Genomic DNA, 72,089 nt, shown 5'->3' with positions numbered 1-72,089 from the left:
GAACAACTTCCAAACTTCCCATCTCCTTTTGAGCGATCTCTCCCCAACATACCGGGGTTCTACAACGTCTTCCATATAACATCTCGAATGGTGGCATACCAATGCTTGAATGGTAGCTGTTGTTATAGGAGAACTCTGCTAGATGTAGATGGTCATCCCAACTTCCACCAAAGTCTAAAACACAAGCACGTAGCATATCCTCAAGGGTTTGGATCGTCCTTTCAGACTGTCCATCTGTTTGAGGATGATACGCCGTACTGATGTTCAATCTCGTTCCCATGGCTTCATAGAACTTCATCCAAAACCTCGAAGTAAAACGAGTATCTCTATCAGACACGATCGATAACGGTACTCCATGCATGGATACAACCTCCTTAATGAACAAGCTTGCCAACGTTTCTGACGAGATAGCTTCTCGTATAGGCAGAAAGTGAGCACTCTTGGTCAAACGGTCCACAACCACCCAGATGGTATCATGATGCTTAGATATACGAGGTAGCTTATTTATGAAATCCATGGTGATGTGTTCCCATTTCCATTCTGGTATCTCCAAAGGTTGCATCTTCCCATAAGGCTTCTGATGTTCTGCCTTGACTTGTAAACAAGTTAAGCACTTACTGACATAATCTACCACATCATTCTTCATTCCTGGCCACCAATAGTCTCTTTTCAAATCTTGGTACATCTTCGTAGTTCCTGGATGAATCGAATACCTTGACTTATGAGCTTTATCTAAGATTCGACCTCTAAGATCTCCATGGCGTGGAATCCACATACGGTCAAACCTAGTCTTAAGACCATGAGTGTTTTCCATCAACTCATCTTGCTGACCGAAAATCCTTTCTTTCTTTATTAGCCCTTCATCTACAAGTACTTCTGATTGCACCTTGATGATTTCTTCAAATAAGCTTGAGTTCATAATTAGCTAATATGACTTTACTGTTGCAATGACTTCCTCATTCTTACGGCTTAGCGCATCATCGACCACATTAGGTTTACCAGGGTAGTACTTAATATCACAGTCGTAATCCTTTATCAACTCCAACCATCTTCTCTGTCTCATGTTCAATTATTTCTGCTCGAAGAAGTACTTTAAACTCTTGTGATCCGTGTAAATGGTACACTTAGTACCATACAGATAATGTCTCCATATCTTGAGAGCATGTACTACTACTGCTAGCTCTGAATCATGCGTCGGATAAGTACTCTCATGGACTTTCAACTGTCTAGACGCGTAGGCTATTACTTTTCCTCGTTGCATCAACATGCAACCTAACCCACGATGCGAAGCATCAATACATACAACCAAATCCTCGTCACCATCGGGTAAAGCAAGGATTGGAGCTTGCGTGAGTCTCTTCTTTTACTCCTGAAAAGCATGTGTTATCCGAAGATATTGAACACAAAATAATAATACAATCGAAACTACAACATAAAGTGTAAGGCACATACTTATATTCAAATAGATAAATAGACGACATCTAGACATCAAATCTCAAAGTGTTATTATTATTCAACACTTTCATCATACAATTGAAATCATCTCAATGATATCATTTTATGTTATGTATTGAGGTATTCCCTCATATAGAACTCCATGCACACATATCATCATTCTAATATTGAAAATATACTCTTGAACATATATGTTCAAAACAACCTCAAGTTGTTACAATTAGTACATTTAAGTAACGAAGCTTGAACAATTAATTTTGTTCACACAACACGAAGTCGTTTTCCACTATAGAGTATCCTTGAGAACTTTATCTTCGTTTAACATGTACTACTTTCAGCATGAGTAGCGAACCATTTTGAATTATCTAAAATATGCAAAACTTTGTTTAAAAAATCATTCTTAAACATTTCTTTAGTTTTGCAATATATTATATTAATAATATCAAAAAGGGTTTATAAAATCAAAACCTAAAATATCAAATGGTTTTATATGGTTTAGGTTTAATACCCATGTACTAAAATGGTTTCTAGAACGCAAGTAAAAAAAACATATTATAACGCGCACATTATAAACTTGAACATTCACATAAACATTTCCCAAGGATAGATTCTATAAAAGAAACCATTTCTAATTATTTCTAACGCATACATTGGAAAATTAAATGTTTAACATTTCCGGTCAGTTTTTCTAACAAACAAGTTAGGACTTACAAATTTCCAACACGCAAGTAATTAGAGAAAAGTCTATACATAAATGAAACATTAAACGTTGAGAAAAAACCTTTTAAACTGTTGGTTTTCTAGTGTATATCTCAAAAGTCGCTCCATTAACATCGAGTTAATACTTGAATTATTGGTAACTTAATTGGAGAAATACGAAAAGACACTCGTGAAAGCTTTTGTGCATTATTTCACCAAATTACACATGGATGTCTCACCACATTAAATTCTAACAAGGCCGTTAGAAATTGACGTTTACATAAAACGTTTAACCACATATATTGATATATATAATAAATCGTATCTTACACGCATGTAAGATATTTAAACATGTGGAAACAAAGTGTTTAGAGATTATTAACCATATTATTTTATAAAAATAATTATGTCTAACACACATGTTAAGAAATGAAACGTTTACACAAACCGATAAACCCAATCTAACGCGCACGTTAGATTATTAACGTTTACAAGAAACGAATAGTTTACTAAAAACCATTTCTAACACAAATGTTAGAAATAAACGATTACAAAAATCATTAAAGCAAAACCAATAAAATCCCAATGGTTTTCCAATACCGTTTCTAACACTATAGTTAGAATACAAATGATGACAAAAATCGTTTTTAAACCAAAAGGGCAATCAAACATTTCTATTGCAACACGGTATTTCTTTTTTAGATATAAGATTGTACTCCAATATTTTAAAATATCCAAAATTGATGTTGTACTACACATGATATTTCCCAAAAATAAATATTTATAAGGTTATAATCTCTAAAATTTTATTATTTTAAATCGTTTCGTGAACCCAAAATCCTTATAAATAAGGTTTTAAGATTGTAGCAACAATCTCAAGAAATTATGTTTTAAGATTGTAGGACATGGGTCACATATTAATAAAAAAAATAAAATAAAATAAACGCTAACGATACTCTAGTTAGTAATGGTAAATATTATAGTACGATACCGTTTACAAAACTAAACAAATACAAACTTTTATATTCAAAATTGATATGATCCAAAGTCTTTGCGGGTAGTTTAACAGGTCTTCATCTAGTATCCTTGTCTTGTGTCTTCATCACATTTGGTCTTCGACTAAGCACCTTGACTACAACAAAAAGGCAAACAAAATATTGACGGTTGAGGCTGAGGCACGTGTTTAACACGCTTCCCTTAAAACAGATTTTGCGCCTCTACTTAGACAACACGTCTGTTTCCCAGGGTACAACAGCCAAAGCAGTATGTACTGCCGGGGAAGGCTACGCGCCCGAGGCTACACCAGATATTTTTGTGTGCTTGAAATTGATAATATAAAGATGAAGTTTAGAGAGTTTTTCATCTCTAACATTTCTTGAAAAGAAATATACAAATGCTTCTTTTCGATGATCATCATTTTTGTTCCCAACTCAACTTCTCTTCTACACTTTAGGCAAATTTATACAAGAGACATGGATGAGTGAAAAGCGTCACTTGATTTGAGACATAAACTCTAATAAAAACTCATTAAGTGACATAAATAAAACTCTACTCAAGAGTTTATTTTTAATTCACCTTATTAAAAGCTTTATTAATGATTTCACTAAATAATAAAAAAAATATCCATTCATCTTATAATAAATTTCCAACATTTTAAGTATTCACTTTATATCATGTTCAATAATTTATAGTTCATATATGTTTACTCTATAATCGTATTGTTAAATTAACGAATCTCCGAGCCTTAAAAGTTTATAAAATAATCAAGTTCAAAGTATTCGGGTATAAAACGCAAACAATCCAAAGATATTAAAAATATAACAAATTTTAAGCTAGTTATGTATATTGAATAAGTTCAAGGTTCAAGAAATAAAAAAAGTTTAAAATCAAATTACAAAGTCATTGATAGTTCAAGGGGTTAATATGAAAATAGAATATAATCTATACTATTTAATAAATAGAACTTTTTCTTGCCACGTGTCCTTCTAATTAGTCATTCTCACTCTCAAAATCCCGCCTAAAACATTTTTGTTCGTGGATCCCTTACTCGACACGAATTTATTGTTATAATACACAAGCCCTAAACAGTTTCCCCAAATCATCGCTTTCCTAAGGTGTTTTTCAATTCCTTTCCTTATTATCATCATCATCGTCATCTTCTCGATAATCAATTTTCGCTTGCCGGGCATCTAAGGTTTCAAATTTAAAACCTCAATCATTCTGTTTTGCAAACTCAAAATATCGATCGATCGATCTATGGATTTGTGCGATGTTAGTAATCGCGTTTTTCAATTAAAATCATATTAGAAACCCTAAATCGGTTTCCCGCTTCGTAATGTTTCCTCAATAAACTGTTAATCAATCGATAATATTTGGAAATTGAATTTGAAGCAATCGTTAATATTCCATGTGGAGACGACTTTACTTACCCGTACAAGTATTTATGATGCTTAAATACCTATAACTAGTACGGGTAAGTAAGGTCGTCTCCACAGGGAATCAGTGGAAAGTGCAAGTAAAGTTCATAATTATTAATTAATTAACTAATGTGGACAGACGATGTCAAGCTATTTAGTTGATTAGTTTGTAAACAATTGTGTGAAAATAAACAAACTCCAGGGTTCGGGTTTCCAAACAAGTTTGGGAATTGACAAACTTCTTTGGACGTTTTCATGTTAAAATATGTAAATCAAAAGACTTAACTATTGGCTATGTTGATCGTCAGAAATGAATCCGAACAATTGACATGGCTTAATGAAAATCTAATTGATAATTGGTTTTACTTGTTGAAACACAAAATCAATAATATGGTTAATGATAAACGGGTCAATGGCGAAAGAACTTAATCCTAATTGTTGATGACCACAAATCAATTAACTGACAAATGATCAAGTAATCAATTAATAAAAACCGTTGAAGCACAAAATCAAACACAAACAATTGATCAACCGAATGATTGATCAATCACAAATCCAAAGTTAAAGTTTAGAATATCAAAACCTAACATGCAACTCAACCCTACACCCGAAGATGGTTATGAAGCCTTTAGCCTTGCATCTTGATCTTCATGCTCTTGATTATGATGTTGGAGATGGTGTTCATTGATCAATTGTATGATTAGGATGAGTGTTGGTGGTGTAAGATCGCCTCCAAGAAGTCCCAAAACCGATGGTTATTGAATATGATCGATCTTAGGGTTTTCGGGCCTTAAATATGGAAGATAAATCACCAAAAACCCATTTTCCGTCAGACCAGACCGTAAGCTACGATCTGGTCACTCTGCCTTACGGTCCTGCTATGCCAAAACTGTTTTCTTCATAAAATCTTCGTTTCAACTCTGTTTTCCTCCCCGTTTGCGGCCACGTCTTCGTATTTCAATGCTCGATCATCTCATAGATCATCACTTTAATTTCCACTCCATCATGAATGCTCCAAATTAACTTCTTTAAGCTCCAATAAGCTCTGCTAAGCTCCGCACACCTGTAAACATAAAACCTATCAAAGTATTTGTGTTCGATATATATAAACAAGTAAAACACACAATATAAAACACTTAAGGCACGTACTTTTACCCACACATCACATCCCCACACTTATCATTTGCTTGCCCTCAAGCAAAATCTCATGCAACACATACACCTTGATCGACGGTTCATCAATTATCAGTATTAATACTAGTGAGGTATAAGGTCATACCCAATTCCCAAGAACTGACACTGTCAAGGTTGATAACCCACCAAATAATTTAATGATACATTTTAAAACTATGAAACCGCCCAAACGAGTGTACTTTGTTTCTGGTTAAGGCACACATGTTCATACCCCTCATAATATAATATCTCTCCTCTCGGTTTAATATTTGGACCAGCAAAAAATGTGCTAGTATCTCTCTGCCCTCAATACCGAGTATGAACACAATGTAATAAGCTTGGTAGCAACTCATATCTCCACCCATTACCCATCGGTTGCATAGAGAAAAGAACTAAGGGTTTTGTTGTGGCTTAGGTTAGGGTGCGGAAGTGGATTTATTTAGTGACTTATGGTGGATGAAACCCAATTTATTGACACCAACAAACAAACAAACAAACAAACTCACTAACTATTATTTGCAACCAATAACGACTTTAAACACGAACTCTTTTTGAGTTTTTCTTTGATTTTTCTTTTCTTTTTTTTTCTTTTTTTTCATTTTTTTAACTAGTACTAACATTAATATATACAAACAACTGACCCGAGACATACGTACATTGGGTATTATGCTCAACAAACAACTTAAATACAACTCTTAACATAACGAGTTCCATCCACATGGTTAAAATAATAAAAGGCCGAGGCAAACACGACTTGTAATGTAGGTTTAAACAAACGAAAGGGAAAATGCATAAACTTGGCTCCTAAGGGATAATGTAGGGTAGGGAGTATTTTTTTTTTAAGGCCAATATAAAGTAGGTTTTCTACAGTCCTATTTCTCAATACAGGTGGTGGTATTAAGATCTCGAAATGCATGAGACAACCAAGTTCTAAATATCATGGACATACCGGTTACACTCGATAATGGCACTCAAATGACATGTGTATATACTATATATTATATGTGTATTATATATAAGGCAAATCTTACACACGTACGGGAGGAATTTGGCTGCCGACATGAAACATGTGTACCTGTCCCCATGACTCGTTATCCCCATCTAAACGGTTCATTTTAATTGTCCAATTTTTGAAAAACATTTGCATGGGAAGACTTTAGAGAAGCTTAAAAATTAATCATGACCAAAGACCTCTACTTGGCATTAATACTAACAATTAACAAATTACAATTTCGGCTTTTGCGCACAATCAAGCTACTCTTAAGGCTAAATTTTTTTTTAATTTCTCCATATTTTTCCATCCCCACACTTGAGATTTACATTACCCTCAATGTAACTCAGATTTTCAAAAACAGATGCAAACACGGGATATTCATACCAATTGCAATTCAAATGACAACCAATTACCCATCTCCAGATTTAACTAAAGTTGCATACCATTAAACGAAACACATAAAGTTATTTTAAACATAAGCATAGACACTAACACCAACCACACGACCCAAAAGTTCATCACGCCACCCGAACACCCATAACACAATTATTATACAGTCAACATCAAATAAAAGATAGGGAGAGACACATGGACCTGATTCAAATCTCTTATGTCAAACGGGTCCTGCTGATGAGTACTTTTGCAACCTTGACCCACACTTCTTAAATATGATATGCCAATATCTACTTCACCGAATCTTGATAAAACCGCCATGAGCTTCCCCACACTTAGGGTTCACTATGACCACAAAACACAAACAAAAAGTAACACGCATAAAGAAAACCGAAAATAAAGAAAACAAAACAAAACAAAAAGGTCGGGTTGCCTCCCGGTCAGCGCTAAGTTTTTGTTAAGGTCTTCAGCCAGACCGTTACCTCATTTTGCGGTTATGGTGGTCGCATGGAACATTTACCTACTGAGTTTCTTATAAAAGCACGGTAGATGACACCCCTCGGTTCTACTTCATTCTTCATGTTCAGCATGTCCGATAAACCAAAGCGGGTCGATGTAAATGCATATTTACCTTCAGAATTTCCAGCATATGCTCTGTAGTGAAGACGTCGAGCCCACACAATCTTTCTTATCTTCGAAACATCAAATATTGAATGGGGCCGATATGAGAATTTTCCAACTGAGTTTCCCGTGTATGCTCGGTAGTTGAGGTGTTGGGCCCATACCTTATTCCTCATGGTTGACATGTCTATAGAGCCCACATGACCCCATTTTTACCATTCTTCCCACTATTCTTCACATTCACCTTCTCTTTATTCGAGTTCAAATCATCATCCCCTACTTTATCAATATGAATAATGTGTAATAGAGGATTATCGGAATGATTTGAAACTATCTTAGTCTCTGCTTCTTTTACTGATATCTCTTCATCTGGGTCTAGGCATTCAGTTCTATGCTCCAACAAGTTTGGATCATGTCCTTCAACTTCATAATCAGCAACTATAACCGTTGCATTCGATGGCTCTTCAGTAACCGGAGGAATTGGTGTAGTATTAGTCTCCACAACCACATCCTCAACTTCATTCTCTGATTGATCAAGATCCTCTTCTATCACTTCCTCATCAACCATGGCACCACTAGCCAACTTTTCTTCTTATCGTTCAATTTGAGCCACCTTTTCTAATAGTCGACTCACCAGTTTATCTTGGGCAACATTAGACATTTCTTGAAGATCTAACCTTTGATTTAAAGCCTTATTTTGAGCCTCTTGATTTTTATTCTGAATCTCTTGATCTATCTTCATTTGCTTCAAGAAATCATTAACGTCTTTCCAAGACACGTCTTTGTGATCCGAGGAATCTTCTTGATCTTGCTGATAAATCCTTTGATAGGTATCAACATGATTATAATGTTGAGGGACATCCTCGTATATTGGTTGAGGATGTTCATTCTAGTAGTAGTCATCCTCCTCTTGATAACTTACAAAACTTGGCATATCGGACCCATCACTATCATACTCCGAATCATCCTCAAACTGGTAACAATTAATTCTCTTTAGAGATTGAGAACTACTTTGATACGAGTTTTCATGGTTACCTGTTGTTGACCCAAAATAACCCTTATAATCAGATTGAGGCGATGAATAATTTTGGTACCGCATGTTGAGACCCTGTTGGTTGAAGCTCCTTTGGTTATCTGACTCGTAGAAGCCTTGAGAGTTGGGTGAAGGTGGGCCATGATATGAATGTGTACGGTACAAGTCATCGTCCTCCACGGCCTTATATCCTTCATGTGGGTCATAGACCCAACTCCACGTCATCTTGAGTTACCTACACACATAAGACACACAAATACCAAGCGTAAAATCAACGAAGAAACAATTAAAAACAAAAATTAAAAACTAAGCTAAACTAGCACTTTGCGCGTTGATTCCCCGGCAACGGCGCCATTTTGATGTAGATGCCGTGCTCTAATAAAAAACAAGTATTTATGATGATTAAATACCTATAACTAGTACGGGTAAGTAAGGTCGTCTCCACAGGGAATCAGTGGAAAGTGCAAGTAAAGTTCATAATTATTAATTAATTAACTAAGGTGGACAAACGATGTCAAGCGGTTTAGTTGATTAGTTTGTAAACAGTTGTGTGAAAATAACCAAATTCCAGGGTTCGGGTTTCGAAACAAGTTAGGAAATTGACAAACTTCTTTGGACATTTTCGTGTTAAAATATGTAAATCAAAAGACTTAACTATGGGCTATGTTGATCGTCAGAACTGAATTCGAACAATTGACACGGCTTAATGAAAATCTAACTGATAATTGGTTTTACTTGTTGAAACACAAAATCAATAACATGGTTAACGATAAACGGGTCAATGACGAAAGAACTTAATCCTAATTGTTGATGACCACAAATCAATTAACTGACAAAAGATTAAGTAATCAATTAAACCGTTGAAGCACAAAATCAAACACAAACAATTGATCAACCGAATGATTGATCAATCACAAATCCAAAGTTAAAGTTTAGAATATCAAAACCTAACATGCAACTCAACCCTACATCCGGCGATGGTTATGAAGCCTTTAGCCTTGCATCTTGATCTTCATGCTCTTGATTATGATATTGGAGATGGTGTTCATTGATCAATTGTATGATTAGGATGAGTGTTGGTGGTGTAAGATCGCCTCCAAGAATCCCAAAACTGATGGTTATTGAATATGATCGATCTTAGGGTTTTTGGGCCTTAAATATGGAAGAAAAATCACCAAAAACCCATTTTTCGTCAGACCAGACCGTAAGCTACGGTCTGGTCACTCTGCCTTACGGTCCTGCTAGGCCAAAACTGTTTTCTTCATAAAATCTTTGTTTCAACTCCGTTTTTCTCCCCGTTTGCGGCCAAATCTTCGTATTTCAATTCTCTATCATCTCATAGATCATCACTTTCATTTCCACTCCATCATGAATGCTCCAAATTAGATTCTTTAAGCTCCAATAAGCTCCGTTAAGCTCCGCAAACCTGTAAACATAAAACCTATCAAAGTATTTGTGTTCGATACATATAAACAAGTAAAACACGCAATATAAAACACTTAAGGCACGTACTTTTACCCTCACATCAGTCATCTACCCTTTCATCATTTTTCTTGCGCTGAAGGTATCTTATATTTTTGGCTTTGCTATCTTTCATATTTGCTTAATTTAATCTATTTTATAAACCCTAAACAATTATGTAACAACCATTATAATTTGATTGATTATCTGATGTATAATTTGTTTCTATCTCCTTAATATATATGTCATTTTTTTCATATGTTTAGCCAATTTTGATCATCTTGCTATATTTGTCTTTTATTTAACATAAAATTTGTATGATCATCTTGATTATAAGTGCCTTCTCATTTTTTTCACAAATATAAATTTATTTATTGTTATTACAACAGTGCTTTGAATCATAACAATATTTTATTTCAGCAATACTTTGATTACTTTTATTACAATAGTATAGTTTGTACTTGTGTTAAGTAGTGACTCGTGTTGTTTTTTTTATTGATGAATATTCTATGCAGTTTTAATAAAACGAATGTCTTCATGTTGTTATTGGTGGCCACGCCATGTATACGATAAACCACATAAAAGTTATATTAAAGGTATGCCCGTTATAAGTTTGGGTTATTGAAAACATAGTATTATTGTAATTAGTACTTTATGAGTTTCTTAAAGGATTTCACTTCAACGTCCTGAAGTGTAATTAGTACTATTCTTATGAGTTTCTTATTTCTTTAGCCCTTTTTTCAATGATTATTTATATGCAATTTCTATTATTTGTATATGAATGCAGATGGTATCTATTGCATCGTGTCGATTGAAGGGCTTATAATCGACATTGTTGTAGCCAGATATGAGATCTCTGGCAGGCTAGCAAGAAGCTGCAACAATGGAACAAGATTATATAGCAAAGGTTTGCTCACATTTACTTTTATGTTGTATGTTCATTTGGTTAGCTTTTAGATTACGAGATATGTATAGTTTAATATTTATTCGATACGATAAGTTATTAGTATGAATAGTTGAATGTTAATGATCAACATGTTATTTATAGTAGATTAAGTTATAATGATTGTATGTGAATATATCATGTTAATTTCATTCTTTATGCACTTATCCAGCTTTTTTTTCATTCATTCATTTTATTCATATGATTTATAATATACATGTATACCTTAGTGCAGTTACTATTCGATTTATACAGAATGCATGAAATTTTATTCAAAGTTCTAAAGGATCCTTATATCATCTAATACATCACTCACTAATTAACGACATTCCATTTATTTACACCTTTCACATCTATTTTCTTATGCTGTCATTTAAATTCTGAAATTTATTTCAATGACTTTGTAATATCATACTGTTTAAGCATTGATTCTCCATTTTGCAAGTGATCATTTCTCTTGGTGATATAGAAGAGGTTTGTTATCTTTTGTGGGGTTTGCTTTTAGTATATAGTATGTAGTATTAAAAGTTGCACTAATAATGGCTTTTATTTGCAGATAAGAAGGAGCAACATGCTGTCATTAATCTCGCTGCAACAATAACACTCTACCTCGGTGCTAGTGGGCATTGTGTTCCTCTTTTTCTTGGTCCATATAGTTAGTTTAAAGACAATTTGGTAATTAATTAGACATTAATAATTGTTGTCTCCATTTAGCACAACTATGCATCCTACATGTTATTGGTTACTCGTTTTGAAATTACGCAATGAGAAGTTTAAAACATGGAGCTAAGAACCACCATTCAATGATTGAATCTTAGAAGAAGGAATACTTAGAAACGGGTAGATTTGGGTGGCTGTGTATAAGGAAATGTTTAGAGACTTATGATTTTTTATAAGTTTAAGAATGATAATTGTAACTTAACTTCGTCTTTGATTTATTAAGTTATGACTTACATAACTTGAATTGTTTAACCCGTGTAGTACACGGGTACCTAACCTAGTAATAATTATAATAAAAACGCAGCAGCCCAGCCCCACCCCTGTCTCCCTCTTCGTTTTTCCGGCGGCCAAAATTCGGCAACGTTTTCCGGCGAAAACAATTAAACAACATTTTAATCACCAATCGATTCGTTAACCCGTCCTAAATGTTATCTCCACTAATATTAAACATTAATATACGATTAATTACACCATTAACAACCTAATTAACACCCATTAATCTCCAAACCGATCGGATTATAATCAACACTCTAATAACTCGTACTAAACATCAAACGATTCAATTGAACACATAAATATGACCTTAATCGTCATCTAAACATGTTGCAAACATAAGTTTACACAAACAAACTGTCTAAAACCTTTAAATTGTTCATTCCAATACTGATTCCGGCGATGGTCTGTTCACCACTATTCCGGCACCAAACCAAGTAAGTATTATATGTAAACTAATCGTTTCAAGCCGTCTAACAAAACCCCTAACCTAATTTGTGCAAACATGGAGCCAATTAACATATTAGGATTCTAGGGTTTGGTAGTGTAGAAGATGACCTGGAATGTTTGTATATATATATATATATATATATATATATATATATATATATATATATATATATATATCAGCTTCTATTCATTCAGTAAATTAACATGTTGGTCTACTGGTTAGTTCATGAATGTTTCAATCAGGGGACTCGGGTTCGAACCCAGGTAATAGCAGTTTTGTTGATTTGTTTTCTTTTATTTTTAAAACCTTTTTTTAATGTTTATTAACCAAATAAAATTTATAAAAATTATTATAAATCAAATAAAATCATTTTTAATTAAATAAATATTGTTCTAGTTTATTTTATAACCTTTCATCCGAAAACCAAGCTTTTTTCAACCCGAAACGTTTGTTAAAACTCGTGAAATAAATATATAAATATATATATACAATCTCGTCGTGAAGTTTATAAATTCCAAACGGAAACGTTTATACTAAACTAAAATATACCAGTCAAGTCCTGTAAACACTAATATTAATCCCATAAGTAATATTATATTAATAACTATTATTTCGTAAAACTTTATATCACGCTAACATAATTATTTTCAAATCAAAATTCCGTTAAAGTATAATATCAAACTCCATAAATAATAATTCATACATTTAAACACTTCTAATTTTCAACAAATCGATTTGCTTACTTTTATAAGTTGTTAGTTAATATTTTATTTTGTACTTTTAATTCTAGTTCGTGAAGTTCATTTACTTTGGTTTCATTTACGCGCTATTGGTTTTATTTCAAGTTTGTCTTCAACTTCAAGGTGAGTTTCTCACACCCCCTTTTCACTCTTTTACTACTTTTGGGGGTAACATATATATCGTATTCAAACCCATTTACATATTCTTCATTATTACAAACTACAATTCGCATCATGGACTTGTGTGTTTACTTGTTACTTGCTCAAATATTACGGGCACAAATTTCTTTGATAAGTATGATCATACGCCCCCTTGCACTCAGGACCGTGTTTCGAGTGGAAAAGGGACCCCGATCTGAGTACGTTGGTGCACAATCCCAACTGGAAAAGACCTTCATTTATTCTTTACACTCATGTTATTTGATTCGAGTGTAAAGAACCCTTATTGCTTTTCAAAAGTTTTCATGGAATTATATAGTTTTTATGTAGTATTTAAACTGTATGAACTCACCAACTATTAAGTTAGTTGACATTATTTTATATATATATTACATGTACAATTATTAGAGGATGAAACGGAGAAGACACTAGAACTTAGGTTATATTAATAAATGGGCAAGTTGTTAATTGTTATTGTATTTTCCTTGTATCTTGTTACAAATTTGTGTTCTTGATGTTTAATTAATTAATGATAATATTGTCACTTATAGTGACACATGTGTTTTGAGCAATATGTACGTCACACACGGGCGTATTCCGCTTTAGCCGGGGTGTTACACAATGCATACCCAATTTAAAAAGAACTTTCCTCAATCTGTCCATGAGAGCGAAAACCCGTATTTTTAATCACTACAACAAAAAGGGCTATTTAGTACGCACAAAAGCGTCCTAAAATGTTATTTTATAGGACCTTTCATTTAATAGGACCAACGAGAAAAGCGTTTCATGTAAAGGGGTCGTAATAAGTCTCGAAACTCAAAAAGCGTCCTGATATCCCATATAAGATTATGAAACCAATTTTATTGTCGCAATATATATTCATTAACAACCCAAAAACCTTCCCAATAAAAACATATTATGACACTTTGTTCTGACACGTGCTTACCAAATTGTAAACTTTTGATACGCATACAAGCGTCCTTAAAAATTAATTTATAGGACCCATATGATGGAACATTATACTACCAAGAAAAGTGTCCTAATATCCCAAACAAGATTATAAAACTAAATTTTATGGTCTGATAATATGTCTATGAACAACTTAAATAGCGTCCTAAAAAACATATTACGACACTTTTACAATGTTCTAACGTTTAATAGGTCAAAAATTTGAAGTCCTAACAAATCATATTATACAACCCTTTTTTAAACATCCACATACACAATTTTACGATACGGCTATGGACATCTAAATAATGGTTTTTATTAAACAATAAAAAGACCATCAACATATATAATCCTAATAGTTATTGTGCATAACATTAACTATTGAATGAAATAAAAAATCATTATATTAAATAAGCTTATTCATAGCAAAAAAATACTAAACATTAATAAGCTATAACATCATCCAACATAAACTCTTGTAACATTCAACAAATAAATTAAAAGCAATAAAATAAACGAGCACCATAAAATCCCGAGTCATACTGCGTCCTCAATCCTCACAGACTACCTACAAATAAACCATCTATGTATAAGCATTAAGTTCCATGTTATTTAAATTATCGTATCACAAGTTTAACAAATATATACCGAGATTGTCACACCCTCAAAATCCACTAACGGAGTTTTACCGTCAGAGGGTGTGAACTAACAGGATCGGAATCATTAGTTATAATCAAACATCATAAGTAAAGTTTTCAAACCACGAAACATTTAAGTGTAAATAAGTGCGGAAGCGTAAAATCATAAACCAAGTGTTGCGTCACGCAGGACGACTTAAAACCCAATTAATAACAGTTTAAAAACGAGTTTGCAAAAACGATAGAGTTCAATGTAATGCATGTTCCTATACCGTGCGCCCGCCTCGGCTACCTGAGAATAACATACTAAAAGTGTCAACACGGGGTTGGTGAGTTCACATATATAAATAAAGAAAATGTTTGCGTTTAAGTGTTTGCGTTATGCGTTTGCGTTTTGCGTTTGCGTTTTGCGTTACCAGATAATGTTAAGTCAATTGTATATCGATAGGTAGCGAGCCTATACAACAAGTATTACTAAGTGTTCGACACCGAAGCTGACTGTTTATCAATTGCCTTGCCACCATGTCTATCCCGACCATGGAAAATGTGTTAGCCAAGATTACACCCACTCGACCTCCAGTCGAGTTTAGCGTTGGGTGGGGTTTGTCAAACCCAGTAGTACTACTCAACAGTGACTCGCTATTATCCAATATTAAACGGTTCGATGTTATGAAGGACTTTAGTTGGTTCGCTTGCCACTTAGCCTTACAAGTGATATATAACTAATAGCAAAATCTAAAGCGTTTTGGAGTATGTTATCTCCCCCAAGTAAAAAGCGTTTCAAAGAGTAAAAGGGGAACGTGAAACTCACTGTTTGCGAAGAATTCAAAAACAAGTCAACCAAGAGATGCGCGTCACGGAAAATCCTCACTAGCGTTCTAAAACAAAAATGAGATTTTCTAAGTGTTGGAACTATTATTGAGTCTCTAGACTCGGCACATAATACATATGCGTGAGATACGTTTTCGTGTTTCGTTTGTGAATTTGTGTGTGACTCAACAAACACATTGGTGATACGTTACATGTGTGAACAACTACTTACGTGTCAAGTATTAATATTGTACATTACTAGCTATCATTCCCCACAAGGGCAATTTAGTCAAAAACATAGCAATTATCTAGCAACAAGCACGTTTCATGTATTTTCATATAGTTCAGCAGCTAGTTCTATCAAGACAGATTTCTACTTGAAAGATTACTCTATTCAACAGATCATAACACATCAATTAATTCCCCAAAAATCGTCACAAAAGCACACATGAGTTAGGTTTCCAGAACTATTTTTATTGTATTTTTATTCCACATAGATTTCTCACAATGGTCAAAACATTACTGTAAACTCACAGCAGTCAGAATCATGCGCAACAGAATGATATTTGTTATTCCCGTTAAATGGTAATTCCAATTAATGCAAGACCAATTGGGTTAGGTTCTTAACTCAACATGTTAACCTCCAGAAGTGGAACCAACCCATTTGGTCTTGTAGTTTATGAGATATGATAATTACAAAACAGCCTAACAGCTGGTCTCCCAAATCAGCCTTGCACAACAGTTTTGTAAAATAATAAAAACAGACTTTTATACGTCCAAAAATTACAAACTCGGACTTTTCAGAAACTAGACTCGACCTAGTATACTGTAGAATCAACAATCGCATCAAAACATAACATTAACATCGACTTACAGTCGTCCAAACACGAATTCAATAATCTGTCCAGCATCAGTTTTCATCAAAACTCAATAAACAATTAACCTATGACTAACAATCATGCATGTAAACCCTAGTTCATCAACAAACAACATTTTTAGCACTTAGGGTTTATGATTACAGGTTTAATCATACAATTAAATGATAGAATGGATTAGATATGGTGTTTATATTACCTAATTAGCTTCTTAACTCTTCGATCAATCTTGAAAGCGACTTGTATACCTGTGTGTGTGTGCGCCTTGTGGCTCGGTCGACGAGAGAGGAGAGGGGAGGGGGCTGCCGTCAGGTGAGAGGAGAGGGAGAGAGGGGATTAGGGTTAATGTTAATGTTGTTTATATATTAAGATAATATATCATATGTTACAACTAGCACCCTCAAGTTTAATTTAGTTAAATTCTAATACACACTAATATTTTCCATCCATAACGTGATATTATACATACAAGCACAATTTACACATATAAACGCAACATGTAATTATACCAAGTACTTGTTTATAATATTCATCGTTTGTTCACCAACGGTTTGAGTCGACTCGTGTGTGTTTCGGTGAAAGTCCGAAAGACTTCTTGTGTAGTGATTGTCAAGCGTCAATTAAAACCCTGGTTTAAATGTAATGAGATGTGCGTTATAGATCAAATGATCTTAAGTTTGAATTGACGGAGTTTGAATTAACGGAGTTAACCTGAATTTGACGAGTGTCACATCATTCCCATGTTGAAAGAATTTTCGTCCGGAAAATTTGAGTCAAGTCGCGATGGGTGTCTGAAAAGTCATGAAAATTTTCAGTTTGTCATATCATCCCCAAGTAGAAAGAAATTTCGTCCCGAAATTTAATTCATACCTCTGGTGATTTCTGACGGTTTGACGGCTTTCGCGGTTTTCGGTGTTGGTCAACCCTTCAAAAAGGTGAGGATACTTTATCATCATTTGGTCCTCGTGTTCCCACGTGAACTCCGGTCCACGTCTCGAGTTCCAACGAACCTTAACGATTGAAATTTTGCTGTGGTTGAGTGTTTTGGTTTCCCAATCCAAAACTTCGACTGGTTCTTCGATGAAGCGTAGCTGTTCATCAACTTGCAACTCGTCCAAAGGGACTGCTTGGGTTTCATCGGAAAGACATTTCTTCAAATTGGATACATGGAATACATTGTGTACACTACTGAGTTCCGTTAGTAGATCCAGTCGGTACGCCACCGGACCAATGCGCTCAGTTATCCGGTAAAGGCCAACGTATCATGGATTGAGTTTGTTTCGCTTTCCGAAGCGAACCACACCTTTCCAAGGTGAGACTTTGAGTAATACTTGGTCGTTCACTTGAAACTCAAGAGGTTTTCGGCGCTTGTCGGCGTAACTCTTTTGGCGATCTCGTGCTGCTGCCATGTGGTTTCGGATTTGAACAATCTTTTCAAAGGTTTCAAGTACTAGTTCTGGACCAGTGATTTGGCTATCACCCACCTCTGCCCAGCAGAAAGGTGATCGACACTTCCATCCGTACAACGCTTCAAACGGCGCTGCTTTAATGCTTGCGTGGTAGCTGTTATTATACGAAAACTCTACCAAAGGTAAGTGAGGTTCACAACCTTTTCCGAAATCCAACACGCATGCACGCAACATGTCCTCCAAGGTCTGAATGGTGCGCTCACTTTGCCCATCCGTCTGAGGATGGTATGCTGTGCTCATATCAAGGCGGGTGCCTAGTGCACTCTGTAGTGACTTCCAAAAGTGCGAAGTGAAACGGGAATCTCGATCAGATATGATTGAGACAGGCACTCCATGTCTAGACACTACTTCTTTCATATAGATGCGAGTCAGTCTTTCCATTTTGTCTGATTCCTTGATTGCTAAGAAATGCGCAGACTTAGTCAACCGGTCAACGATCACCCATATGGTATCGCATCCCGTCGGTGTTTTGGGTAATCCCGTGATGAAAACCATGGAAATGTGTTCCCACTTCCACGTTGAGAGTTCCGGTAGCTGTAGCAGACCAGATGGTTTCTGATATTCCACTTTGACTCTTTCACAAGTCAAGCATTTGCTCACGTAGGTGGCAATGTCGGCTTTCATGTTTGGCCACCAGTAAAGTGCCTTTAGGTCATGGTACATTTTATCTGAGCCAGGGTGGATGGAATATCGGGACTTGTGTGCTTCGTCCATCACTAGAGTTCTCAACTCTCCGTATCAAGGGACCCAAATCCGGTTTTCGAAATATCGGACCCCATCCGATTTGGTTTCGAGTTGCTTGTTCATGCCTCGCATGAGTTCTGATGGGAGATTATCGTCTTTCAAGGCTTCGAGTTGCGCATCGCGAATCTGATCGGGTAAGTTGGCGTGAATCGTGAGTTGTAATGCTCGCACTCGCCTAGGTTTATCGGTTTCTTTTCTGCTGAGAGCATCGGCCACTACATTGGCCTTGCCAGGGTGATACTTGATGGCACAATCATAATCCTTAAGCAGCTCGACCCAACGACGCTGTCGCATTTTCAGCTCCTTCTGATCGTAGATATGTTGGAGACTCTTGTGGTCGATGTAAATGGTAAACTTGGTACCGTACAAGTAATGCCTCCATATCCTAAGAGCAAACACCACAGCTTCGAGTTCCAAGTCATGGGTCGTGTAATTCTTCTCGTGAATCCGTAGTTGTCGAGAGGCATAGGCTATAACTTTCTCGAGTTGCATCAGCACGCAACCAAGACCTTGTATCGATGCGTCACAATGTACCTCAAAATTTTCTATTCCCTCGGGAAGGGCTAGGATAGGGGCGCTACAGAGTTTGGTTTTCAACAGTTGGAAAGCGGATTCTTGTGTGTCACCCCAATTGTACTTAGTACCCTTATGAGTCAAAGCGGTGAGGGGTTGAGCAATATTTGAAAATCCCTCGATGAAACATCGGCAGTAGCCAGCCAGTCCTAGGAATTGTCGCACCTCAGTCGGAGTCTTAGGTGCTTCCCAGTTTTTGATGGCCTCTACTTTGCCGGGATCGACATGGATACCATTCTCATTGATCACATGTCCTAAGAAGTGAACCTCGCGAAGCTAAAATTCGCATTTCGAGAGTTTAGCGTACAGTTGTTCCTTCTTTAGCAATTCTAAGATCAATCTCAGGTGTTCTTCGTGGTCGGTCTTGTCCTTGGAGTAGACGAGGATATCATCAATAAAAACAATCACAAACTTGTCGAGGTACGCTTTGCATACTCTGTTCATGAGATCCATAAATACGGCTGGTGCGTTGGTTAAGCCAAAAGGCATAACCGAAAACTCGTAGTGACCGTACCGAGTTCTGAAGGCCGTCTTTGAAATGTCTTCTTCGCGCACTCTTAATTGATGGTAACCATATCTCAGATCGATCTTCGAGTAGTAACTCGATCCTTGGAGTTGGTCGGACAGATCATCAATTCGGGGTAAGGGATAACGGTTCTTGATCGTCACCTTGTTCAGCTCTCGGTAGTCTATGCACATGCGGAAAGTCCCGTCCTTCTTTCGGACAAATAAGACAGGGGCTCCCCAAGGTGATGAGCTAGGTCGGATAAAACCTTTATCCAACAAATCTTGCAATTGAGTGGACAACTCCTGAAGCTCTGTCGGTGCGAGCCGATACGGGGCTCGTGCTATGGGTGCTGCACCGGGGGTCAATTCGATTTGGAACTCGACTTGTCGAATAGGTGGGAGTCCAGGCAAATCCTCCAGGAAGACTTCCGGAAAATCTCGCACAATCGGTATGTCTTCGATTCGCTTCTCCTTCGCGAATTTCTGGAAACAATATGGGCTACAATTGCCGGATGACCCTTTCGTAGATATTTCTGCGCCTTCATGAGGGTGATAACACTTGTAGTCATGCCGCTCTTCTCGCCATGTATCGAAATGATTTCGCCGGAAGGGGTAGTGATGTGGACTATCTTGTCGTGACATATAATCTCCGCTCGGTTCTCGGATAGCCAGTCCATGCCGACAACGACATCGAAACTACCAAGTGTAAAAGGTATGAGGTCAATATCAAAAGTATGACCCGACAGTCTCAACTTACATCCCGCAAGTACATGAGTTATTTCTATAGACTTACCGTCAGCTAATTCGACAGGAAACTTAGCATCTAACGGGGTTGGAGTTAAGTCTAAGAGTTTACTAAAGGCTTTCGATACAAAACTCCTATCAACTCCAGTGTCAAACAAAATAGAAGCAAAACAGTCATTCACAGGAAACTTACCGGTAACCACATTCGGATCATTGCGGACCTGGCCCGACCCAATGACGAAAGCCCTACCTTTACCACTGCTTCCATCACTGTTGCTGCCCCCATTGTTCTCATTCTGCTTTAGTTTGGGGCAATCCTTCCTGAAATGACCCTCTTGACCACACTCGAAACACCCTTTAGTCGTCGTAGGCTGTTTAGGAGCACCCCTTGCCGCTAGGTCTCCCCTACATTCCTTAGCCTATGACCCATTTTTCCGCATCTCAGACATTTGATAAGGTCGCATGCGCCAGCATGGTGATAGTTGCACTTGTTGCATTTCGGGTATTTCCCCGCATAGCCACTCGAACCCTGTCCGCCCCCATTGTTGTTATTGTTGGAACCCTGATTATTGAGGTTCCGAGCGAGTTCGGGCTTACGGTAGTGTTGTTGCTGTGGGAGGTTCGAGGATGAGGACCTGGTGTTGTCGAATTTCCTCTTTCCATTGCTCGGGTTGTTGTTGTTGTTGGCAGTGCTCGGGTTGTCACGGGTTTTAGAGGTTGAACCTCTAGGTAGTAACGCACCTTGTGTCACTGCCTGGGCCGTCAGTTTGTGAGCTAACCGGGTCACTTGTTGAATTGTAGCCGGTTTGGAATACGTCACCATACCCTGAATTTGTGGTACCAGCCCATCGATATACATCTCGATTCTCTTACTCGGCGGGTCTACCATCCGTGGACACATTACTGCTAGCTCGTGGGAACGGGTGGTGTAGGCTTCAATCTCGGAACCCACCATTTTTACCGCCCAAGATTCCGATTATGGCTTCGAGATTTCCTCTCTAGGACAATACTCTCCTCGCATCATGTTCTTGAATTCTTCCAAGTTCATAGCATTTGCCAATTTCAACCCAAGAATTTGCACATTAGAGTTCCACCAGGTGAGGGCAGAATCTTGCAATGTTCCAGCAGCAAACTTGACTCTGCTGGCTGGTGGACCGTTACACATCTCGAAAGCTGACTCTGCCTTCTCGGCCCAACGCAGGAAACCTAAGGCTCCCTCAGTGCCCTTAAACGATTTGGGCTTGCAATCCAGGTAGTTCTTGAAAGTACATGCTCCAGCTGGACCTCCGGCTTGATTCTGAACATGTGCGGCTAGAGCTGCCGCCGCATGGTCATTCAATAGGGTTTGGAGTTCTGCTGCGGTTAGGTTGATGTTACCGCGACCATGACCAGTGTTTCTTCCAGACATCTCCCTTCCATCTAGGTGTTATCATTCTTAGATGTCATCGTCTGAGGACACCTCTGAGTGTGCCTCCTCCTCAACCGGCTCTTCCTCCGGTTCCTCTTCGAGTTCCTTCTCGGGATCTTCCTTGGGTTCTTCCTCAGGTTCTTCCTCAGGTTCTGCTGCATTCTTTGCAATTTGCGTTTGTAAGATATCGCAACGCTCTAGTGCTATCTCTGTCCGGGATCTCGCCACAAAGAGTTGCTCTTGCAAATCGATCATCTCTGCTTGCATTTTTCTCATAATCTTGATCTGCTGATCATTAGTATCCTGCACTTCCTTCATAGCCGTTGTTAGGCGGGAAATTTCCTCCCTAGCCTCGGTTCCATCTCTTATCAATCCGGAAACGTTCGCTCTCGCCGAGCGCATAGAACCCGCGTCACGCTCTAAACAGGAAACAACAGCTGCGAGAACTCGGGTGAGGCAGTGGGGGAACTTGTTCGCGATAAACCATTCGCCTGATCAGACTCGGGTACCAATCCCAGCTAACGTCGTCGTCGTACATGCCTCCAGATAGGCGATACCTCTTCGGTGCAGGGGCTTCTAGTTCCGGGGCTACTCGGGGTGGCGACGAGGTAGGTAGCTGCGGTTCCTTTCCATGAGCATGAGTCATCTGGTCGGATGATGATGATGGTGGCGTCGACATCCCTACAGGATAAGTCGTGTATGCGCGCGTATGAGTGGATAAGATAAAGAGATAAGATAACGAAAGACTAAACAAAATATATATATATGCAGTGCGTATGATTATAACTAATGGGTCGTTGCGGTTATAGTCTAGTATGCATGAAATTCTAGTTCGCTAAAACCAATGGCTCTGATACCAATCTGTCACACCCTCAAAATCCACTAATGGAGTTTTACCGTCAGAGGGTGTGAACTAACAGGATCGGAATCATTAGTTATAATCAAACATCATAAGTAAAGTTTTCAAACCACGAAACATTTAAGTGTAAATAAGTGCGGAAGCGTAAAATCATAAACCAAGTGTTGCGTCACGCAGGACGACTTAAAACATAATTAATAACAGTTTAAAAACGAGTTTGCAAAAACGATAGAGTTCAATGTAATGCATGTTCCTATACCGCGCGCCCGCCTCGGCTAACTGAGAATAACATACTAAAAGTGTCAACACGGGGTTGGTGAGTTCACATATATAAATAAAGAAAATGTTTGCGTTTAAGTGTTTGCGTTATGCGTTTACGTTTTGCGTTTGCGTTTTGCGTTACCAGATAATGTTAAGTCAATTATATATCGATAGGTAGCGAGCCTATACAACAAGTATTACTAAGTGTTCGACACCGAAGCTGACTGTTTATCAATTGCGTTGCCACCATGTCTATCCCGACCATGGAAAATGTGTTAGCCAAGATTACACCCACTCGACCTCCAGTCGAGTTTAGCGTTGGGTGGGGTTTGTCAAACCCAGTAGTACTACTCAACAGTGACTCGCTATTATCCAATATTAAACGGTTCGATGTTATGAAGGACTTTAGTTGGTTCGCTTGCCACTTAGCCTTACAAGTGATATATAACTAATAACAAAATTTAAAGCGTTTTGGAGTATGTTATCTCCCCCAAGTAAAAAGCGTTTCAAAGAGTAAAAGGGGAACGTGAAACTCACTGTTTGCGAAGAATTCAAAAACAAGTCAACCAAGAGATGCGCATCACAGAAAATCCTCACTAGCGTTCGAAAACAAAAATGAGATTTTCTAAGTGTTGGAACTATTATTGAGTCTCTAGACTCGGCACATAATACCTATGCGTGAGATACGTTTTCGTGTTTCGTTTGTGAATTTGTGTGTGACTCAACAAACACATTGGTGATACGTTACATGTGTGAACAACTAATTACGTGTCAAGTATTAATATTGTACATTACTAGCAATCATTCCACACAAGGGCAATTTAGTCAAAAACATAGCAATTATCTAGCAACAAGCACGTTTCATGTATTTTCATATAGTTCAGCAGCTAGTTCTATCAAGACAGATTTCTACTTGAAAGATTACTCTATTCAACAGATCATAACATATCAATTAATTCCCCAAAAATCGTCACAAAAGCACACATGAGTTAGGTTTCCAGAACTATTTTTATTGTATTTTTATTCCACATAGATTTCTCACAATGGTCAAAACATTACAGTAAACTCACAGCAGTCAGAATCATGCGCAACAGAATGATATTTGTTATTCCCGTTAAATGTTAATTCCAATTAATGCAAGACCAATTGGGTTAGGTTCTTAACTCAACATGTTAACCTCCAGAAGTGGAACCAACCCATTTGGTCTTGTATGCGCAACAGAATGATATTTGTTATTCCCGTTAAATGGTAATTCCAATTAATGCAAGACCAATTGGGTTAGGTTCTTAACTCAACATGTTAACCTCCAGAAGTGAAACCAACCCATTTGGTCTTGTAGTTTATGAGATATGATAATTACAAAACAGCCTAACAGCTGGTCTCCCAAATCAGCCTTGCACAACAGTTTTGTAAAATAATAAAAACAGACTTTTATACGTCCAAAAATTACAAACTCGGACTTTTAAGAAACTAGACTCGACCTAGTATACTGTAGAATCAACAATCGCATCAAAACATAACATTAACATCGACTTACAGTCGTCCAAACACGAATTCAATAATCTGTCCAGCATCAATTTTCATCAAAACTCAATAAACAATTAACCTATGACTAACAATCATGCATGTAAATCCTAGTTCATCAACAAACAACATTTTTAACACTTAGGGTTTATGATTTCAGGTTTAATCATACAATTAAATGATAGAATAGATTAGATATGGTGTTTATATTACCTAATTAGCTTCTTAACTCTTCGATCAAGCTTGAAACCGACTTGTATACGTGTGTGTGTGTGTGTGTGTGTGTGCCTTGTGGCTCGGTCGACGAGAGAGGAGAGGGGAGGGGGGCTGCCGTCAGGTGAGAGGAGAGGGAGAGAGGGGATTAGGGTTAATGTTAATGTTGTTTATATATTAAGATAATATATCATATGTTACAACTAGCACCCTCAAGTTTAATTTAGTTAAATTCTAATACACACTAATATTTTTCATCCATAACGTGATATTATACATACAAGCACAATTTACACATATAAACGCAACATGTAATTATACCAAGTACATGTTTATAATATTCATCGTTTGTTCACCAACGGTTTGAGTCGACTCGTGTTTGTTTCAGTGAAAGTCCGAAAGACTTCTTGTGTAGTGATTGTCAAACGTCATTTAAAACCCTAGTTTAAATGTAATGAGATGTGCGTTATAGATCAAATGATCTTAAGTTTGAATTGATGGAGTTTGAATTAACGGAGTTAACCTGAAATTGACGAGTGTCACAGAGATGAATGGACAAGGCCAAGCGATGGATGCACCAATACAATATTGAATTGTGGAAAATAACACATATGGTCTTACCAAATTTTCATCTATTTTTATGGTACTTGAACATTTACCTCACACCAGTTTGGTCCGATCTCTGTACCACCAACTAGCTCATTTGGGTCCAAGCACTTCACCAATCCTCTTGCTACAGTCTTAGTAGGGTTTAGAATGCTTTTGAGGAAAACATCATCTCCGACCTAGATTTTAGATTTCAACAAACAGTTATTAAAATCGAGTCATTATGGTGCAAAAATCATTTCACAAAAAAAAGATTTTACACGCAGGCTAACATTTTATAGAAAAAATAATATGAAAAAAAAAACATCAATAGACATAGTTGCTTTCTAGTGTACCCAATGTAACCGTTTTTTGATCACCAACTTAGAATCAATATTAGGATGAGTCTACAAGCTAAAATTTAACTCAATTTCGCAGCTTCTACATATCCTTATAAGTCTAACAAAGTATCCAAATTACAGACTAATCCTCTTTTTGACCATGTACTTAATGCTAATTTGATTAAACTTTAGTTAATGTTTGTCAAAGAACCATGTTATTTATATACAAATTCACCATAAGTATACACACCTGAAAACTCTCAAATAAGCATGTAGAGTTAGTTGCCCACCTTTGTATATGCACTATCATAAGCGCTACCTCGAAACCCACTACCTCTTCATAAGTTGTGTGCCATTATATCCAAAAAAAATGTAATTATGTCGAGAACCATAAAATGTTTCCTTTATTTGATGCCTTCTTCGAATCCATAAATTGTGAAATTTGTGGATGTGCTATAAATAATCGAGTCTTAAAACATTAATTTGGTCGTACAAAACAAGGTATACATTATAAGTTAAAAAAAACTGCATGTTATCAATAAACTTGACACAAAAGCAAGAATGTCAGTTTAGAAATGATAAAAGGAGTTTGACATGAACATAATCGTTACCTATACATCAATGAATGAGAAAACTTGAGATAATATCTTCTGAAGAATGATTATTGAGACCTACAGGTAAGAGTGGTAGGGGTAAACGAAATGATAATTTGGGTTAATAAATGATAAAATGCGGGCCCGCTATAATTTGGCAATGGCAACTGTAATTAAAGGACAAAATACGGGCCCACTAAACGAAATGATAATTTGGGTTAATAAATGAAAACTTACGGTTATTCCTTTGCAAGGTACGCATTACTCCTTTACTGGCATCATCAGTGAGATATATGAGTTCAGTGATGAGATATATGAGTTATGGATCACTGTCATCAGTTATAATAAAAATTATTAGTTATAATGCCAAACACCTTGAAAAAAAGGTTCAAAATTGATTATAGAAGACAAAGATACTTATTGTCAACAACCATAGATTTACACACGAAATACCCAAACCAATTTTGTTAAACCCCCAATCGTTTATACAGATTCAACAACAAACCATATAAAGAACACTTAAGATCAGAAAATACAAGTTGATCTTAAATGAGTTAAACAAACAAAACTTACCAGAACCACAAACCGTGTTTTTAGAAGACCTTTTACACGAGAATGAGATTTTAACTAAAGCATGCCTTTATCAACAATTGAAAACCATTAGATTCCCTTAAAACCGCAAAAACTCTGGGACCATTTTAAAAGAACCGAAGGTTTTGCTATTATTGATTTATACTTAAATTTGTATTAAAAAAACTGGATAATCCAAATTTTTTCCAAACAACAGTCTGTTCAAGTTGAACTAAAGAGTTAATAATATTTAATAAAAAGGCAACAAAAAATGAAAATAAAGTCATATTTTTAACACTTATCGAGTTTCCTTAAAATCAAACTCTTTTACCTGAGAATCAGTTGTATCACACCGGTACTCATTCTACTAACAACCCTCAACTTCTACATCTCCCACTCCCACCTAAGCTGATAATCTAGCAAACACAAACAAGGACAGGAGCTATTACAAATATGACATGTTCGCTTGTGTGTAAATCATCACATAAGCCCAGTTACTCTGTTTGATATGAAAAAAAAAGTAAAAAAAACACTCCAACCACTTTAATATAAATTCGTTCTCGGTTGACTTAATATTGGCGAACTATGAGTTACAATTTCATCATTTTCCCATCCACCCTATAACATAAAAATCAGCAATAATAACTAAATAAAACACTAAAGATTATGTTAAAGCATCTCATCTATTGATTCCATTTTAATAGTTGTTGTGAAAAACAGACATGAATGTTGAAACACTAAGAGTTAATGAAACCAATTTAAAATGTTTAATCTTTACATCCACATTATAATACAATCAACAAACATCAACAAAACATAATCTTATCATTAGCTATATAATTACATTATCTATTAATGAACCAATTTGACAAGCCTATGACTGCAGACCAGACACGGTCTCACTCTTGATATAAACTGACTCGACTAAAAATGTAAATCAATATAAAAGTTCATACAAGTTCATTGTAATTTCATGATAAACAACACAACATACATATGCAAGCCACAACTTCAAATTTAAAGTCAGAACACGACACGACACGACACGGATGAAGAAACTAAACAGTAACTGAAACCACAAAATACATAGTCTAACCATTGAACTTGGAAATTTAATTTTATTATGATTTTCATAACCATTCAGTTAGTCAAAAGGATAAACAGACCATTTTCAGTTGATTACTGTTACCATTAATCAAATACTTTCCTCCAAAATATGTAACAAAATTCATATAAAATCAGAACTTTTTTTTTCAGAATCATAAAACCCAGATCTAATTTAACAAAGTACCAATGATTCTTCAAATCCCCCCTTTCAATTTACAAAATCCATCAAATCCCCAAAACTTAGCAACTTTCGCCTCTTTTCCCAAATATTTTGAGAAATTTCAACAGTAATAAAGAAACAGTTACCTTTATCGAGAGAATGACGAGCAAAGAGGAATACCTAGAAATCCCAGGTTGAAAGAGAGAAAGGTCTCGCAGCAGCGGCGAGGTGTACATCGGTGGCCGGTGCTGCAGTTTGTGCTCCGGTGTTATGGTGATTGCAGGTGGCCGATGAGGGAGGGAGGGAGGCTTCGGTGGTGGCTGTGACGGCGAGAGATGTGAGAAAAGAAGCCTGGCCTTATGATCAAACGAACCCTATCCATCTGATTAAATTTGACACGGATTAGCGCTAAAGGTGTCGCCGCTAAAGAGACTTTTTCTTATAGTGAGATATGCGTTAGTTTGTTAGTAGGCAGATATTCGATCAGAGTGGGAGAGAAAGAGAACGGGGAAAGGAGGGAGGGAGATAAAAAAAATTTTGGGGAGGGAATCTCATTTTCTTTTGTAAAAATGGAAAGTGGGAAGGTTAATTGGTTTAGGTTATTTTTATTTGGGTCGAGTTATTCGATATTCGAGTTTGTAAGTACAGGTTGAAATACATACTTTACACTTCAACTTAGCATGATTGGGTTAACCCGATTAAACTTTTTTTAACTAATTACCAAACCGAATACTATATTCGGGTTTAAGGTTCCATCTTATTCGGGTTTAAGCTTCCATCTTAATCGGGTTAGGTTTGATCAAGTTCGGGTTAATTCGGGATCAACGTCGGTATTCGGATAAAAACGAAGTGTCAAGTGTCCTATTACGGTTTATTGTAATAACACCACAATGATTAAGCGTCCTATAAAGGTTAAAGTTATAAGACTCAAGTGTCAAGTGTCCTGTTAAGTTATGCTATAATAAAACTCTAGTGAATAAGCGTCCTATAAAACAGATAATTTATGAATCAAATATTAAATGTCCTATTACGGTGTATTATAATAGCACCGCAATGATTAAGCGTCTTATAAAGGTTAAAGTTATAAGACCATAGTGTAAAATGTCATATTAAGTTATGTTCTTATATGACTTCGACTAGAAAGGGTCCTATAACACCGAACATTTATGACTTAACTACAAAGTGTCCTATTAACTTATGTTATAATAAGACCTACAGTGATCAAGTGTCTTATTACATTACTAAATAATGGGACACCAACAAATACATGTCTTATAGATTACTTTATTAGGATTTACATTTTACGTGTCTTATTAAGTTATATGATGATACGACCCCAAAGATTCAGCCATCCTATTAAATAACTTTTTAGGACACTGGTTCTGTAGCGTATATTGTAAAAGGACCACAAATGTTCATTTGTCCTATTAAATAGATTTTAGGACCCTATTTTACAAGCGTCTCACACAAAAGGTCCTAAAAAGCCTTTTTTGTTGTAGTGAATCCAAAGAAAACTAAGGGCTTTAGCCTCCTTTACGACACTACCAACTGCCACTATCAAGCCATTATGTACCATATCGTTTCTAGTCTTCCATAAACACTACAACCTGACGAGACAACCCGCATGAAACACTTTAGCCTTTCTCTTTGGGAATATGGTATATTTATGTAACTCAACAATATCGTAGACACAAAACGCGAATAGGGGCAGATTTATATAGTAAAAGGGTGGTTCCTAGGAACCACCTAAGTTTCGAAATAATGGTGTATTTATATATAGAAAATATCATAGGAACCACTTTATAAATTAGGAAGGAGCCACCTTATTTAAAATACAAGTGATGGTCCAGCCGGTAATCTGTTGGTTTTGTAACCTGATGGTCACAGGTTCGACTTTTGTTCCAGGCCGATTTTTTGGATTTTCTTTTACCAACTCAGCCTTTAGCCTTATATCAATTAGAGTTTTATAAAGTAATAAAACACACAACGACTGCCTATCTCCCCTCTTCAAACTCACACTGTCACACACATGACTACTAGATCGTCCCCGTTCTCCGACCGCCACCGTTGCCTGCTACTTTTCCGGCCGCCCACACACCTCCTACCTTCCTCCAATCTTCCTACCTACCATTTTTCCTTGAAGTTCGATTGCTCGAATCCCCCACTTTGAAGGTAAGTTTACATTCAATTGTTAATTGTTAATTGTTAATTGTTCTCAACTTCTTGTCAATTGCTTTTGATTGTTAAATACTTAATTGTTAAGTTATTTGTTAAATTTAGTTTTAATTTGTTAGATAGTTTTTTTAATTTGTTAGTTTGTTAGTTTTTATTAGTTTCTTAGTTTTTAATTTGTTAGTATGTAATTGTCGATTTGTAGATATTATGAATATCAAGAGATATTTCCAAAGTGAACCGTCGAACCAAAGATCATCATCTTCAAGTAGTAAACCGTCAAAAAATAATTTGGATGATCTTCCATGAGATCCTTCCGTAAGGCAACCCCTTTCATCTTATTACCCAAGTAAAAAATATGAAATTAGACGGGGATATCTACTTTGAGGCCCGTGTTAACCAACCGAGCATATCTAACCGATCCGAGCCTCAAACCGACCCGGAATTTTTTATATCTGACTCTATGAAATTGAAGCATCTAAAAGTAGTGCACCACCTGAAAAAAAATTCCTAGATCCGCGACTGAACGCGAATATCAATTTGAATTACTAAGTAAAACATTAAGCTAAAAACAAAGGCACGACATCGTCAACGATCTTTAGTCCAAATGCTTAAGATGATGCATTTAAAGACTTCAAATTTAATAAGGAGAAAATCTTTGGTTCAAGGCCGACTTGAGACAAAAAAAACATGGGGGCTCAAATTGGATCATGAGGTTTTTTCTATAGGTGGAGTTAGTGGCATGTTAATGATACAAATTGATCGTTAAAAAAAACCAATGACATCGTATTTTTTTTCTTTTGTGTTGAAACTAGGGATGAGCTTTTTTCCCGAATACCGGTACCGTACCGATATCGTACCGGTACCGTACCAATACCGTACCGACCGATTGTAAGCGGTACTGGTATCAGTATTCTTTTTTCTTAAGTTCGGTATCGATAAAAAGCGATATCGGTACTTTGCGGTAAAAATCGGTATTGGTACCGAGTTTATATAAGATACATCTAATGACTATTTATGGATAGTAATTCGATTCACAAACATATTATTGATTGTGTTACCCATTTATACAAATTTTAAGTATCCATCTTCATTCCATTAGTAAAAAAAATTTAAATCCTAGTTCAATTTCTTTTCTTACTGAATACCTAGCGATCTCAATTATGTGAATATAGTTTTGTTATGGTTTTGTCAACTTTTTTTGCTTATGGGTTTTGCAAGAGGTTTGTAAAATTACATCTCCTTTTTATTTTTTTTATCACAATGGTCAAAATAATTCAGTAAATTAATAATAAACAATTATATATCACTTTGGAAGTTCTACCCTGCATAAATTCAGGAAAAAAAAACGTGGCATCGAAGATAAAATACTAAATTAGAAGTCTTTTTGTGTTGCTAAAAAAATAAAATGCTACTTTGAATAAGTTAAATACGAAAAAAAAGATACAATGCTAAAGCAGTATTGAAGAGATAAATTACCGAAATATCGATACCGATACCGAACCGATATATTCGGTACGGTATTCGTCACCTATCATCCCTAGTTAAAACGTAATTCAATTCACAGAGTGGGCCCAAAGATTTGTCTATAGAAAGTTTGCCTAGGGGGCTCATCTATCATTGATTGACCACGTTTCAAATATGTCGGCTTCCATTTCTTTTCTAACCATACGTTTATTATTTGTTTTTTAATTGATTTTTAGTCATTTTACAGTTATAAAATGTAATAACATTTTTACGGTTAGCTAGAAAAAATAAGGGTAGTTATGGGAATTTATAGTGTTTGAATTGACTGTTTTCATGTACAACGTGGACGCCTCTCATTTACGACATCGACACCATAAACAGGGCTCCACAATGTCTACTACGTGCCCCTTTCGTTTTTTTTCTTTTCTTATATATATAATTGTGATATTTCTGTCTATAATATATAATTTTTTATATAGTAAATAAATGTTTTTATTGCTTTAAGTCAACGCAAATCGGGTAAAAGGCTAGCCAAAAAGTAGAAACAGACAAAGCTATAAGAAAATATTATTTTAAATATTTTGTTATAAATACAAGTAAAACTTAAAATAAGTGAAATTTTATATTTTTAATTCAATTGTGTAGAGTGTGATGAACGCTGCTACATATTTTAGAGTCAAATTGACAGCACCCGCCATTAATGACGACTTTTGATCATCTGCCCCCGATCCTATTTTGTAGCCAACATTAACTCTTTCTCCTTCTTTTCTATTTTTTATTTTTAATTTAACTATTATATATTTATAAGTTGCATCCTAAAATAAACCATAGTTATATATGATAACTCAACTCTTTGATGGAATCACCATTCTAACCTATATAAGTATGCACAATTGTTTAGAAAAGATGCAAAAATGCATAATATCCTGTTTGTTCTATTGCTCTTCTTAATGGCGGAGTATTATTGATGAACGATTAGCAAGATGCTAGAATATACTTGAGGTTAATAACTTAAAATCTAAAGCACACCTCGTATTCTAACTTAAAAGGTGCATATAAATTCTATTTTTTTATCAACAAATAACTACTTAGTTTTATTGGCTCCATAATCTCCAACGAGCGTTGTGATATTTTATTAAAGATCTTTTCTCTTGTCTTTCATAAGACCTACAAAGTGAGCATGAATATCGATCTAGTAAGCTTTTTGGACACCACGAAATAAGAAAAAATATTAGGTAATTCAATACTCTTTGATGGAAACTACTGTATTGATGGTAGTTTGGATCATTTAGTTGCAGGTTCCAAACTTCTACCGCATCTTTGTATCCCACCAACATGTGCCTACCATCTTTAGCATCGAACCATAATTTACACGTACGATATCGACTCTTAACACCCTTTTTCACAATTAAGTGTTTCTCTCGAAGATAACATGTGTATAGCCGCTCTCTATATGAAGTTAAATTTCATTGGTATGCAATTCACTCATTTCAATTTACGGTCTTCTTAGACTTTCTTTTTTTTTATAAGTTTTTGAATAACATTTCTAAATTTTATCGGTAAAAGTACACTTATGACAGACATGTCAATGCTAAATTCTTAGTTGTTTTCGTTATTTATTGCTAGTCAATAGTTTTCTTTATCGGAATTGGTTGTCTCATAATTATAAATTACATAACATTTACCTGAATATCGTATCTATTTAGGTTGTTTAAGTACTTAAAAATAGTTTTTACTTATGTGCATACACGTTAAATAAGAATTTCTTATGCAATGATAAATAAGAATTTAAAAAGTGCATGGTAGTTCTAGCTAATGTATTGTTAGAACTCATGGTCCCAAATTTAAAATTACCACATATTGCATATGGTTTAGTTATTCCTAAAATAGTTTCCAAATGTACATGCGTTGTTAGATAAGAAATTCTGCATGCGGTGTTAAAAAAGAATTTCAAATGTGATAATGGTAACACGTTATTGAAATTTGTGGTCTCAAAACTAAAATAAAACACATGTATATTTCAATATTGATCATATTTGATTGTTAATATTATCACAGCTACTCATTATTCCCTTATATATTATTATCCTATGTGTGACACAAAGATGCATATGTTGTTACTATAAGTTTTTAAAAACTATGACCTTAGTTATGATATGTAACATTAAATGTCTTTTCAGAAAAGAAAATAAAAAACCTAACAATCATCATTCTTAGATCTTCAATTATACAAAAAATATCTTTGGATCCAAACTTGGTATAAATACAACTTGCTTTTATTTGTCTATTTCACAACTTTAATATTAAAATGCACAATCTTAAACTATTTACCCTATTTTCCAACACATTTTAGGTTTGAAACTTCAAACTGTCCCAACACCAATACCATATCATTCTCCCCTGATAAGTGGAGAGAGAGAGAGATCTTATGCTTTCATCAAAGAGATGCCTTCTTCAAACCTCTCTCTCATATTAACACTTCTACCACTAATAATAATCACCACCATCATCACCACCGCCACCGCTTCCTTCAAAGAAGCACCCAAATTCTACAACTCACCCAACTGCCCACCTGCCCATGACACATGCTCGGGCAATGCAGTCCATGTAGCCATGACCCTAGACGCCGCGTACCTCCGCGGCTCCATGGCGGCTATCCTCTCGGTCCTCCAACACTCCTCCTGCCCCGAAAACATTCATTTTCATTTCGTAGCATCTTCTTCCGGACACACCGACAATATCCAGCTCATTATATCCACCTCTTTCCCGTATCTAAGATTTAACGTTTATCGATTCGACGACTCGGCCGTATTGGGTCTCATCTCAACCTCCATCCGCTCCGCACTCGACTGCCCACTCAACTACGCCCGCAACTACCTTGCGGACCTTTTACCCAAATGTGTGAGAAAGGTTGTATATTTAGATTCCGACTTAATACTCGTAGACGACATTGCCAAGCTATTCAATACGTCCTTCGGAGTGGACACGGACCAGAAAGTACTCGCGGCACCCGAATACTGCAACGCGAACTTCACAACATACTTCACTCCAACCTTCTGGTCCAACCCTTCACTCTCGGTCGCATTTTCGGACCGCAACGCGTGCTACTTCAACACCGGGGTTATGGTAATCGATTTAGTAAGATGGCGGGAAGGGGACTACACCACGAAGATTATCGAATGGATGGAGCTTCAGAAACGGATGCGGATATACGAATTGGGGTCGTTGCCGCCTTTTCTTTTGGTATTTGCGGGCAAAATAGCGCAAGTGGATCATAGATGGAACCAACATGGGTTAGGAGGGGATAATTTTGAAGGGCTATGCCGGGATTTGCATCCTGGGCCGGTGAGTTTATTGCATTGGAGCGGGAAAGGGAAGCCGTGGGTTAGACTAGATCGGAACAAAGCGTGCCCGTTGGACGCGCTTTGGGCGCCTTATGATCTTTTGCAAACTTCAAATGTTCTTGAATCTTGAGGTACAAGAATATATATATAATTAGATGTCAACAATTTTCCCAAAATCATAAATCCTAGCCAATATATGTCTATGTATCTGTGCCATATATATATACATACTCAAGTATGTTAAGTGTTTTGCATTCGATCCATTGATGAGTCTAAACTCTAAACGAGTCAATGAGATCGTTGAGATGATATTTTGGGGAAATTAAACAATGTTTTGTACATTATGATGCCAAGAGATACGATACTAGATTAGTGTTTGTAACACATAGAAACTATGTGTCTGTGCTGTAAAAAAAATGAAATCATATGCAAGATATATTAATATTCATCATTTGTTATGATGAAGCAATTAGAGATATAACTTCTTCAATTCTAGTTCCATAATTGTTTTTTTGTTATAAGCTATATATAAATGCTAGGTTTTTAATACAGAATTATATGCAACTTGATATGTGCGGTAAGTAATTGTTCATTTGGACTCATAATTATTGGATAAGAAAACAGGAAACAAAACAGTAAAGAATTTTGACCTTACTAATGTTTTGAAAATGGATGCAAATGGAATTTTTCTGTAGGTATCATTATTAAAATCAACAACTGAATTTGAAGTTTGTACATGTTTGAACACATTTTAATATTAGTTGACTGTTTATATAAAACATTATAAACTCACCGCCGGAACAAAGACTTCTCACCATGTTTTAAAGTAAAAAAAAAGATTCACTTCAACTACTATACAAATATATAAGATATTTACAATTTTGGAAGTAGAAAATTTCTACACGTTGCAAAATTTTGAAATAGTTCATTTTTGTTATAAAAAAAAAGTTAAATAAATAATTCACTTTATTTTGTTAAGAAAAAAATAAAAGAAATGGGTCCTTGCCCATGTAAAATACCGCGTATGGGCATATCCCCAAAGCTCCACTGACTAGTTTTTCTTTCGTCGTGTAAGGTTCTAGATATATTTCGTTTCGAAATACTCATTAAAATAAAATATATATTTTTTTTGATATTATTAAATGTATATTTCAATTTTTAAAAGAAAAATTGACGATTTTATAATGTCTAGAGGAAGTGATTATGAGATCCTCAAAAGTACAAACCCATGATTGATATGTTAAAAGGTTAAAAAGACCGTCGGTGGTAGCTTTTGTCTTTTTTCGAAAATAAGATAGATAAATTATAAATAAAATGAAAGTAAGATGAGGGAACGAGGTATCGTGAAGTTGATAGCTACGGGGCACATGGTTAGCAATTAAGTAATTGGTAGCATGCACGTCAATACGTTCACATCACTACCTATTTCTATCTTTTTTATTTATGTTCGTGTTTTTTCATGACACATTGTATCTCCGGAATCAAGATTTTCATTAAAAATCCATAAATATATGTTTTCTATGCCAAACATATATATATATATATATATATATATATATATAATCATGCCAATGACATCAAAATCATAAATCATTACCACTTTGGTGGGGTGATTGTAAAGGTTTTTCTAAAAAATTTCATTTTAAGTAGTGACGAAACTTGAACGAAAAAGAAAATTTGTAAAATAAAAAAACGTTTGAAGAACAAAAGTGTGTTTGGCTTTACTGAATAATAATAATAATAATAATAATAATAATAAATTTTGGGTTGAATGTTTATCTTGTGGTGGCGGGAATTGAGAGTAAGTTCGTACGATTAAACAAAATAATTAAAATGTTAGAAGATTGATAACTTAATTTCGTAATTTGGGCAGACTGATTGCACATTCGCACATGCTCGGAGAAATAATAAATGCAAGGGGACATGATAGAAGTTACTAATTTCTAAACTACCATTTTGATTGACAAAATTTAGTAATAAAACCTTTTAAACCAATATAAAATTGGGCAACATGGATAATAATCTCATCTCACAACCGATCATAAAATCATGTCTTATACAAATTAGTAGGTTAAAAATCCATATACTAACAATTTCTAATGGTTTATATTTAAAATTTTGCATACAATAATCGATTACTTAGTTTAAATCTTACACAAAAAAAAAACCATGGATCAAAAGGTGCTTCATCAACGTCTAATATATCATAGTGTGCTTTAAATCATCGTTTGGAGCTTTCAATATGTCACTCTTTTCATACAAATAGGGACGCCTACCATTTTTTTTTGTCAAGACTGGACATTAGTGAAGTGTTATCGGCAGTGTACGTAGACATAACATTTTTTTTTAGAACTTTAAATCTGATATAATTAAGGAGATATAATTATATTTAGGTTTACATTTCATTTTATATATAACACAAACCGAGCTACATTTGGATAATGGGTAAGCGAGCAACAAGCTGCGCCGTTATCCCATTTTGAATCGCAAAGCCTATTCTACTAAAAATAAATCCTTGGTTCCTCGGACTCTGCGAGTCACTGTGGACCACCTTCTGCACCCGCTCCAAGAAGCGAACCGTCTCGGGAGCTAGGGATCCAAAAGTGTCGAAGGAAAATGGAATGAACACGTGCTGATTCTCCAAACACGCTGTCTCATGCTTAGCAACCTTCCTAGATTCCGCTCTCAAAACCGTCTGTCCTGATACGAAACCACTGTCTCTCAGCCCCACCAACGAGAACACCTCAGTGAGGTCAACACACACATGCTTACTCCCAGTTAGGTCAACATTCTTTAAAAAACGAAGTTTCTTGATTAAAGTTGTTAGTTGTAATGGGAAAAGTTCATTCAACTATAAATGTGTAAATACAAACTTCATCCCCACCGCACTCAAGATGGAGAAGATCAACAGTCAACACACATCTTGGGTAGAAATAATCAAGATTCACCGTAGCGCTTTTCAAGTTCTTGATCACATATTACATTAATATTACCCACCACCACCTAATCCTCATCTTTTTCTTTCACATACCGCTCAATGCATATGGCCTTGCATCAACGACATTATCGCCTCCAATAAATCACACGATTCTATAAATCCCTTAACCATTGCTTAGGCTTGGCAAGCCCTAGTAAATATATTTCAAGACAACCACAATTCTCGTGCAACTACTTACTACTCCAACCAGCTTTGTATCGTTTGGTGGGGTTTATTCTAACTAGGGCGTGTAGTTGATTCTATCGTTTGGTGTGTTTGATTGTTTTGTGAATATATATGCATGTCATTTTAAATCAAAACCTTGCATCTTAGTCCTAAAATTAGCAAACATTAGTTTCTTAATTATTAAAATCCTCAGCATACAAATGATCATTTTCCCTAAATATCCAGTTTAATTAAATCACCTTTCCCCTATAGATAAACTCTCTCATATAATTTTAAGGGCTGGGTTGAAAATGCTCTAAGTGGTTTTGCAAAACGCAAATACACTTGTATATGTTGAGGGATTAAAATTGTAGACAAATATACAGTTGAAGGACGAATTTGGTTATTTACTCTATCAATGGCAATAATAAAGGTTGAATCTAGCGTCTTTCTTTTGACTAGAATTTGGAAAGCAACTATTTGAAGGGAGTAGGGACCATGGATATTAGATAGGTGGTGAGTGCCGACACTTGATGCATGGAGAGAGAGACCTCTAATCATGTTTAGTTTCATCACAAATCACATTATAAAGCTTAACAATCGGTTCCAAGTAGGAGTGTTTTTTCAGGTTGTACTTTTGAATTTCGAGTTTTTCGGATCGAGTTCTTTGGATTTGAGAAAGTTATTTCGAGTACTCATACCCAAACCTAATCTCTCTCAGATTATTCGGTTTCGGGTTTTATGAGTACAAGTTAATCGGGTTTCAAGTATTTGAACTAAAACACTAAAAAGTTATATATATGCTAAAATTCAAGCAAATATATCATCTTCAAATTTTAATTTACATAAGCAAATAACAACCCGCATAATCTATCGAAAAGGTCTGAAGAATAGTTCGATTGACAGAATGAATAACCGGTCGACTGATGAATTGAGCTAAATAAATAGTCATACCTAATCTTTGGAATTAAAAAATGTTGTAATAGTAATCGATAGATAAGTTGGAACCAGAACAAAATAGATCGACAACTTAAAAAAGGAACTTGATACGTTGTGATATTCATTGAATATGCTAAGGTGGGAGATATGATAATTGAATAGAATACTTAGTCAAAGGGGTTATTTGGGTTTACTCGAAACCCATTAAAAAGTACTCCGTACTCGACTCGTATTAGTTCATGTTGCACTTGGTTCGGGTTTCATAAGTACGGGTACTTTCAAGTTCGGGTTAATAGTTATTCAGGTCGGGGTTCGGGTTGCGGTTAAAAATGACAACCCTAGTTCCAAGTATGCACCCGAATGCCCGACTATCATGCCCGGAGTTTTTCCCCTCAACAATCAAAACGGTCCTAAGTCGTCCGAAAAATGAGCCCTCTCTCTTTCATTCACTCACAAAACTTGTTCTTAAATGCTTTTCACAGGAATTTTACTATGCCCGCTTTCCTTAAAATAAAAATAAAATAAAACTCTCAGAATCAACTATTTGAATGGTTTTATTGTTAAACCATCTGCATCATTTTCGACAATAACATGAAATGCCAACTACCTGCACGTAATAACGTGAAATTTGATCCAGCTAACAAATCCTCGACGTCTTTATCTTTTACTTTTAATATTATTTTTTCTAACAATCCGTTATTATGCACTTATCATTTCAACATATCATCAGATTTTATGTCTACTTTAATAATTAGTTATTTATCATAGTATTAGTAAAGTAATTGGGTTTCTAATAATAACACACAAGCAAATAAAACAAATTGTTCACCAATATTAAACAAGCAAATAATATTTAAATCACATTTAAATATTAAATGTCAAACTTAAATAAAATGTTAATTTTACAATTATAAACTATAAAGTATTAACTTCAAAAGAACAATACGTTCACCTGACGTTCAGTTGCTTTGTTTTAGAAGTAAAATGAGCCTACGATTTTTAACTAGTGACTTATGGTACATCTTATCATAAAACACATACTCTCTTGTTTTCTTCTTCTTTTTTTCTTTTAGGTTGTAATTTATTAACATATTTTGTGCTTAATCTTGAAGGGTGTATCATGATGCTTGTAAACATTTTGTTGGTTTAATATTGTATTCTGATGGTTAATTGGTTATTATTTTGAGAAGTAATTATGATGGAAAGTGGCATTAGATATGGCATGATATACGCATACATGCGATACTCATAAATGAAGGTTTATTAGAAACTAAGCAAGATTCATGTAGTAGATTATTTGTTTATAGAGAGATGGCATTTCAAATCATTCATAATAAAAGCATATATAATAATTAAAACAAAACAAAACTTTTTATAAATATGCATATATATATATATATATATATATATATATATATATGGGAAGGTTCAAGTACATTTTAATCTTAACATGAGAACGTAGGAAATAATACTAATTTGTAAAAATCTGAGAACGCAAGAAACAATACCAACTACAATACCAATCTACATAAACAATGATTTATAATAACAAAAAAAAAACCTAAAAAATTACAATAAAAGAATAAAAAATCAAGAAAAAAATAATAACAGCAAATACGAACAATACTTATAACAGCAAAAGAAAAAATCTAATAAGAACAACAAAATATAAATCAGCAAATACTTATAACGTCTCATAATCGAAAATTAGCAAATACGAACAAAAAATAACAGCAAGCAACAATAAAACTAAACATAATAATAACAGCAAATTGGTTCTCACTGTTTTCATGTTAAGAATAAAATGTATTTGATCCTGTTTCTATATATATATATATATATATGGAAGGGTTATACTAAAAAGAAGTAGTTTCCTAGGAAGACTAGGAATAAATCATAGTCATTGGATCATGTTTATCAATAGTTGAGATTTAAAATTACCAAAAACCGTCATAGTTTCCTATAATTACTCTTTCACCACTATAACCGACATAGTTTCTTAGAATTGTTCTTTCACCATATGTTGTAATGTCACTTGTCAAAAATCTATTGGTTCTTACCATTCTTAGGAAATTCTTTCTTTTTATTTGAACCCTTTTCTATATATACATATATATATATACACTTTATTCTATAAAGTAAAATAATTGTGACACATGTTAGTTTGTAGTTAATCCTAACAATTTTTTTCCCTTCATAACTAATTATGTCATATATCAATAGTTATTCACTTTCCTTTTACACTCTGTTTATATTATATTTATAACATGATTAAATTATACATTTTTCTTTAAACTCTATTTATATTAATATAATTTTAAATGTTATCGTTAACACATTATACTATGTTTATTGTTGAAATTGTAAATAAAAAAATAAAAAAAAATTCTAATATGCTTCAATTTACGAAGTAATTTTTTTAATAACTAAATTATAAATATATTCTTAAAAGTTGATTCATTTTTTAAAACTAAATTCATTTATCTATTGTTTTTTGTACATTATCATATAAATTTATAAATTTTAAATATATGATTTAAATCTATTTGTTTATTTTTTTAGTTAATTTAGTAAACTATACATATATGTGTTAAATTGTAAAGATAGTATATACCAATCACTTTCAAATATAACAAAATATGTGTTAAATTATAAGGATACATATATGACATTGAGAAAATTTTTCAATATATGGAGTGTTCTTGGACATTTTTTGGCAGGTGTGGTATTTTTTTTATTAAGTTTATTTTTTTGTTGGAAAAAATCATTTTGCGATATAAAAAATATTAATAATAATAACAATAATAATATTTATTTAACCTTAGAATTATGTAGTAATAATAATAATTAAGCGAGAAAAATATAAAATACCAAAACCGGGATCCAGTTTATTAAGATGACGCTTATCTTATGTTATATGTGTGTATTAATAATAAAAACTGATAAAAAAATGGTTATATATGTGTAATAATAATAAAAAGATTAAAAAGGATTTAGAAAAATAAATCTAAAAAAACGGGCCTAGGGGGACTCGAACCCGCGCCCCCAGGCCGGTTCAAGACAAAGAAACACGCACCAGCCATTAGGGCAGGTGTCTAACTTGTTTATAGTATGACACGAGTTAAATATAAACATACAGTTTTGTTCTTCCTTAACCCAATTATAAACCCTAGATCCATTCCATTCCAATTGATTACTAATATGTTAACGATGATTAAATTTTGTTTTGGGTTAATGATCCTCAGTTAAAAACGAATTAGATGTATGCTTTAATTACCAGATTACGTGACGGATTGAGGTTGGACGTCCAACTAGGGCTAGCGGCTCGAGCTTGATCAATAACGGGGTGCAGACGGCTCAGAAACTTACAATTGATATAGGGTTTGGATTCGAGATGCAGAGAGGAGTATGAGTGCGCGTTTAATTGGATTTTAGACGAGTATATATAGGAAATTAGAGAGGGTTTGGCTGCGGCTCGTGATGAGCGTAATCGTTGTCAATTGTTGTCAATTCGTTAATGTTTACTAAAATTAAAGTGTCGGTAGACGCGTTTATGATTGTAGATTGATTTAGCATAATCAATTTCGTGATTTAGGCCGTTAATTTCGGATCAAGAAGAAAAGGGGGGGGGGGGGGTGCTGCTCGACGGAACAAGGAAAGAAGAAAAGAAAAAAAATAACTTTTACATAAATTGCATTTTGGTCCCTGGTCTATGGATGTGGATTCAAAAGTTAATCAAAGTTGGCTAGGGGTTGATTTTGTACAATCTTATAACCAAAATAGAATAAATAATAATAAAAAGAGTTTAAACGAGTCGGGTTTTCGGGTCCGAAATTTGACGAATGTTACAGTATTCACAACTTTTTGAAAATTTCGTCCTGAAATTATAGAAAAACATAATATAAAGAAATAAGGTAAGTGTCAAGAGATATTTTGTATATATATATATATATAAATAACACCGATCTTTAGGTGACCCAAATAACGATACAAACAGAAGGCATGATATGGACACTTATATATAGGAAGTACCAGCGGCGTATCCACCATGCCCTTATCACATCGATATTTGTACTGTTACCCAAAATCACCCTAGGTTCCGAGTTATGACACACAACCGTATTCACCATGAGTTCCATGCGAGGACTTTGATAATTATGCGTGCACTCATAATTATTTAGGTCGTCGCATGATGCACATAGTTCGTCCCGTTGTGCGGTTTCGAAAAGCAAGGTAAATGAGAAACTTTTTAAGTCGATAAATAAATGGAACTATCTGAGCAAGAGCAATAAAATAAAATAAATAAATAAATAAATAAATAAATAAAAATGAGTGAAATTTGATTGACATAAATAGCTAGTAACAACTTTGCAAAATAAAGCGAAATTACTAAGTTAATCATCAAAAGTAATAATAACTAAATTAAATAAATAGATAGAGCGAATTTTGAATAGAAATACTTAGGATGACAACAAAATTCACGAATAAGTATTCACATAAACAGGTTCACATAACAAGCGAATCACATGATTAGAGAAATATAATAATATATGAGGCTCGAGATCAGGATTATAAAATCGAATGAGGAAAGAGTGATGTGACGATGATGTGAGTTTGGAGGGTTTGGGTAGTCATGTATTAAATATCGAAATAAAATTTGTACATGTGACTCCTATTAGATAACTATGTACAACACATGTTCATAGTCCCAATTTCCAAAACGTTTGTAGGAAATCGGTCATAGGTAGTTTATGATACAAATACGGTACTATTAGATAACTATGCACATCACCATGCACATAGTCCCAGTGGATAACCGGTCATAGACCACTTAAATCATGATAATAAATTGTGTAACAATAAATAGTGTAATAAACGACAAGATAGGAATAAATAAGAGATTGAATACCATTATAAATAACCATAATTCTTATTCATAATAAAACTAGAGATTTAATGAAGTTAATACATTAGATTTAAATGAAAAGAACTAAATAGAATAAGCATCTTTTGCGTAGCATGTCTTCATAAAGGGTTAGGCTTAGACTTGGGAACCGTTGATGTAACACACTTTCCCTTGAGTAGCTTGGTCACTTGAGGTTGGTTGGTTGATTGGGATTTGGTTGACATGAATTGGTTGAATGGGTTGGGCTTGAATTTCTTGGATGGGTTGAGTTTGGATTGGTTGAAGTTGATTTACTTGGGCTTGGTAGGCTTGATATTGAGCGGTTTGAGTTGGGTAGGATTGAATTTGGTTCATGTGTGCGAGTCTTGGGCATGCATTGCGAAAATGGCTAGGGTCTCCACAATTGTAACAAGCTCTAATAGTTGAGGGTGCTTGAGTAAACGGTTGAGCATAAGATAAGGGTTGGGTAAGAGGTGAGGTAAATGGTTGCATGAAAAGTTGGTTATGTTCACGACATGTGGTAAAGAGGTGACCAAATCGATTGCAATGGGTGCATTGTCGACACTTGAGGTTAGGCGAATGGTGAAAGTTACACGTATCACATAATGGGTGGGGTCTTGTGAAGGGTTTCTTGGTGGGTTGGGTTTGCAATTGGGCCAAGACATAGTTTTGGGAATTGGACTTTCTTTTATTGTTGCGGTAATGGGGAGAGTTGTTGTGCTTGAATGATTCGGGCTTAGAAGACTCGGGTTTGGGAGATTCGGGCTTAGGTTCTTTGGTGGGCTTGGATGCAGGCTTATCATTGGGCTTCTTGAAATTTTTCCGCGTCAAGGTCCCGATCTTAACGTGGTTCTCGGTGAGGGTACCAGCTAGGGTGATGGCATCATGGAGCGTTTGAGGGTCACGACTTAGAATGGAGTCTTGGATTTCCATAGGCAAACCCGAGATGTACTTGTCGATTGCACGCTCAAGTGGAGTGACCATGTGGGGAATGAGAAGGCTCAGTTCATGGAAACGATCATTGTAGGCGATGTCATTACCACTTTCTTGTTTCAAATTCCAAAATTCCTCTTCCAACTTCCGAATCTCATGTTTCGGGCAGAACTTCTTGAGCATAAGTTTCTTGAGGTCATCCCATGGCAAGGCCATGGCAACCTCAGCGCCAAGCGTGCGCTTCTCACCATTCCACCAATTGAGCGCATTATTCTTAAGCTTTCTCAAGGCGTAATGGGTTTTCTTGTCCTCGGGACATTCACATTGGAGGAATATGCTCTCCATTTCTTCGAACCATTGGAGGAGAACGGTAGTACCGTCGGTACCGTGGTATTCGGGCGGGTTGGCACTCTTGAATTGTTTGAGGGGGTAAGCAATTGGGTTCGGAGTAGTGGATGACGAAGAAGCATTCACAGTTTGCAATTGAGAGATGATTGTTGGGAGGGCTTCCACAATTCCCTTGGCGATGCGGGATGACATGCTATGGCCCGAGTTGCTAGTGCAACGGTTACGGTTGATAAGGCGGGAAGAAGACATGCTACAATGACTACACGTGAAAAGTTTATTATGTTTTGGAAAAAAAAAGGAAAGTTGTATAACTATGTGAAATTTCGAGTTTTGTGAAAATTATGAAAAAAAAATTTATTCTTAACAAAATAAAAAGAAAATTAAAAAAAAATCTCATCGTTGATTTCAGAGTGTGATCGTCACATGACCACGTTTGATACAATGAGGGTAGCAGATTCAGGTACGTTTGGTGTGATATGCTTTGGCCTAATAAGTTCCACACCCTTACCAAACACTCCAGGAAGGCAACCAGGTCTCGCGGTTGATTGAGATTATGCGCATTGCACTTCCTTAGGCTCGCAAGCCTTGGTGTCAAGGGTTCGGTAAACAAGTGCGTCCCTCTTACAGTTACTACATATCCGTCCCACGAATCATCCTCAAGGAGAGGGAGTAAAAAGGCGGGATTTCTTAAGGAATTTCCTAATTTAAAAAAAAATCGTCCTAAAGTTTTGAAAACAATTTTGAGAGTGAGGCATAGCCTCGGATTAAGTGTGTGATTTTGTGTACAAGAATAATATTAAATCAATAAATAATATTTAAGCTACTGCAATCAATAATGTAGTTCAGGGTGCAAACACGTAAAGGCATACCACGTATAGGACCTTAAGCATGCTACTAGGTCGTTATATCTAACCACCTATCTTATAGCCTTCGTCTCTAATACCAATCTGTCACACCCCGACCAAAGGCGGAACATGCCGGGGCGTAACGTATTGATTGGACAGTAGCTCGAAAGACACTAATTAAAGTGACAATAATTATTTAATTCATTAATATCAAAACAAGTACACAAATTCAATAAACAGAACAACAATTACATCATGTTTTGTATTTTGAATAATATCCTAAGGTAAAACTAAATTCTTCGATCTTGAACAATGTAAATTACTTGTACCTGTAGTATGTATAAAAATAGAGTTTGTCAACACGAATGTTGGTGAGAATACACAAGTTTTAGTTGAGATACATATATAGATAAAAACCACAATTCATATGTAAATGATGAGTATTACTATTTCTATGAAAATGTAAACAACTAAATAGATGTGGACCCATTCTTATTGATACGAAATCAATGTACTTGGGTAAATGCTTGATCATACTAGATGAGGATGAGATACCAACCACCAAAAATAAAATAAACATTTAAGCACATAGAGTATAATCATAAAGCATGCAATAATCACACATAAACATATATTGAATTGTGCGTTGAATAGATGTAGAAATAAAATATAGTAAAATTGAATAAGGTATACATGCTACCCCAAAAATTTAAAAGATGAAAAGAGGATATGTAAACTCACCTCGACGAGTGGATTAACGAATATGAGATGGCGGTGGTAAAATAAATTAAGATAAAAGCAGTCGAGTTCCTCGAGGTATGTCGACAAAAGTTCCTGGTTGTTAACGATAACAATAGTTATGAGCAAAATAATAAAAGTGACGGTTTATGATTACAAGTTCACCGGTCTAGAGTTTAAATAAAAATTAAATTGTATACTAGTTAATATTTCCAAGATAAGTATTTCTTATTTAAAACCGAAAACAATTTATGAAATTTTTTCTATTGCTTAAATTTGTAATTAATTTAATGACTGGTTATTCGGGTTGAGTTTTTTTTAATTATCATTTGTCTATTTTTAGAACGTAAAGATATGTTTATGTTTCATAATTTATTGCATTATAAACGAAAGATGGTGACTTCTCGGGGGTGGTTATACAGTTTCGTGTGTTAAAAAAAATATTAATAATAATAATAATATTTATTTAACCTTAGAATTATGTAGTAATAATAATAATTAAGCGAGAAAAATATAAAATACCAAAACCGGGATCCAGTTTATTAAGATGACGCTTATCTAATGTTATACATGTGTATTAATAATAAAAACTGATAAAAAATGGTTATATATGTGTAATAATAATAAAAAGATTAAAAAGGATTTAGAAAAATAAATCTAAAAAAAACGGGCCTAGGGGGACTCGAACCCGCGCCCCCAGGCCGGTTCAAGACAAAGAAACACGCACCAGCCATTAGGGCAGGTGTCTAACTTGTTTATAGTATGACACGAGTTAAATATAAACATACAGTTTTGTTCTTCCTTAACCCAATTATAAACCCTAGATCCATTCCATTCCAATTGATTACTAATATGTTAACGATGATTAAATTTTGTTTTGGGTTAATGATCCTCAGTTAAAAACGAATTAGATGTATGCTTTAATTACCAGATTACGTGACGGATTGAGGTTGGACGTCCAACTAGGGCTAGCGGCTCGAGCTTGATCAATAACGGGGTGCAGACGGCTCGGAAACTTGCAATTGATATAGGGTTTGGATTCGAGATGCAGAGAGGAGTATAAGTGCGCGTTTAATTGGATTTTAGACGAGTATATATAGGAAATTAGAGAGGGTTTGGCTGCGGCTCGTGATGAGAGTAATCATTGTCAATTGTTGTCAATTCGTTAATGTTTACTAAAATTAAAGTGTCGGTAGACGCGTTTATGATTGTAGATTGATTTAGCATAATCAATTTCGTGATTTAGGCCGTTAATTTCGGATCAAGAAGAAAGGGGGGGGGGGGGTGCTGCTCGACGGAACAAGGAAAGAAGAAAAGAAAAAAAATAACTTTTACATAAATTGCATTTTGGTCCCTGGTCTATGGATGTGGATTCAAAAGTTAATCAAAGTTGGCTAGGGGTTGATTTTGTACAATCTTATAACCAAAATCGAATAAATAATAATAATAAGAGTTTAAACGAGTCGGGTTTTCGGGTCCGAAATTTGACGAATGTTACACCGGGTCCAAGGGAATCTCTAGGTTGATGGGGCATATTAACAAGCTTCATCTAGGTTCAGATGAACGAAAATGGGTTATGCGGGATGCTATATCCGTGGATGGGGAGCTTTTTGTTGCGGTGGTTGACGCCTTGAGGGCGGCAAATCAATGGTTGTGTGGGGAGTGCATGTCTTTACGTGCGCTTATTCAGTTCTGCCACCATGTTGACAAGGTAATAAAGTTCAAGCCAGATACGGGAGGCGTGGAAGACTTCCTTGTGGGAATCCCTAAATCGCAACTTGCAGTTAATGTATTTGCTACATGTGAGATTATTATGGACGTGGCCCTCCTTGATCGTATTTTCGACCTTCCATTAAAGATGGTTAAAAACATCCCTCATAGCTGACGCATGGCATTTTCCAGGGCCTTAATTGTTGCTTTAGGTAAGGTGGCGTCAATGCCAGAGTCTGTTGAGGCATGGGTTAGACTTTTGATATTACCATGTTGCACATTACAGGTTTTCAGGCCTTCTAGCCAACAAGAATGTAGGTCTGGGAATAGGAAGTTTGTGCAATGCATGTCTATTCAGCGTGCCTTGGCATCTTGGTGGGATGGAAGTGGATATGTTGAAATAATTTCGTCGATTTTTAACCAACCAACATACATGATCACGCGACCCGATGAGGCCTCCTTTGAGGGTAACTATTCTAAGAAGGGCCTCAATGTTAAGTAGTGTATTCAGAAAGTTGCAGATGGGCACTTCACGACCGCGATTAAAGTTCTGTGCTCTTCGGGTGTTGCTCCTCTTGGTGATGCTACTATGAAAGCATTGTTGGATAAGCATCCCATCTTGCCCCCGCCTACCTTGCTCGGGGGTTTTGAAGCCCCTTTGGTTGTAAACATCGGAAGTGTTCTGGGGTGTATTAAATCTTTCCCCAAAGAAACTTCTTGTGGGAGAGATGGGTTACGGGCCCATCATATCATCGATGCCAGTGGGGAAGGATCAACACCAGTTGCGGGTTTAATTAAGGCTATTACAGACGTGGTTATTTTGTGATGGGGGGGGTGCGTGGTGCTTTGGCAGAGTTTGTGGCTTCTGTCCCTTTAACCCCGCTGCTTAAGCTCGACAATGGGGTTAGGCATTGCTGTAGGTACGATTTGGAGAAGGCTTGTATCTAAGGTAGTTATGAGGAGTGTTGGGAAAGAAATGACAAAATACCTTGGCAAGTTTCAATTCGGGGTGGGGATCCCGAGCGGGGCAGAGGCGTTGGTTCATAGCGCAAATAGGTTTCTACATATGTTCCATTCTGATGGGTCTCTATCCTTGCTTACAGTCTATTTTTCTAATGCCTTCAATTTTGTGGATAAGACAACCCTCCTGCAGGAGGTTCGTGCTAGATGCCTATCTATCTCCCTATTGCTGTGTTCCCGAGTCTCATTAAACGAAAGAAAGGAAAGGAAATGGAGAGAAAGAAGTAAAGTGTTGTGTTCCTGAGTTTCATTAAAGGAAGGAAAGGAAAAAAAACAAGGAAATGTGTGTTCCCAAGTTTCATTAAAGGAAGGAAAAAAAAACAAGGAAAATGAAGAACAAATTGGATGTGTTTATTTTCTTTCCAAATTGGAAAGAATTTAATGGAAAGGAAAAGAAAAAAGGAAAGAAAGTGAAAATGAAAAGAAAGGAAATTAATCGATTCCTTTCCTTTATCTCCTTTACTCAACTCGGGAACACAACTTATGGGTCAATTTTCTATACGGGCAACCAGCTAGGTTATATGTAGGGAACGATTGTATTTCATCAACAACTGGTACTCAACAAGGGGATCCTTTGGGACCCCTCCTATTTGCGTTAGCTTTAAACTCCCTCATTAATCGAGTACGAGATTGTTGCAAGCTACTTTTCCATGCATGGTACTTAGATGATGGCACGATTACAGGAGATACCATTGAAGTGGCAAAAGCCTTAGATATTATTAAGTTTGAGGGGCCATGTTTGGGGCTCGAGCTCAATATTAAAAAAACATAAGTTTTTTGGTCATCTGGCAATGGGGTAAAAACAAAAATAGGTTTATTTTCGAGCGGGATTGGGAGGCCGAAGCTAGGTGTGAAACTCCTTGGGGGTGTGGTTAGTCGGGACGCCATTTTATTAGTAGCTTGGCCCTTAATAGAGCTTCAAACGCAGAAGTCCTAACGCGATGTCTTACTCGTCTGCGTGACCCTCAATGTGAGCTCCTCTTGTTTCGCTCCTGTATGGGGGTTGCTAAATTGTTATTCGGTCTCTGAACATGCCAACATATGTTTGTTCAGGATGTCGTCTCTATTTTTTACAACGGGCTCCAGGAGGTGAACGGGGATATTGTGGTTTGCGGGGGTCCATTTTTGGGGATTTTCAATGGAGGCTAGCCTCTATCCTAATCTGTTTTGGGGGATTAGGTTCATATTTAGCTGAGGATGTTTCCATATATGCTTTCGTAGCATCGAGAGCACAATCTTGGAAGTTACAGGACCCCATTTTGCGAGATTGTGGTATTGATGGTTTGGATTCGGATTATGGGTGTGTGTTGAATTGTTTGCATAGTTCCCTTCCCAAACTTGATCTTGGTGGGTTCACTAATAAGGAAACCCCCCCTCCCTTTTTAAAACCCAACATGCTTTGGCGAATGCTCTTTATAGTAAAATCGTCCAAAGTTTGGGAGAGGAGTTTAACTTATCAACTCGCCAGAGAGCGGTGTTAGAATGCCAAAAGGCTCCACATGCTCAATATTTCTTGAACGTCATCCCCATAGAAGGGTTAGGGCAACACATGTCGCCAGTGGAGTACATGGCCATTCTTAGTTATCGTTAATTGATCCCACTATTCCCAGTTGATGAGCCATGTCCGGTGTGCCGTAAAGTTTGTTTGGATAATTTTGGTGAAAATGTCATTCATTGCAAGGAGCTTCTGGGTTTTAAATATACACATGATTTAGTCAGAGATGTCCTTTGCGAAGTGTTGAAACGAGCGGGGATCTCGGCATAAAAAGAAGCTTCTGTGAATTTCCTATCAGATCCCCTTGAATGGAGGTCTACTCTTCGGCCAACAGACGTTCTTGTGTTTGGATGGACAGGGGGAAGCACGCTTTCATTGACCTTACTGGAGTATCCCCCCTTGTTGGGCTTAGGGATACCAGGTTTGTTGTTAGGCATGCTGTGTTGAAGGCGGAATCAGGAAAAACTGCTAAGCATGAGAAAACATGTGTCGAGAATCAACACGTCTTCATTCCTTTTGCTTTTGAAACATTTGGGTCCCTTACCCCCGAAGCTATTACGTGTCTTAAAAGAGTTCAACGGGTCGTGCATAGTAACTTATCGACACCAAAGAACTATAACTTTTTTTTAGTAGGATCGGGTTTGCCATTCAAAAGGGAGTGGTGGCGCAGCTTGTTGCACGCTTATCCACCTCTCTATTGTAATTGGATCATTTTATTAAATACTAGCTTTTAGCCCACGTGTTATGCGGGTTACTTTTAGTATTTTATTTTACTTTTAGTATTTTATTTAATGAATATATATATATATATATATATATAGGGTAGGGTTAATGTAAAAAACAATATTTTTGTGAGAAGAATAAGAATAGATCTAGGCCCTTGGATCTATGATCTAGTGGTTGAGATTGGTAGTTTCTAAATAATTGTATTGTTTCATATTTTCATTGTATAGTGCCATATTTAGGTGGTTTGTTTTATTTTAAAGTTCTTCTCACACTTCTCACAAAACACTTGTTTTTTATTTGAACTCTTTTCTATATATATATATATATATATATATGATGCAACCATATTTGAGTACACACGGAACAGCTGCAACATAACACAAATACTGAATTTTAAACTTAAAAGTAGAGATTATCAATATTTTGTTTATCACCCATGCCATATCTCATATGGGGTTTTGTTTATCTTTTTAGTCGGAGCTAGATTGGCAATGTGGGCGTTGGTCATAAAAGCAACACTCCAAAATGAGTGAGGAAATTTAGTTCTATATATCATCAATCGAACCATGTAGCAAGGTTCGATTTCTCCCTCACTCACGCCATAATATTGGGGTGTGCCGGGTGGAGTGAGTTATGAAACATTTTCACACTCTTTTAGATGATGGATTAATTCCGAGATAAGAGATTCTCCACGTCAATCAGATCGAGGTGTTTTAATCATTTGACGGTATTCTACTTCGTTTTAAAACTTTTGAACTTTTCAAAAGTTTTAATATTGTGTTTCATAAGAATGACATATGCATATTTATCAATATTAATTATCTTTCTTGATTTCTAGACATGGTTCTGAAAGGGTCGCAAACATCATTATGTATGAGTCCTAGCAGATCATTCGCCCGTTCAATTTTATAAGTGAATGAGTCTTTGGAGAGTTTGCCAACTGAGCAAGGCTTGTAGTCGTCAAAAGAGTCTGGTCCGGTGGATTCAAGAATCCCTTCGGATTAGAGTCTCTTAACTAGTGCCTTGCTTATTTGACCAAGTCGGCAATGCCATAGAAATGTATCATTGATGCCATATCTGATACGTTTAGAAAGATTACATATGTTATTGTTTGTTTGAACATTAATCTCATAAATACAGTTTCGAGGTTTGGCTTCAAAATAAAATGAGATTAGTCAAGTGTGCGAAAATAGAAATACAACTAAAAGAGTACTTAAATCCTTGTTCAAAAAGTAACGAAACGAACAGTTATCCAAGGTAACTACAAGGCTATATTGACCATGCAAAACAATATGTGTCAGTTTCAAGAACTGGGACTTTCTTCCCATCATAAACCATGAGTTGCATATTGCCTTGTTTCAGTTTCTTCCATTTTCATGTTCATGCAAGACATTCATGATGTGGTAACCACATGCGGTATCAAGTACCCATGTGTTGCCAGAAACAGTGAAAAGTCCAATAGCAAAAATAGAAATCCCTTAAGAGGAGCATTCTCCAATGACCCTCCTGTCTCAGCTTGGCCAGGTTCTTGGGCAGTTACATTTCAGTGCCCCATCTTGTTGCATTCAAAGCACTGACGCTCATCATGATGCAGCAGTGGTGGTTTTGCAACTTTCTTGTTAGTGTTGGTGGTAGACGTGGTAGCAACAGTAACCTTTTTCTTGCCTTTGCTGTTATAACTCGTTTTCTTGAGGTTGGGCTTCTTAACACCCACAGATTTGACCACACGAACTTGATTAGTATTATTTGGAATATTCATCACTGTTATCGCCAGGCATTCATAATGAAATTCTTCACGAACTAGTCGTAAGAACTGGAGAGAAAGTTCAAGATGAAATCCGCTACCATTTCATCCGCTACCATGATCACTAACATAGTGCTTATTTGCCATCTTGAGAACTATTCTTAGATTGCGGTGCTATTCGAGAAAGGTGGTGTCATCTGCGTTAATTTCTTTCTCAAGTACATGCATGAGAGTGAATGATGAGTTATTATTAGTTGACATCTGTTTAATAAGCAAATTAATTTTAATTAGTATTTTCGATGTTTTAATTCTATTATTAATGACCCAATTACAAGAAATTTAAACTACCCATTACAAGAAACATTGTTTATTTTGAATTTGTTTTTAATATATTTGAAAATGGTTGTGAGTGAAGGAGATAGAATATATGATGATAAAGATGTAATAAAGTACTATTTATTTGTATATGAGAGAAAAAATATAATGTGTTTTTAGTATAATTATAGCGATAGAGATAGAGAAGCTGCCGGGAATGTTCTAGCATATGCTATAACGTATCAAACACCTTATCTGGTCTCTATTTCTCATTTTACTATAACAAAGATATTTCATTTTCATAGCAGTGGTAACACTTAACCTGTAATGGTACGGTGTCCTCAATCGACATGAGAACATCATCATTCAAAGCATATCTAGTAATAACAAACTCAAAACTCATGCAATAAATCAGGATGATCTTATGTCTTTTTCCTGTAATATACAAATAACGATATCACTAACAGGACTCCATCCACCCCATCTAGACATCTATTTTCAAAACACGGTACAAGTTTTTGTCAAGTTGTCAACAGCATTAATTCCATTTCTTATAAACAACATCATGCCCTATATTCACCAACCATATTTGGCTTTAGCCTTTATGTATTTCCAAAAAATATGTTTCTCTCCTCCTAGTACCGTGCCACATATCATAATACTAACACATAATCTGATACACGCTAAACCTTTATGGTGACCTTGTGGCATAAACCATCAATAACAGATATATGCTCCGTTTTTCATGTCATTTCAATAACTAATATAAAACAAAGGTAGTTAAATAATTCCAAAAACAAACAACATACCATATTCCATAAAATAAGAAAGTGAATATGGAGTACTAGGCATCTATGTTTAGATGCGAATAGGTAAAAACTACATCGTTATGTAAAAATCAACCTAAAATTATTTTTATTCTTCTTTTTCCTATTTTATCACATATTCTTAATCTCAAATTAATTGCTCAGAAGTATTCATCCGTCCTAAAGGGGATGAAGATATTTGCTCGTATCTGATTTGGACAACACAAAATGGCAAACAGTATTAGTATATATTAAATTCTGTGCATTTTACTAACAAAACATTTGGTTCTCTAAAGAATATTTTCCAAGTGGTGACTATCAAAAATAAATAATCGTAGTGTAAAATTGATACTTCATTTATGAATGAGATAATTTTTTTATTTTCTCATAGTCAAATGGATTTCTGGAAGCTATTGGTCAAATTTTCAATACGGATTTTTGGAAGAAAACACTACTTTTGCCTTCTGTCTTTTGATGAAATAAACTTTTATTTTATTTTCTCTAAACAATATTTTTTAATACAGCGCAACTCATTATCTGTTTGCCTTCTGTCTTAATGTAAACACTACTTTTTTTTTATTAATTCCATTTCAAGAATGATTTGTATTCAAATTTAAAAAAAAAAAAGAAACAAAAGATAGTTTTTGCTGAGACATTAAAAGATTCTATTTAGTAAATCAAGGAAGAAAATTAATTTAATGTGATGTTGACGATGGAACTTGTCCGGATTTTACATTGCTTTTCATTCATTTGGTTTTTTTATGATGAACTTGAAGATAGATTGGAGCAGGAAAATAAACATACAATACACGCAAAAATAATGGAGAAAAATAGGGTAACAAGAAGAACAAAATTAATTTTAGTAAAAATAGGTAAAAGTGGTTTTGAATACCCATTGGACTTTCTAAAATTGACGTGCTGCATTGCATTGGATCTATATCATGTCTAGGCCGGTGCTGCATTGGATCTATATCGGCCCATTTACACTATTTTAATTCAAAATGAGAAAAGAATTTTTTTGATGATTACACCTAACGATTGAGACATGTTTGCTACCCTGTGTCCCCTTGTTCCCCGGTGTCAGGGTGTTTATGGTTCGGTTTGAAACCGTGAATCATTCAAACCGGTCATCGGTTTGGTTTCACGGTTGGTTTTTTTACTTCACTTTCGGTCGGTCGGTTTCAAAGATTTCAAACCGTAGTGAACGGTTGATTTACGGTTTAAACCAAAAACCAACCGTATAAAACCGGACCGGACCGTATAATTTAATTATCTTTTTGAATTATTTTGTTATATATATATATATATATATATATATATATATATTAGTTAGACCTAACTAAATTAAAAAATGTATCAACTATATATGAAATAAAGTGACTATACACTGAAAAAAAAATGGACTAAGCCCACTTGGAAAACATTTTAGTCCAACTTTTCAAAATTTTTAAATCATAACCTGTAATTTCGTTATAATCCTAGAACTCCAGTTTGTTTATCTATATATATGGGCGATTTAAATTTTAATTCGTTCTTTATAATATAGAGCTTGTTTGGACTTCGAAAAGCTTTTGTTTAGCAACTTCTTAAATTCTTAAATTCTGAAATCTTTTGACGACTTAACTTATATATTTAGCATATCTTATTTTGGATATCGAGAATAAAAGCCCAACGAGCCCAAACCGTAAAACCAAACCGTTACTCACGGTTTGGTTTGATTCGGTTTAAAATTTTTACGGTTTGGTTCACGGTTTGATATAAAACCGCGAACACCCCTACCCTGTATATCGGATTAGCCTTATCCCAGATACATGCTACTTTCCACAAGTCTTGACATCAAAAAAAATCGAGCCCGGTGGGTATTTCTAATATCCGAAACCCGAAAAATCTAAGATTGGTATACCCGAAACCTTACAGGTATGAGACCATGTAGTTTCAATATTTTTCGGATATGAGACGAGTACAGGATTAGATTATCCATGTTACCTTAATTGTTTGACCAAGCTTGAATGAAAAGTTAAGGAGTCTGGTAATTATTAGAAAGCCTAGCTAGTGTCAAAAATGTCTTTGTATATAGTTAAGGAGTCATTGTGTAAACATGTTCGTATAGTTTGTAACTGATTAAGAGACGTCGTATTCAACAGATTTATTCAATCTACTCGTCTATCTAAACCCAAACCTCCATCGATGACTACATAAAGGCCGGCCAACATCAATGATGCTTGTAATCAAATAGTTGATGTGTTCATTAAATGTACTTTTGGGATATGGATTTGTTTATTTACCATGTGCCTAGCAATACTGTAGTTTTATTTAGGGCTTTCCTTAACCTACGGATGTTTCTAACACATTAAAGGTTACCTTAGATGAACAAGGATGGATTTAGGTCGCTAAAAGTAGAAGATAGTTAACGTTTCATTATTTTTATAATAATAGAAACAGTAGGGTTGCTTGCTTTCACATAAATTTGTGAGTTTAATTTTGCGTAAACATTGAAGTGCGTTGGTTTAGGGCAAATATTGAATTAGTTACTTATTGTAGAGTTCCATTAATTGGAATATGAAACGGGATCGATTTTTTTTATTGGAGCTTGCATTGAATTTTTTAACGAGTCGAATCGCAGCTTGGATTTTGTTGGTGACATGTCGGATTGCAGTTCATATGATCATATGTCATTGGTAACGGGTCAGATTGCATATGATAAGGTTATGGGTCAAATTGCACATGGTAATTAAGGTAACAACTCAGCTTGCAGGTTGCATTTGCAGACTGCATTTTGTAATGGGTATGATGGGAGATTGCAGTTTGGATTTTTTTGATAATAGTGACCAGGAGATTTGAAAATGTTCATGGTGTGTTTTTATGAATTGACTTTTTGCACAATAGTAATCAACTTTTGTTACCGTTACAGAGTTTCCTGATGACTTGATGAATCGTATTGGCTACTTTGTAACATTGCTCAGTCAGACAGTCACCACTTAAATGAGTTAAAGGTATGAATGATATTTAACTTCTGAAAGTCTAATTACTTTAAATCCAGTTTATGTGCTTTACATATCATCTATCATTGAGACAACTCCTATGATGGTTGTTGGGGTTCCTTCTTATATCAAGACGCCACGTGATGCTCATTCCTAGAATAAAGACGCCTCACGATCTTCAATAGTACAACAGTTTTGGGCTCAACATTTAACTGAAGATGTCAAGAGGAGGTTATACAAGAACTGTTGCAACTCCAAGAGTGGCGTTTATCAAATATCAAGTTGCATTTTTTTTTTTGCAACTTACATTTTAAACACGCACCGCTGCAACGCACGGGTAAAAAGCCTAGTTATCTACATCGAACTGGACACTTACGTATCATTTCAATTTTGAATTGAATGTGGTCTTAATATATAATGGATATTGTATTTAAATAATGTATTTAAATAATGTATTGTGTTGATCTATTTAAAGTATGGATTACTAATTGGTGATTCATGGACCAAAGACATTCATGTTGAGGTTTAAATTGATTTCATTGTGTAAATTGATTTCATCGGTTTCAATAATTTTTGCCGAAAGGAATCAGTACAACCAGGATCGAAAAATCGGTTAATTTTGGCTCCAGTGGTTGTCACATGTAGATTTTAGATTGGAAAATAGTAACGAAAACATATAGGTTGAGGTAAGTCATGGTTCATTATTTCTTGATTTGAATCTGAGCTAACATCTATTTTCTCTTGAATTAATTGTTCTATGTTTTGATAATTTAAGGCCATGAAGAAGAAGCTCGATATGTGTTCCTCTAATTATATTCAATATTGGTTTAATGTGCGATTCGAGTAGCTTATGCGTAGGGAAGATATCTTCTTTGATTTGTTATTGCTTTCGACAAGTTTTTAACTTCAAAATTCACGTCTTTATAAAGTCCAAAGAGAAGATTGATTTATGTGATAGTGCAGCTATTAATTTTAATGATTGGAGTATGAATGTGTGAACGCCATAGTATCTACAGAACATTTACACACATTACGATTTACTTTGAATCATTTTTGCTTCTGTCATTGCCCTTTCTCAACTTTTTTAATTGCCATATACATATATTTTGTTGTAGTGTTTGGTGCACAATTCAACATGTGAAACCTTATTTTCTACTATTGTAGGTTCTTGGGAAGTGTCGGCTTAGAGAGGCTGATCAGGAAAAAAGGAGGGCTGGATTCGATAGGTAATGTTAGAAAGTGTGTGCAAATTACTATTTTCTTGTTTCAAATGAGAATTATAGTTATCCTGTGTTTAATTTTAATTTTGCAAGTGCAGTGGTGGAAGATAGATCACACAGGAGCATTGGGCAGTGGTAATTGTTTTGCTTGGGGTGTACTTTGTTAAGGCAAAACATGATTCTGGTGTTGGAAAAAGCAACCGCCACATCAGTTGACAATGGTATGAACACAATGTTACAAGAAACCATTAGACCCATATTTGCAACCACATACCAACCATCATGGATGCATCGAATGGCTCACAATTTTGATCGGTTGGATATGATTTAAAATCCGGATAATGCCCATCCACATAAACAAAGTTATTTAGATGGTTATCAAATGTTCACCCATATAAACAAATTTATTGTTTTTCAACTTCATGGTAGGGGTGTTATTCCGGTATTTTAATCGGGTTCGGGGTTCCTTTGATTGGGTTCGTAAGATGTTGGCTTGGTGAAAATATATTCGAAACCGACCCAATATAATATATATCAAGGTCATCTATGAGATTTCGGATGCCTCATTTTTTACGATGATTTTTCTATTACATAACTTGTAGATACCTCAACTAGATTTTGAGATTCCTCCACAGTGTAGAGTGGATCTCCATCAATGGCCACATCATTGTTAGGTTGACTACTTTGACCTTTTTAGTTATGTTTCAAAAAGTCAGTTTTGTTGACTTTGCTGACATGTCATGTTTATGTTTCATGTCTGAGCTGCAGATGTACAAGCACTTCAAGAAGAAAGAAAGGTTTGTCTGGTTAATCTTATATAGGCATGTAAACGAACCGAACGAACACTAACCGTGGCATTTGTGTTTGTTCATGTCCGTTTATAGCTTGTTTATGTTCTAAAAAAGAAAAGACCACTCTCAGCTCTCGCTTCAAGCAGTGTGCTGAGTCGGTTACTGATTTTAATAAAATGACTTTGCGGTTCAAGTATTAAATTGTGAAACAATAAAAATAAACTTTCGGGTCAAATGAGTCGTGTTTAAGTCAACCCGTGAATACGCGGGTCATGTTCAAGTTCACGCGTCTGACATGATTTTTGGGTTTGGATCGTGTTCGTGACAAAATTTTAGGTTTGCGTTGAGTTGGGCCTGCGGACATGACCTGTTAAGACAGCCCTTTAGAATTCATTCCCTATTTAGTTAATGATATCAGTTACATTTTTATAAAGTTAAGTATCTTTGCCCATGAAAACATATATGTGTCCTGTTTTAAATATTAAGCTATTTCATGTTGTGATATAGGTTGTAATCGGACGTGCAACTGCGGATTTTTAGTGTTGACATTGACCTTAGAAAAGAATGCCGAAACACTAATGATAATGTCATATTTACCCAAAAAAAAAATCAAAATATCATATATAATCATTTAACAAATATATGGCATTTGACCCTCAACCTTGGGTTAAGATAGGAGGGTTTGGATAAAAAGGAGAAAGAGAAGGGTATTATGGTCATATGATACATTTTATTTTGTGGAATCAATTAATATGAAATTTAAACTGTTTACAGTTACAGAATTACATCACATGGGATTCAAAATCTGATTCATTGCTGCATGAAACTACAAGAATGGAGTTCTTACTTCCATCCATGGTGTTCAAACAGACAAATTTGACCCAAAAGATCAATCTTGGTAAGCGCGCGTCAGTCAAATCCGGTAGTAAAACTCAAATGTCAACCTCAAGTACAACTCAAAACTCAATTCCGGTAGACAAATTTTATTAATATTTTTTTCATAGATTTTCTATAATAATAGTTGTGTTATTTCCTATAATAAATAAAGTTATAAATATAGTACTATTGTAGGTTTGTTAATGTTGGGCTTGAGCTCGTTCTCGTTTATTAAATTAGCTATGATATAAGATCGAGCAATTTGCTCGAGCTTGTTTAAGTTCGACTTGATTAGAGATATTAGGGAGGCGTTCTTGAGTAGCTTATGAGTGACTCAATTGTTTAGACCAATAATGGATATATTTAAAAGTCGTTTTAAGTGCATTATTTTAAATTTGTTTAAAGGAACCACCGTGGTCTTCGTCATTACTAAGGTCTGCGAGAAAGGGGACAACACGTCAAGACTACGGGCCGTAGGGGTAAGAACATGGTGTGACCAAGAAGTGATGAGTTGTCTTGGTTCTTATTTAGAATGCGTAGAATTTGTTTTGTTATATTTGTACTTGGTTTTGGTGTTAATGTAGGATTGTTTAGTTATGTGATTATGAATACTTTGGATTATGATATTATAAATTTTGTGCTTTAAAACTCAGCGCAGATTAATGGTTTTGGTTTAAATGTTTATTGAAGTTGTTAAAACTTGTTCCTATGGGACGCAAGTTAACTTTTGTTAGGATATTCCTGACATCAGAGTGTTAGAATTCTGCATTCGTTAAGATTAGGGGTGGCAAATGTGACCTGTGGGTTGAATGGGTTGTATTAAAAATGTATATAATAGGTTAAACTACAAATAAAAAATAATTGAAACGGGTCTAAATCTTGATATGTTATTGTTAGATGTTATATACTTATTTAACTTCACAAAGCTCAAGCTCGGATTCTGAGTCAGTTTTCAATCTTGAGCTCACTTGGGGCTATGCTTGTTTATTATTCATTTAGTAGTTTTATAATATTTGATTCTTTCTATCGTTAATAAAAGATTTGTTTAATTTTATAAAGTATGTTTCGACCGGTTCAAGATGTAAAGATCCCATATCAGCAAAAATGGATGTTCGGGTTTGTCACATTATGCTCCTGGATACCTTAAAAGAGATATTGGCTAAAGGTAACTTGCACTTTGTTTATTCACTAATTTCCGTTATTCTTTGATTTATTTTTGTTTATATTGCCTATTTCAGAGTTTGCAATCAAGGTATTATTGTCGGGTGACGATGCGTTAAAGGAGTTAGTCGTCATATTGTTCTCAACCAGATGAGATAAGTTATAATATTTTATTGTGCTTCAATTATCATTAACTTAGAAGAAAATGTAATCACTCAATATCACGGTTATTATTGTATACCGATGGTAGAACAACCCATTCTTGATTTAAAATTCAAATATATTCGATGATATAAAACGACTATATTTGTAATACATTTGTATTAAATTATTTATTGTAATTTATACATTAATTTATCCAGTGTAATACATATAGAAATATTCATAGAATGGTTTGGTAATGACATCAAATCATCAACATCAATTACGGTACTCGATCGTCAATTCTACTTAACATAAAATCGTATGGCGGAATCTTAGGTACATGTAATTAGTAGTTTGTATTTTGTAACAAGTAATGACAATTGTCTGTCATCTAAAAGTTAACAGAGTCTTTGATTAGGTGATATTATTTAGTGTTAATACAAAGTCCAGACACAACATATATAAATGCAAATATTTGAAATACAAAAAATTATTGATATAAGAAAAAACAAGTATTGTGTGGTAAACTGTCGCTTAAAGACAAAATACTGTTTTAGATGTTTTACTAAATGATTATATAAACAAGATTTGATGTTGAATTGCACTTTGTTCTATTTGTATAATCATTCTAAGGGAGTTGTAAGTTAGATATATTTATTCACATCTTAAAATGATCTCTAGATTGTAAATAATAAACTATATTTTTGGTGTAGAATGGCTCTTTTATTGGACATCACTTCTATTTAGTTAATCTCTTAAAAGATCTCATGCGTTCTATCAGTCTATACATGAATGGTTCTTCACTTTCGCATTTGGTTTCACTTTAGCCTATGTTAAAGCGGTCTTACTAAATCTGCATTTTGTGTTTTATACATATTTTTTCGGATCCCGACGCATCGCGTGGGCACCTACTAGTATACATACACACACACATATATATATATATATGTGTGTGTGTATGTATACTAGTAGGTGCCCGCGCGATGCGGCGGGATACGATAATAACAAATGTGATCATAAACAAAATGCAGATAAAATAACACCATAGTGAACATAGGCATAGGCTAATGATTACCAATTCGGTTTCCCGTTACGAAGATTTTAAAACTGGTTATAACCAAATAACCCATATTAATTGATTAACAATACTTGTTTTAGAAAGTTTCAAGTCCAAATTCATTATTTTGGGCTAGTTTTAGCTTGAAGATTTCATGCCCAAAACCAAAACAGAATCAAACGCATAATAAAAATCAAAAACTTAAAACCGAAACTGAATCAAACGTATTGTGAAAATCGAAACATAACTATTCATTGTACTTCAAATTATGTAGATGTTTAAATTATCTATGTATTACAACACGTATTTCACATAGCCAAAAAACACAAAGGGGCAAAAACCTTCCAATGCTTTTGCCAACTGATGAGCAGATGCAAAAACCTGAAACATAGAACTAAAACTTTTACATCTTTCCATAGAGTTTGAAAAATGAGATCAATCTTGCTCTGTAAATCTGGTGCTAATTGGTTAGACGAAGCATTATTGGTAGAAGCTTGGTACTTCTTAGTTGCATTTCCAAGCTGACTAATCTGCAAAACAGGTCAATAAGTCAGAGTCATGTAGTCAAACTTGAATGTTTTGGTAAACAATAAAACAATGCAAACATTTAATAACTCATTGTCTTCTAGTAAAGGGTTGTATAGAAACCAGTTTTCGGTTAACACCAAATAAAGGTAGATTTTGTAAAGATCACAACTTTTTTCTTTCAAATTGATTACGGTCAGTTGCCTGACGACCCCTTCTTCATCATCAGTTGCCTGACGACCCCTTCTTCATCTTCCACTTAACGAAGGGCAAAAACGTAAATTTAACATGCACCGTAAAAAGTTAATTTATCCAAATAATTTTTTAAAAAAAAACATTATGTTCCTTATCAAAACAATCAACAAGAATATGAAACGCGATTGCGCTTCTTAGAAGCTTGGTGCGCCCGTGAACCGCTGCAATACAGTCAACAGCCCGCAGGCAATTCATGTCTTTCGAGACCCACCCTGTATTTAAATAAACGAAACATTAGTACAAGAATTATGAATAACAAATTAATAATTAACCAATAACCACAAAGAAACTGTAATGTTGTTGAATACCTTGAAGCGACGGTTTTTGCCACGTTTACGCAACTAACGCTCCATTCGTCATCCGTGAAGAAACTAACTAACGCAAGCATGCATTCGTTTAAATCAATGGATAAACCCAAAAGTTATCGGTCCAACAAAAGACAGATTATAATAACTATCAGCTCTTCTGCTTCTGATGCGGTGAAAGTACAACGAATATCCCTACAATAAAAAGTAAATATTTAAAAAAAAATGAGCAAAAATATGATCTTTGAACGATTAAGAATCGATATGTGACGTTTGTACTAACCTAGATTGGCTATAAGCAGCTACATAATTAGTCCATTCTCTAATGTTTTGAGGCGCCTCAATGCTTTCGGAATCTGAAAATAATATGGTATTAAAAAAATCCCGCATACATGTAATATTCCTGTAATTATAAAAGTTATATGATAATATTACCTGTAGAAACCATTTCGGTGTCCGAAGAATCAGTATTAGGTGAAGGCAATAAAAAACCATAACGTTCAAGCGCGTTTTTGAGTTCTAAATAGCTCGGTAGCCAGTCGATCCTTATAGACGGTGATCCGTCCTGATTAAGCAAGACAACATTATATAAAAACTACAATATTATATAATTAAAAAAATATATATATTTGATGAACGTATATCACATAAACCTCATTTTTCAGCGATAATATAGAACACCAAAAGTCGATCGCAGCACTTGCGAGCACTCCCTTCGATGAGTATAACACTGTCAACCCGAATAATATAAAAATTGAAAATGTAATACAATATAATGTAACCAAGAATTATCGGTATGATCAACATACTTAAGTGAAAGGTCCATTTTGCTATCGAGTTCTCTACTTCACCGTGCTTATTGACCAAGTTTAAAAGCCAGCCATTAGTCAACAAACCTTCAAAGAACATTTCTCCTGCAAAAATATTTACTAACATTTTAATAACAACTCATATGAATAATACTGCACTAAGTTATATACATACACTGACCTGATTCGGTACTAAGCTCGACAAGTGAATTCACTTCATGGTTAACACCAGAACGAAAAAGCGAGCAACTTGAAAGCTCACTAAATTCAAATGACGGAAACGGTTTCTGTAAATTGCACAAGAAACCAACTATTAATAATAATAATAATAATAATAATAATAATAATAATAAAAGCCATCTTAAGAGTAAAATGATGATAGAAAATTACATCTAAAATACTTTTAATGTTTTAATATTTGTAATACCATTAACATGATCACTGAGCAATCTTAACCACTAAATAAGCCTCTTTGTGTACATATTCACCATGAGCTAGAATATTTCAAATCTGCGACAATAATACAAATTAGAAAATAGCCGAAACTTGCTCAAATAGCATAAAGAAAAAAAGAATAATTTAAAATAAATATGAACCTGGGATGAAAACAAGGAGCAACATAACCGTATATATATCCTAGCTCTTCCCCAATCTAAAAATAAGTTACAAATAGCATTGGTCATGCAAACTTCTCATGATGTAAGCATATAGAAACTTAATTCCATAAAAAATATATAAGTTTCAAACAGCGTAGAGATTTCTTACCGTTTAAACAAACATACAACTGCAGGCAGCCAGGTTTAAAAATGGGGCAGGTGGTGAGTTAACCAGCCAGATCTGAAAGCTTCTCCACTTACACTGAACAATCAAATTGCATAAATTAGATTTTCACATCAGGCGTGTGAGTCCTAACCTGTCAATTTGAGAAACAAACCCATATATTCGGTTAGGGTTTTCCAAATCGGTGTTCATCTGGATGTTTCTTCTACATATTCGGTTCTTTGTCGTCCGGATCCAACTTCGTTTGCATAAGGGAGGAGAGCCGAGGACATAAATTTGAGATGATGATGATGATAATATGAATGAGGAGGCTAGGGTTTCAGATCTAAAGATTGAGAGAGAGAGAGAGAGAGAGAGAGATCGAAGACACAACATAAATTAAATGATATGAAACATGCGGCGGAGATTAAAAAATGAAGCAGGAGAGAGAATAAGTAATTTTGATAATTACACAAGTTTAAACGTTAGTTACACATGTGTAAAAAGTCGATTCGGTGTGTAAAAAAATACCGTAATTTTTTGTATATCACTTACACTTACGTATTACACATGTGTAAAAAAATTCAGAAAAAAAAATTGTTACGTTGAATTCTTTCGAGTTCTTAAAACTCAAAGTGGTTCTCAAAATAAATCAATCATATATATATATATATAAAATGTATTATAATTTATGTGGGGGATGTCCACTGATACATAGGTGAGCCTAATGTTTCATCTCCAGCCATGGTCTATTACTGACACATTTGAAGGACGGTAACCTGTTAGTGAACAATGAGAAACAAAAACATATATAATTCTTATATATACTAAGAACCCAAAATCGTAAAACATGTTTGCCACAAATTATCCGCATATTTTTTCTAAGTAGCATGCATTAATTATTATTAATAATTCTGGATGTCACCATGAGGTTTGTAGCAAGATTGAATTCTTTCTGTCAAACGTATAAAAACTGGTAGGTTAGTGGATGTTTCTTTTTGTCGTATCGTCTGCCAAAAAGTTAAATATGCCATTTTGTAGAATATTTCCATTAAGACAACCTCCAGTCATCACAAAGGCTGCTAACCAGAAAACAACATATATTGATATGAGAAGAAAGAGTCCATATTATCACTCCAAAGGTCATTGTCGACTAACTTGATGTTACTAAGTTACCGCTTCTTTTTTATGTCGTTGGATAAAAAAATATATTTTCCCCAAACAATATCAGTATTCAGTACTTTTCATATATAAACTAATCAATCATATTTCACTTTTAAGAGGTGTAACCTGAAGAAGCGTGTATCGACTTACTTGTATACGATCAACGTTCCTCGGGTACGAGTGTGCTATATCACCGATGGTTTTCCGAGATACGAGTTCTTCCACCTACAAAACGAACAGCACCGTGAGCTTACCCCTCAGAAAGGGACAGAGGGGTCCTCTTTGGGGTAACCCTACGGTGTGAGAATCAGGTATTGTAGGAGAAGATAATCAAGATGTGAAAATGAGTAAAAGGACTTAGAGCATATTTTCTTGCCTGCCTCCAACTGTGGAGGTGGTGTGGTATTTATAGTATTAGGGTTTCCAATGATTGGGCTCAGACTCAATTAGGGCCTTTTTGGCCTCCTCCTATTGCTTCGCGCCACGTGTACTTAGGACACCTGGTGTTTTTTCATTGATTATTCTCTGACCAAGGTATTTCACCTGACCCATGTGCCATCACGTGGTGGCACATGGGCTTTGCTGAGTTGTCCACCCTTCATTGGCAGCTGTCAACATCAGCACATTCTTTATTCCTTAAAAGATACCTTCTGGAAGGTTGCCTGATGAGTACAATCATGGTTGTCCTTATCCTGATTTGGATTAGACTATTGTCTCATTTGTTGTGTGTCGCTTACGCGCGGCCTTTATGCGCCTATCCCGGGGATGCGCAAGGTCTTCCCTTTATTCTCACAGATGTTTCATGCGCTTGCGCGTATGTGATATGCGCCACGCGCAGATGTTTCATGCGCTTGCGCGTATGTGATATGCGCCACGCGCAGATGTTTCATGCGCTTGCGCATAGGTTTTGGCTTTGTGTCTTCATGACATCCTGATTTCAAGCCTCTTGTCTATATCTTGTGGGTTGACCCGCCCCGCTCGATGTTAAGGCGGGTGCATACCCCTTCAAGCCCCCCAGTCTAATGTGTGTCTTGTCTCGCGCGAGCGAGGTAAGATAGATATTAGACTTAATAGTTTGCTTTTTCAATAGGGCTTGTTTTTTCTTTTTCTTTTCTTGTACGCGCGTTGCGCGAAATTCCATCCCTTTGGTTAAAACGAATCGTCAATGCACGTGGTTGGTTGGTGTTGACATGCATCAGAGATAGAGACGTTATGTGTCAGACCTTTCATGTGCTCGAGGTGCTACAGTGGCCTTTCACGTCTCCTCATGCAGTGTCAGGAACACGTGTCGCGCTTATGTTGGCCTACGCCTGCGAGTGGGGGCGCGTGAGCGTAGATCTGATTATTACTTGTTTCTCTTTCTCTCCCCTAGGCCTATAAAACCAAACCTTTTGAACGGTTTTTTCTTCATCTTCACTGTCATTTCAGAGCTTTTGCTTATCATTTACATTCCGATTAAGAGCTTTCGTCTTCGTCCCTAAATTCCGTGCTTAAAGTAACCATATTGTTCGATTCGCAATTGTATGTCTGATAACCCAGACACCACAATTTCCCCTAGTAAAGGCCGTGTAAAATCAGTGGTTATGTCTACTTTGAAGAAAACCGGCAAGGGTATTCGGGTTGCCGAGGCTTCGTCGGAGGAGGGGGGAAAGAATAAAACGACGAAAAGATGGGACGAGATCCCCTGCAAGTTGAAACAGCCTGAGCTTGATAGTCTCATTGCTTCTCAGGGTTTTCTCCCTGAGTATGGTTGTCTGCTCCTGGCAGCCGGGCAGACGGCTGCGGATCCTCCTGCCGGCTATATCTCTCTATATTCTCATTTTCTTACTCACTATAACCTTCGTTGTAACACCCCAACCAAAGGCGGATTATACATCGGGGCGCCACATATTGTTTCATTACTTGTGACACTATTGGGTGTCAATATTTAATAAATATATTCATTCGCGCACGCGCAGAGTAAACACAAGATAACATAAATCAATATATTATAAGGCAAAATATTAGAACAACAATAACTTGTCTTGATACATTTTAATCTAGGTCCAAAATAAAGAAAACTTCCTATGTGTCCACAAGCTCCAAATGCAGCTACTGCGAACCTGAACATGTGTTAAAATAAACGTCAAACACTTGCGTGTTGGTGAGAAATCAAGTTTAATAGATAATAATAGATAACAATAAATCACTGCGCGCAACACGTGTATGTCTGGTGTTTAACAAGGGTGTAATCAGATTGTGATCAAGCCTAAATAGATCATAGTTCATAGTTCAATCCGTGCTCCCAAATGAGCACAAAAACAAGAAAACATCTGTGCAAGTGTAAACAAAGAAAACCGTAAACGATAGGTCTCCCGTGTTCATCTAATGGATCCATGAAAACTTCGGAATAGGCCGAACAAAGCGGTTAATGATACACACATACAAATAAACAGCCAAGTAAACGTCCTCAACACATGGGATACTGCGCGACTAAAGTTTATAAACAAGTTTAAGACTCTAAGTTTGTATGAACACATGAACATCCCAAAACATTAAAAATAAAAAGGGATTAGGTACGAGATTACTCACTTGATAAACGATGCGGTGTAAGATAAAGCAAGAACCAACTCTAAACAAGCACAAGTTAACCTATAAATAAGATTATTGTTTTAATGATTTGTTTTAAGTCTTGATTATAAGTTAGCATAATTAATAAGTAAATTATTATATATAATATATATTACCGGAAAAGCAGGGCAGAACAGGAAGGAAGACGGAGGCAGAGAGGAAGACGGCAGAGAGAGCAAGGAGCAAGAGAGAATAGGAGAGTTTAAGTGCTTTGTGTGTGATGTGCTAGGAAAAATAACATTATTATTTATAGAGAAACCCTAGGGAACACAATCCCTAGAAAAGAGGAAAAGATCTCCAAAAAGTAAAAGATTCCAAAAGCAAAAGATATCAAAAGATATGGCAGCTGCAGGGGACAAGAGAAAGCTGACAGGGAACAGTAAACAGGCATGGGAGGGTCAGATAAAGGTATTGGTCAAAGCATGGAAAAGCAGATCTCAAAAGATAATGTCAGTCACTTTTTCTGTCAACCAATGGGGTTGGTGCGCATGCTGCGCCAAAAGTGGCTTTTCAGACATAAGACAGGTTAGGTCAACAGCACAAAAGATAAGATATCAAAAGCAAACAAGCAAGTTAAAACAGAAGAAAGGACACAAGACAGCGCGAGAAAGCTCGAGCGCGAAGGCAGACACAGAAGGTCAAGAGAGCGCGAGCGCGAAGGCAGACACAGAAGGTCAAGAGAGCGCGAGCACGAAGGCAGACAGAACCAACCTTAACGCGTCGCGGGAAGAACTACATTTCTAAGCGCGCCGCGGGAAGAACTTCAATTCTAAGCGCGTCGCGAGAAGAACTATATTCCTTAGCGCGTCGCGGGAAGAACGGTATCCATAGCGCGCCGCGGGAAGAACAAAAATCCTTAGCGCGCTGCGGGGACAGTTCGTCTCGCGTATCGCAGTAACAGGTGGTCTTCACGCAGGCTTCCTTGTAAGGGGTCTGGCGCGTGGAGCTGCGCAGACAACCTTAGGCGGGAAGGAACAAGGGACAGACAAAAAGGTTAAGAGGGGTTCAAGGCTTAAGGGCGGGACGGCGACAAGAGGGAAAAGAAGGCGGAAAGGAGAAGAGGGACGGCGGAAAGAAAGAGAGAGAAAGAGGCGGGAAGGAAAATATATTATTATTATTAAAAGTAAAATATAAGTATAAATAAATATTAAATCACAAAAGAAAGAGATCGGATCAGAGAAACGGGTACCTGGGTCGGGTCGGATCGGGGCAGATGTCACAGTCTCCCCTACTTTAAGAAATTTCGTCCCGAAATTTATCTCGAAGTAGGTTGCGCAGAGAACAGGTGCGGGTACTTGATCTTCATCTGATCTTCCCTTTCCCATGTAAACTCGGCTCCGCGCTTGGACTCCCAGCGAACTTTCACGATAGGGATGCGACTGCGCTTGGTTTGCTTAACCTCACGATCCATAATCTCAACAGGCTTCTCAACGAAATGCATAGATTCATCAACTTGAACTTCATCAAGTGGAATGTGAAGGTTCTCGTCAGCTAAACACTTCTTGAGATTGGATACATGGAACGTTGGATGCACATTACTGAGCGCGGGCGGCAGGTCAAGTCTGTAGGCAACTTTTCCTACACGCGCGAGAATCTTAAATGGTCCAACATATCGAGGAGCAAGCTTACCTTTCTTCCCAAAGCGGACAACACCCTTCCAGGGCGACACTTTGAGGAGAACAAGATCACCAACTTGAAATTCGAGAGGCTTCCGCCTACGATCTGCGTAACTCTTCTGTCGGCTTCTGGCAGTCAGCAGATGATCACGGATCTTGGCAATTTTATCGGTTGTCTCTTGAACAAGTTCGGGTCCTGTGATTTGAGCTTCTCCCACTTCGCTCCAACAAATCGGGGAGCGGCACTTACGACCGTAAAGTGCTTCAAATGGGGCCATACCGATACTGGAATGATAGCTGTTATTATAAGAGAACTCGACCAGAGGTAGGTGTGAATCCCAATTACCTCCAAAATCAAGAACACAAGATCGGAGCATATCCTCAAGAGTTTGAATAGTTCGCTCAGACTGACCGTCAGTCTGAGGATGATATGCCGTACTCATGTCCAAGCGAGTTCCTAGCGTAGATTGGAGAGATTTCCAAAAGCGAGATATAAAACGGCCATCGCGATCGGATATGATGCTCAAAGGAGTACCATGGCGGCAGACAATTTCCTTGACATAAAGCTGCGCGAGATGCTCAACACGGTAGTTTTCACGAATGGGCAGGAAGTGAGCAGACTTAGTCAAACGATCCACTATTACCCAAATGCTATCATGTTTGCTTGCTGTCAAAGGTAACTTGGTAATGAAGTTCATCGCTATA

The 72,089-nt window shown here is 35.8% G+C and overlaps 1 protein-coding gene, 1 long non-coding RNA gene and 1 pseudogene across 2 annotated transcripts; 2 read left to right on the top strand and 1 right to left on the bottom strand.

Annotated features, from left to right (window-relative positions):
- The first annotated feature begins 34,402 nt into the window (after positions 1–34,402).
- LOC143556930 (putative galacturonosyltransferase-like 1 pseudogene) lies at positions 34,403–35,984 on the top strand (annotated as a pseudogene).
- A 24,624-nt stretch (positions 35,985–60,608) lies between these two features.
- Positions 60,609–61,663, top strand: LOC143556929 (uncharacterized). The gene is made up of 2 exons (XR_013139468.1): positions 60,609–61,001; positions 61,385–61,663. It is a non-coding gene; the product is annotated as an uncharacterized LOC143556929 (long non-coding RNA).
- Positions 61,664–64,442: 2,779 nt separating this feature from the next.
- Positions 64,443–65,671, bottom strand: LOC143556934 (uncharacterized). The gene is made up of 7 exons (XM_077046137.1): positions 65,663–65,671; positions 65,417–65,522; positions 65,236–65,340; positions 65,080–65,156; positions 64,862–64,991; positions 64,710–64,782; positions 64,443–64,621 (listed from the first exon to the last, which is right to left on the bottom strand). Exons 1-7 carry the CDS (start codon positions 65,669–65,671, stop codon positions 64,543–64,545), a joined length of 579 nt encoding a protein of 192 aa, XP_076902252.1. The 3' UTR covers positions 64,443–64,542.
- Positions 65,672–72,089: the final 6,418 nt, after the last annotated feature.

This window comes from Bidens hawaiensis, unplaced genomic scaffold, assembly GCF_021521415.1.
Source record: "Bidens hawaiensis isolate Kalapana, Puna unplaced genomic scaffold, B.hawaiensis_p1.1 tig00018757_1, whole genome shotgun sequence".
NCBI classification, from domain to species: Eukaryota; Viridiplantae; Streptophyta; class Magnoliopsida; order Asterales; family Asteraceae; genus Bidens; species Bidens hawaiensis.
Note: the sequence above shows the minus strand (reverse complement) of the source record. Positions and strands in the feature narration are given on the sequence as shown.

Excerpts from the sequence above, each read along its gene's own strand:
- LOC143556934 (XM_077046137.1), bottom strand. Across the intron at positions 65,157-65,235 it reads AAAATGGACCTTTCACTTAA|TGTTATACTCATCGAAGGGA; the intron begins GTATGTTGATCA and ends TCGGGTTGACAG. Across the intron at positions 64,783-64,861 it reads CACCGAAATGGTTTCTACAG|ATTCCGAAAGCATTGAGGCG; the intron begins GTAATATTATCA and ends TATTATTTTCAG.